The 65,954-nt window shown below is 30.9% G+C and overlaps 2 protein-coding genes and 1 long non-coding RNA gene across 4 annotated transcripts; 1 reads left to right on the top strand and 2 right to left on the bottom strand.

The window, feature by feature from the left end:
* Positions 1-289: 289 nt before the first annotated feature.
* LOC122270607 (uncharacterized) lies at positions 290-1,151 on the bottom strand. The gene is made up of 2 exons (XR_006225908.2): positions 771-1,151; positions 290-502 (listed from the first exon to the last, which is right to left on the bottom strand). It is a non-coding gene; the product is annotated as an uncharacterized lncRNA (long non-coding RNA).
* Positions 1,152-5,262: 4,111 nt separating this feature from the next.
* LOC107439605 (streptococcal hemagglutinin-like) lies at positions 5,263-10,424 on the bottom strand. Its single transcript, XM_043048639.2, has one exon. The coding sequence runs from the start codon at positions 10,400-10,402 to the stop codon at positions 5,372-5,374; it is 5,031 nt and encodes a 1,676-aa protein (XP_042904573.1). The 5' UTR covers positions 10,403-10,424; the 3' UTR covers positions 5,263-5,371.
* Positions 10,425-14,563: 4,139 nt separating this feature from the next.
* Positions 14,564-53,863, top strand: LOC107439606 (uncharacterized). 2 transcript variants are annotated; one of them, XM_071178859.1, is made up of 4 exons: positions 14,564-14,641; positions 34,489-34,838; positions 47,506-47,718; positions 52,348-53,863. In XM_071178859.1, exons 2-4 carry the CDS (start codon positions 34,513-34,515, stop codon positions 52,508-52,510), a joined length of 702 nt encoding a protein of 233 aa, XP_071034960.1. In that variant the 5' UTR covers positions 14,564-14,641; positions 34,489-34,512; the 3' UTR covers positions 52,511-53,863. The 2 variants fall into 2 exon arrangements, with proteins under 2 accessions (XP_071034960.1, XP_015907748.1); XM_016052262.4 differs by lacking the exon at positions 14,564-14,641 and adding an exon at positions 31,828-32,126.
* Positions 53,864-65,954: the final 12,091 nt, after the last annotated feature.

Below are 65,954 nucleotides of genomic sequence, written 5' to 3'. Positions count from 1 at the left end.
GGTAACTACAAGTTATACCTTACGAGTCAGTCCCTTTCTATGACATTTCTTTTAGTTTCTCGCGGGTCACTGCCCGGAAGTTTCCTGGACTTTGCGATTACTCTGCCGCAGATCACGATACAGAAATCTCCATTAACAACAGTTTGAGCAACAACAATAAGTTCAAATAGATATTATAATATTCACACGTAAGTCAGTGTAAATCACTCTGAGTAACAAAATAATTTCTTAACTATACAAACAATATTATGATAGAAAATGGAGATAATTAGAGTAAATGTAGGAAAAATTTTTACCTATATGAAATGGAACAGAAATATAGATACTTGGAGATTCACATATTTTTGAACTTTCTCTTGGTGCTCAACAGGTATCAGGCTTTCTTTAGGCGAAGAACGGAACAAAGATTCGGAGAGGACATGGTCATGATCCTCATTCATTGATTTTATCTGCAAAAATTGTTTATCTGGAGACAGCAGCTGGACAATTTTGAGTAAAGGTTCTGGAAAAAAATTTTTTTTTTAAACAAACTACGTATAAAAAATGTATAAACTAAACTCTATAAGGGCTTGCAGACACAATATAAAATAATAGATAGCAGGTCAGAGAACATATAAAACAAGTGTGTTAAATTGTTCTTTACAAGGTGTATAGTGACTATTGACATGGTGACATCAGGAACGATGTTGCTAATCAATTAACACATTTTAAATAATTCATTTTAAATAACACATTTTAAAAATTAATTAAACAATACAAAATTTACTTACTTGGATTGGCGACTGTTATCTGTACATTTTTTTTAATGAATTCTTCCACCATGTGTATTTCAATTCCAGCGGAGCCTTATCAAATTTTTTAAATTTCTTTGAAGCATTTTGTAAAGTTTTCGCTTCTCTCTTCCAGAAGATCGTCCTTTTTTCTTTTTCAAATTCATGAATGGCTATTTGTTATTCTTCATATGAAGAAAATCAAGATGTTACAAAAATTGTAGCTGCCTTGACTACTATAAACAGAGCTAAATTATTTTTGAAAAAAAAATCGGAGAGTCACGTGGACAGATACTCTCTATGATTGGTTAAAAATTTGATCGGTAAGATAGCAAAATGAATTTTACTGCGCCGATAATCGGTGCAATAGACACTCCGGTAGATTAAGCATTAACGTTACGGTTAAGGACACTATGGGATTAGTCCCTCTTCCCTTTAAATTGATTCAATAAATAGCTAGGTGTCGCTACAATAGAGTATCAAATGATTGTACATCTCTTTTTTGTTGTTTTCTAATTTAAAGATAATTTGTTTAAGATTTATTTCTTAAATTCTTATCAAATGTATTTTAATTTTTTTAGGAAGTGTTATTCATTGTTGTTGCATCCCCGTTTTTTAATTATTAATATTTCCAAATTAAAATTTTTTTAGAAAATTCTTACCAAATAAATATACAAACAGAATTGTTTAATTATATTTAAGAAATAAAATAAGGAATAATTTAAAATTTTTTTCCCAACAAGATAGAAAAGCAATTGATTGTTGAATATAAATTTAAAAATCAAGTTAGAACAAAAAAATTTATAATTTAGTGAGCGTTATAGATTTCCATTAGTGAAGAAGATTTGACTATATCTTTATTAGAATAGTATAGACTGATATTAAACTAGTTTGTACAAATAAACATATACAAATTGCAATTATAATATACAAAGAGAAACAAGGCATTTTTGAAATGTCAAGTAAAAAATAACTCGTTAAAATAGTTTTTGGATACTATTTAAGTTTTATAAGTATGATATTTGAAAATATGTACTATTTGAAAATTCGAAAATGTGGAACACCACGGGGTAAAGGGTGGAATGAATTTCTATGATTTTTGATGTCAAAGAGGTATTGTCATCTAACAGAAATGCGTAGAAGTAGCCCAACCTGTAACTGCTCAATTATGGAAGCCGTATTGTCCGGGAAAGTTTTGTGTGATTGGTTTTTGTATCGTAATTTATTGCTCCTATATTGCAAATTCTGATGATTTTATAACCAAGGTATAGTGCACATAATTATCGTTAATGATACAATCAAAGTTTGTAGATTCATAAAATAAATTTAACTGTTTCTCTTTTTCTGCAGGAAAACCTTTTATTTATATTTATAGAGAGATCTTACATCCGTAACCTGGATCACGCTTTTAAGATAGATTGGGGAAGTACCCCATGGATGGTTTATCGTGTAAAGCGAAGCACAGATGGCGCTAGGGGTTAAAATTCGTTGTAAGATTTCCGGGATACTACTTTCGATTGATTTTTGCTCCTAAGCTAGCTTTAAAAACCGTGCCATCCAATATTATTATACCTGTAGTGATTACTACATAACGCGTTCTTTCAATTTAAATTTCACTAAAACAAACAACAAATGAGTTCGGAAGACTTCGCAAGGAAAATATGCTATATAAAAAAAAAAGAAAAAAAAACTGCAATATTATACAGTAATATAACCAATAAGGCATAGCGCTCAAAAAATGGCAAACCTTACACTTTATTTATGTTCTGATATTAATTTTCTTCAATTTGTTTTTGGCTCACGATCTGCTAGAATTTGAAAATTACAGAAAATTCTTATGAACGGTAAAATTACGGGCAAATTACGGGCTTCTTAGAATATTAAGCCTCTTCACACATCATCTCGTAAGCTTAACATAAGCAGAGGGATTCACTGGATGTTTTCTAAATTTCTTCCGGCTGCAGGAAGATTGTTATTGTTGACATTCAATCAACTATCCATTCATTCTATATTTATATTCGTACATCGTATAAACTCGTTTAATTATTCGTTTAACTGTATAAACTCGTGCAATAATAAACACAAAATCAACAAAAATTGAATAAAAACTGAAATACTCGTATATGAAATTAAATGAACTAAGCTTCATATTGCAATAATGAACACCAAATCAATTATACCAGTTTTTAGTGTTGAATTATAGAAGGCCACNAATAAACACAAAATCAACAAAAATTGAATAAAAACTGAAATATATTTCATATATTTCAGTTTTTATTCAATTTTTGTTGATTAAATGAACTAAGCTTCATATTGCAATAATGAACACCAAATCAATTATACCAGTTTTTAGTGTTGAATTATAGAAGGCCACAGAGAAAATACAATCAAAACTTAACTTTGCAGATATGCAAAAGGGTGTAGTGAAATTTTGAAAAGTTGAATTTATGATTTTAATGAGCTCAGTCTTTCAAAAATGAAAGATATTTTAATATTATTATTTTAAGGAAATACATAAAATATAATTTTAAAGTCACATAAAAGTGAAATTTTTTTTGAAAATCTTGAAACAAGGCAAATGTTTCTTAGTTTTCAATTTATTTTAAATTTAATTTTATCTACTGATCAAAAAAAATTTAGCTGACCAATATTCTCAAAATTTTTTCACGTCAAAATTAAAATAACTTATCTCACTAACGTAGCAGAGCAGGTTTTGTTGAATCACAGTGAAAAATTATCAACGAATAAGGCGTGATGGACTAAGACTTCTAGCTGTTTTGTTTTCCATATGAGTATTTGCCTTAACATTTTTTGATCTTATAAGGCAAAAAAAAAATTTTTTTTTTTCCAACCGGTATCTGCTCCGTAGTAAGCTCTACTTGTTCGTAAACATGTCAGGAACAAGCACACTTCAAAACCTGTGCTTGTTTAGATTTGGAACAAAGTTAAGGCAAATATGCATGTTTTTTCTATAATCTCGATCAAAAGATAATTTTTCCGTGGCACAGTATGAAAAAAATCAGGTGTCATCTATTGTTTTTTTTTTAAATGATTTTGTTACTTAAGAAATAATTCGATGGGTAGATTGTTGAAATTTATTTTGTTTAAAAATTGAGGTTAAAAATTCGATAACAATTTAAAATCATTTGCGTTGAAAGGATTAAATTAAATGTTTAGATCATAGAAAAAGAAGAGATTTGTTATAAAATATATAAAACAGAATAAACACAAATATTATATTAGGTGTCAAACATCTGTTTCACTGTTCTAAAGAAGCATTTTTATAAATGACAAAATAATGTTTATTACATTGCAGAGCAAAAAATCCAAATTATTTTTAAGCACAAATTCCGAAAATTGATTAATTTAAAGCATTTAAGTATCTTATAATTTTTTTTACAATCAGAAATCGAAACGTTTCGTCATCCCAGTTGATTATGAATTTGATATAAACCCTATAAAATCTTTAGTTCCCATGGAAGAAATGACCCACGTTAGCATAAAGTAAAACTGTAAGTCACAAAAAGTAGTTGATATCATAATTTAGAATTAGCTTAATAATAGCTATGCTATTCGTATGCATCGTACTCTTATCAGATTAGGAATTCCAATCTCTATAATTTCACTGGAAGATTTTGTACTTCCTAATAGCTAAGACATTTTAACTCGTTGAACACGCTAATTTTACATGGCTTGCCCGTCCAGATAAAATGATTTTTACGTGTTCTATATTGCATTAATTTCTTCAAACCATTTGAGGAACGATAATAATATAAAAAAATTAAAAGCTTTAAAAATTTACTCGAATTATGTGTTTCTAATAATCTTATTGGCTTCGCCGGTCACCGGTTACCCCCGTGGCGCTACGAACAAACTCAGTGCCAGTCACCGGTGACCCCATGGCATTCTACGTGTTAAGATGAAATTAAAGTTTTTAGGAAATTGCATTTTTAATGTTAAGGCAAAGTTTGTGAGAACTGTCATTTGAGGGAGAAGTTGTTGATATCTTTTTGAATATGAGTAATTTTAAAATTATTTTTATGAACAATAATTTACTTATATATGATTCTTCAAAAAGTGTCTAATCCTGTAAATTAAAGCCTTTACAAATTTTGCATTAATATAAATAATTTTTTCTGAAAGCTTTAATCATGGCATTTCAAAGTAACATAACAGCTTTAAAAGATAAATTTTTCTGAAAAATTACAGGCAATGAAAATTATGCTCTTATATAGAGAAGTGCATACCATTTTTATTTTCAACTCTCCCTACTTTGCATGATTCCGAACAAATTACGAAAAATAAGCATATTCACGAAAATACAGCACTAACTTATTTAATTTTACTGTTCAGATATATTCGAAAGCAACATGAATTTTTAGTAGCAAAATGTCTGGCATCTAAATAAAATCAACAAACTTTAATTACTAACTAAAAAAAGGAAAAGAAAAATATGGTTAGTTCCTTTATTAAAAGAGAAAAGAAAAATCCATCAATTTATAAGTGGTTTATTCAAATCTTAGACCAAGGCAAAAAGTAAGTATAAAGTAAATAAGCACAGCAGTAAAAAGCATTAAAATCTTAGTCGAGCATGTTGGCACCTAAGATTGAGAAAGATATCTCGCTAGCTCTACATTCACTGGAGGTCCATTCGATACGTTCACATTTGTAATGGTTGATTTTTGAAGAAGTTGTAAAAGTGCGGACGTGTATTCGAGCAAAGATTCAGTCAAAACTTGCGAGGAACTCAATTCCGGTCTCTCACTCTGTATCAAAGATGAAATATAGTCAACGTCTTGAAGAGCATCCCTTATGTCCAGAGCTGTAGATCCAGAGGATTTTATGACAGAAGCTAAGTTTTGTTCAATGTTATTTACTCTTGAAGTTGCGCTCGCAGATCCGAGTCCTTGAGAGGACACAATTGGTGAAAGAGTAGAGGATAATTCCTGCGAGCTCACAGAGGGTCCTTGTTGGTTTGTTGAAGATATTGAAGTATAAGGTGATTGAGCAGAATATGCACTTGGGGTTGAAACTGAACTTTGCACAGTGGAAGAGCTAGATCTTAAACTAGATGCACTTGAGGATAAAGCTCTTTGGAAAACAGAAGCAAGTGATTGAGCGTTTGATGAAGACAATACACCATTTTGGTTCAAAACTTGGGCGATTGTACTAGATATAGCATTGGCATAATCATATGAGCTTGCACCTACTCCAATTTGCTGAACGGAATGCGAAAGACTATTTGCAAATCCTTGTGAATCAGATATTCCAAGAGATTGAGCAGTTGATAAACCCAAATCATATCCTACTTCAGCAACTTCAGATAACGACGATGCCGACGAAAATGCGTTGGAAAAAGCGCTTGAAGATGCTAAAGCTGATGATGAAGTTTGAGCAAATTCGGATGCACTTTCTGAAGAAAAGCTGCTGCTTGAAGCAGCTTCTGAAAATTGACTAGCTGATTGACTCAAAGCTTGACTTCCAGATTGACTTCTGCTATAGCTTCCGGATTGACTTCCAGACTGACCAATCGCTAACTGGGAAGATGCAGAGCCACTTTGTGATTGAGATGCTTGCTGGCCCCGAGATTGAGAAGCCTGTTGGCCTTGCGATTGAGATAATTGTTGACCTTTGGATTGGGAAGCTTGTTGTCCTTGAGATCGAGTAGCTTGTTGTCCCTGGGATTGGGAAGCTTGTTGGCCTTGAGATTGGGATGCGTGTTGGCCTTGGGATTGGGAAGCTTGTTGGCCTTGAGATTGGGATGCTTGTTGGCCTTGGGATTGGGAAGCTTGTTGGCCTTGGGATGCAGATGGTTGTTGCCTTTGAGCTTGAGATCCTTGTTGGCTTTGTGCTTGAGATGCTTGTCGACTTTGTGACTGAGATTCTCGTTGACTTTGAGCCTGAGATGCTGCTCTACTAAAAGCAGATGCAGCTTCTTGACTCTGCGCAAAAGCTGATGATTGTGCTGCAGAAGAACTAGACGCTGAGGAATAAGCAGATTGCGCAGATGCTGATAAAGCGCTAGCAAATGATGAAGCCAGTGACGAAGCATTAGAAGTATTTAAAATGCCGTTTCCTCCTAGTATCTGAGCTACTGTACTTGATACTGCATTTGCATATTCATATGAACTTGCTCCAACTCCAACTTGCTGCACCGCTTGTGAAAGACTATTGGCGAAGCCTTGCGTATCACTTATTCCAAGAGATCGAGCAGTTGATAAGCCCAGTTCATAACCAACTTGTGCTACTTGAGATGTTGAAGATGCAGAGGAAAAGGCATTAGAAAACGAGCTCGATGAAGCCAGCACAGACGATGATGACTGTGTAAATGTGGACGCACTTTCAGAAGAAAAGCTGCTGCTAGAAGCAGCTTCTGAAGATTGACTAGCTGATTGACTCGCAGCTTGTCTGATGCCATAGCTTCCGGATTGACTTCCTGACTGACCGATCGCTGACTGGGAAGATGCAGAACCACTTTGTGATTGAGAAGCTTGCTGGCCCCGAGATTGAGAAGCCTGCTGACCTTGAGATTGAGATGCTTGTTGGCCTTGCGATTGAGATGATTGTTGACCTAGGGATTGGGAAGTTTGCTGTCCTTGAGAACGAGTAGCTTGTTGTCCCTGAGATTGGGAAGCTTGTTGGACTTGAGATTGGGATGCTTGTTGGCCTTGGGATTGGGAAGCTTGTTGGCCTTGAGATGCAGATGCTTGTTGACTTTGAGCTTGAGATACTTGTTGGCTTTGTGCTTGAGATGCTTGTTGACTTTGTGACTGAGATTCTCGCTGACTTTGAGCTTGAGATGCTGCTCTGCTAAAAGCGGATGCAGCTTCTTGACTCTGAGCAAAAGCTGATGATTGTGCTGCGGAAGAACTAGACGCTGATGAATAAGCAGATTGCGCAGATGCTGATAAAGCGCTAGCAAATGATGAAGCCAGTGACGAAGCATTAGAAGTATTTAAAATGCCGTTTCCTCCTAGTATCTGAGCTACTGTACTTGATAGTGCATTTGCATATTCATATGAACTTGCTCCAACTCCAACTTGCTGCACCGCTTGTGAAAGGCTATTGGCGAAGCCTTGCGTATCACTTAGTCCAAGAGATTGAGCTGTTGATAAGCCCAGTTCATAACCAACTTGTGCTATTTGAGACGTTGAAGAAGCAGAGGAAAAGGCATTAGAAAACGAGCTCGATGAAGCCAACACAGAGGAAGATGACTGTGTAAATGCGGACGCACTTTCAGAAGAAAAGCTGCTGCTGGAAGCAGCTGCTGAAGATTGACTAGCTGATTGACTCGCAGCTTGACTGATGCCATAGCTTCCGGATTGACTTCCTGACTGACCGATCGCTGACTGGGAAGATGCAGAACCACTTTGAGATTGAGAGGCTTGCTGGCCCCGAGATTGAGCAGCCTGTTGACCTTGAGATTGAGATGCTTGTTGGCCTTGCGATTGAGATGATTGTTGACCTTGGGATTGGGAAGCTTGTTGGCCTTGGGATGCAGATGCTTGTTGACTTTGAGCTTGAGATCCTTGTTGGCTTTGTGCTTGAGATGCTTGTTGACTTTGTGACTGAGATTCTCGCTGACTTTGAGCTTGAGATGCTGCTCTGCTAAAAGCGGATGCAGCTTCTTGACTCTGAGCAAAAGCTGATGATTGTGCTGCGGAAGAACTAGACGCTGATGAATAAGCAGATTGCGCAGATGCTGATAAAGCGCTAGCAAATGATGAAGCCAGTGACGAAGCATTAGAAGTATTTAAAATGCCGTTTCCTCCTAGTATCTGAGCTACTGTACTTGATAGTGCATTTGCATATTCATATGAACTTGCTCCAACTCCAACTTGCTGCACCGCTTGTGAAAGGCTATTGGCGAAGCCTTGCGTATCACTTAGTCCAAGAGATTGAGCTGTTGATAAGCCCAGTTCATAACCAACTTGTGCTATTTGAGACGTTGAAGAAGCAGAGGAAAAGGCATTAGAAAACGAGCTCGATGAAGCCAACACAGAGGAAGATGACTGTGTAAATGCGGACGCACTTTCAGAAGAAAAGCTGCTGCTGGAAGCAGCTGCTGAAGATTGACTAGCTGATTGACTCGCAGCTTGACTGATGCCATAGCTTCCGGATTGACTTCCTGACTGACCGATCGCTGACTGGGAAGATGCAGAACCACTTTGAGATTGAGAGGCTTGCTGGCCCCGAGATTGAGCAGCCTGTTGACCTTGAGATTGAGATGCTTGTTGGCCTTGCGATTGAGATGATTGTTGACCTTGGGATTGGGAAGCTTGTTGGCCTTGGGATGCAGATGCTTGTTGACTTTGAGCTTGAGATCCTTGTTGGCTTTGTGCTTGAGATGCTTGTTGACTTTGTGACTGAGATTCTCGCTGACTTTGAGCTTGAGATGCTGCTCTGCTAAAAGCGGATGCAGCTTCTTGACTCTGAGCAAAAGCTGATGATTGTGCTGCGGAAGAACTAGACGCTGATGAATAAGCAGATTGCGCAGATGCTGATAAAGCGCTAGCAAATGATGAAGCCAGTGACGAAGCATTAGAAGTATTTAAAATGCCGTTTCCTCCTAGTATCTGAGCTACTGTACTTGATAGTGCATTTGCATATTCATATGAACTTGCTCCAACTCCAACTTGCTGCACCGCTTGTGAAAGGCTATTGGCGAAGCCTTGCGTATCACTTAGTCCAAGAGATTGAGCTGTTGATAAGCCCAGTTCATAACCAACTTGTGCTATTTGAGACGTTGAAGAAGCAGAGGAAAAGGCATTAGAAAACGAGCTCGATGAAGCCAACGCAGAAGATGATGACTGTGTAAATGCGGACGCACTTTCAGAAGAAAAGCTGCTGCTGGAAGTAGCTGCTGAAGATTGACTCGCAGCTTGACTGAGGCCATAGCTTCCGGATTGACTTCCTGACTGACCGATCGCTGACTGGGAAGATGCAGAACCACTTTGTGATTGAGAGGCTGTCTGGTCCCGAGATTGAGAAGCCTGTTGACCTTGAGATGCTTGTTGGCCTTGCGATTGAGATGATTGTTGACCTTGGGATTGGGAAGCTTGTTGGCCTTGGGACTGAGAAGCTTGTAGGATTTGAGTCTGACTAGCTCCAGATGACGCTGTATTTTGTGCCGCTAGTTGACTCTGTGAAAGAGAAGTTCCAATATCAACTCCAGAGATTCTTTGAAGAAGTGTTTGAAAATTATCCACGAATTCTGGACTTTGTAATCCTGTAGTTTGAGTGAAACATTGTGAAAGTATATTCGTCAGAGAAAACAGCTGTTTGCTTATGCCTATTCCATTTGAATCACTCGCTAACAAGCCAGCTAATGATGAAGCTAACGCAATATTTGCAGCTCGTGACCTAGTTTCAATTGATTGTTCATTCGAATTTGATACAGTGGAAAGTATGGCTTCCGTAATTGTTTCTATTTCTGACTGCTCTTGTGCGGGAAAGTCTGGAGAAGCTCCGATGCTGCTCGTAAGGCACTGAAGAAACTCCCTTGCTATTTGCGGATTGCTAAATACTATCTGCGAAGCGTCATTTGCAGATGTCAAAGGAGCCCCTGTGATAAGGGAAGCCAGCCCTCCCAAAAGGGTTATTGAGAAGGCAATGGAAGGAAACCACACCATTGCTAGATCGGAAAGAGTATGTATTGCGAATTTCCAGCTTTCTGATATATCTTATATAGCAATAGTTTATTGACGTAGACTACCATGTGATGTTCATCACCTGTCATGTTTAGAAACATTAAATATGACGAAATATCCATTGGTAATCTTCACCCTTTGTTTTCATCAATTTAACAACTTTAATTTGGACGCGGTCTTGTTTAAACAGCTTTTTGTCTCGACGAGAGAATTTCGATATTTTCTTAGGAATAATTGAAGGTAATTTGTGTATTTTTTGAGGTCATATGTTTTTTTAAAATAAAAACCTATGTAATACTTGATCGTTTAACTATAGTATTTATAGTTTGCACAATTTAACACTGTTAAATTTAATTTTATTAAACTTCATATTTCTAAATGCATGTAATAAAGATAGATGCATGCATTTTGACTTGTTTTCTGAGATGTGGAAAAAAGCGTTATAGTTATTATTTGTGTGATAAAGTTAACGTTAAATTATTATATAATATTTATTTCTTAACTTAAAATTATTGATTCATTTTTGGATTTTAAATTATTCAAACTATTCATCATTTTTCTAAGTTTTTTAATTAGACTTCTTAAAAATAGTGCAATAGCTGAAGTTTGGTACACTGTGGGTTTAAATGTTTAGCCACGAGCGAGAAATATAGTTTCTGTAATTAAAATTTTCCCGAATTCTTAATTAACATTTTTGTTTTGTTTTTAATAACAGAAAAAATATTAGAATTATATCTTTCATAAACTTTCAGAATAAACAGCTGTAGTTTTGTGTGCTAAATAGTTCTGGAGAAAAACATTTTATACATTTTAATTTAAAAACATTTTATACATTTTAATTTAAAAACATTTTTTTAAAAACAATTATTAATCCTAAGAAAAAATAATGAACAGTTACAATTTTATCAGAGACAATAATTGGATATAAATTTTTAATTCTTAGGCAGTTTTTATTAATTTCTTTTAAATTTGTATTTTAGTCTGAAGAACTACTTATGATGCTATATAAAAATTTGTGTACAGAAAATATTCAACAATAATTAAAACGATTAGTTAAAAATACCTGATTTGTGAACAAATAACAAAATTTATAAAAAAATGTTTGATTTGTGACCAAATAACTATTTATAAATATTTTGCTTGTAACCAAATAATAAATACATAAAATCATCTTGTTTTTATGTTTTATGTCATAAAATCATTTTGTTTTTATGTTAGTGGCTTTTGTAGGCGGTGTCTAAAACATAGAATACTGTTTTTTTAAAAACTGTAATCCAAAATATTGTGCTTTCAATTTTAAAACATAAGATTTATGGTGAGATTTAGTCTTTTCTCAAAATATAAATTTTTCATATATTAAAATTTTAGGATACTAGGATTTCAAACGCTAGAATTTATTTTATTTGCTTTTCTATCATAAAAAACAGTTGAATCAATTGAGGCATTTCGAAAATTGACACCTAATGCTGCAAAGTTCTATTTGTGCTAACTGTAATTTTAAATATTGTACCTGTAGTTTGTGGTGCATAAAGACATTTTTGTTGTTGTTGTTTGCAGAATATAAAATACCTATAGGAAATATCTGCTTTAATATTTTCAGTAAAAAAAATGCTCAAATTAAATTAATTCTTTTTAAATTTGTTAAAACTTGCTACCTAGTAGAATACAGCAATTATGCCGAACTCCTAAGCAGCAGTAGAAATGAGTTCTCCAACGAGTTTCTAGTAATAGTAACAATTTTTACTGCAGTAACAATTCCTGCAATTTTTTAACGTGCACTTAATCCAGAAACGATCTTTTATAAATAATGTTTTCTGAAAAGCATGTCCAAGATTTTTTAAGAAGTGTATGCATGTTTAAGAAATGTGTTTTTAAAAAAGTTAAACTTCGACGAATAAAAGAAAACCTGTCTTAAAATTTATAAGCGTAAGAAGTCAACATTTTAAATAATGCAAAATCATTGGCTGCTTACGAATCATTATTATTCTTTTTTGGTTGAAAACCACCTTACTTAAAGATCTGACAGAATAAATTATTTCTCTATACTTACAGCTAACCAGAACATGTTCTTAAAAATCTAGAAATTTAATTCAAGATGTAACAAGTTTTCCATATAAATTTTTGAATTATCAACTCTGAGGAATTAGTTATGAAGTTTCTCCAATTATGAGTTATCTATGCTCTTCAATTAGCAATTCTGAAGATTTAATTGAAAAAATTGTCTCAAAGAATGAGATACTATTTTGAAGAATACATTATTATTATATATTTTTAGCCTGATAGAGCATGTTCTTAAAGCCAGGAAATTTAGGTATTTTCAAAAAATATTTTAACATGTCTTTTTTTTTATATCTAAGCTCTTGAATGATCAATTTTGAGGAATTAGTTGACAATTTTTTCCAAAAATGAATTACGATTTTAAAGAGCACGTTAGTGTTGTAGATCAACAGCCGGATGGAACATGTTCTTAAAACCAGAAAATTTGTCTATCCTCAAAATATATTGAAATGTTTTTATTCTAAGCTCTACAATTATGAATTCTGAGGAATAAGTTGAAAAATATTACGAAGGATGAATTAAGAATTTGTAAAATAAATTAATGTTCTGAACTTACAGCCGAATGGAACGTATTCTTTAAAATCCATTGGCGGTTCAGAAAATGGGCAAAACTGGGAGAATGTTTCTCCCTCATACACTATTTACCAATCTAATTCCATGGAAAAACAGGTTTTGTTATGCTGAGAAGACTGCACGTTAAAATACGACTTTTTACAATTACGACCGTCAGTGGGTTTAACTCGGGAATTCGGATCTTTTCAAAATATATCCTAATATGCCTAAGCTCTCTTATAAATTTAGAGACATTGAAAAATCTGAGAAAAAGGATCAAGAATTTAACTCTATCTGATGCCAAATATGTGACTCAATAAACTGCCTAACTACAAGTTTCACTGGATTTGATATTTATTTATTTCTGATTATTTGCTTGGCATATTTGTTGATGAAACAAATTTATGATGTTTACAATAAATGTTTGATAAATGAAAAATCTTTTAACCAATTATTCAAACATTCCATATCTTGAAACCATTTTCGTTATGTGAAGGAAACAAAGCTATACTATTGGCTGTTTTCAAATGACGTGTGCCACAAGAATGAAGTTTACATTAAATAAAAGACATTTCGACATTAGATTTTTATGTATATTTGAAATTAACTTAGTCGGATTTCATGTGGACTATGTATATTTTATTATGTATATTTAATGTATATTTCAAATCTAGTAATCACTTTGGAACATTAAAAGCATAGATATGAAATTTTTCGAAATCGTTTTCATTTGTATTTACACATTATTACTAAAATCGTTTTAGTCAGTATTTGCACAAAATTATGAAAAACAACTATTATTCCTTATGTTTGTGATGCTTTAGACCAGTCTTAAAACATCCACAGTACAACTTTTGGATGTTTAGTGCGTAGTAGGGTTTTCAGTTTGATATCATAAGACTTTCATTGGCCGTAAAAGCATAAGTGAGTCTTAGATTCGTAGTCGAACTTTAGTTCAAATGGAAAAGTGTGCATCGGTGACCGATTTGAGACGTCTAGATATAATGAAAGGTCATAAAATTAAAATTATTCTGTACGTTTTAAGAACGATGAGTAACTTATCACAAACCAACTTAATTTTTATTTACATAGATTAATATGAATGTCTTTTGTATGATCTGTTGCATAATTTGAAATTTAACACTCAGGAAATGTAAGAACAGTAATATACGCCGAATACTTGTTTATTATTAAAAGAATATCTAGGTAATAAAACTGTTATCACTGTAATATCCGGAATGTAGTTGCAATAATAAAGATGGTATCGATACAAGCTGATCGAAATTAAAATGTATTAAAATATAACACATTGTTTTATGGTTTATAAACAGAAGAGATTTACTGAGGATTTGAACGAACTGTTTTGAATTTAATGGACATACATAAAGTTTTACTATGCTTTCGAAATTCCTCATTATAAATTTTTAATGATCATTAAAAGAGAAAGCATTAAAAATTTCAAAATTTTCAAATCGTAAAAGTTTCTAGAAATTATGCATTCATTGCATATGAGTGTTGCAAAACTATTCTTGTCTTTCATCAGGCTTGTTTTGCTACTTTTCATATTGTGTCTGACTGCAAAGTTTAAATAAAAAGAATTCTACGATTTTAGTTAAGTATATATTTCCTTTATTATATTTTCTGAGAGTTAATGAAATAAATATATGAAATATGAAAACTAATAGCATAGTTTAGGAGCTTTATTATTTAAATGTAAAATTTTCTTATGCTTGCAATAGTTAAATTTAAGAACAGAAGAAATAAGTTAAGTTGCAGTAATGAGTTCAATGAAAATTTTATTTTATAAATCAGCATTAATAGCTATTAAAGTAAAGTAAATTATAAAAATAAATTGTTAAATGTTTCACGAAATAATATATTTACCTTAATATAGGAAAATCAAATCTATTTTATAATATTTTAAAGATTATTAAGGGATTTAAACTTTATGATATGAGTAGCATCACATGTTCAAGCACCTTTTGAACATAAAAAATTATTCTATTTTCTTTGTTATATATAATTTATTCTATGTTTAATTTATTAATGACTCAGAGATTTTTTTAAACCATTGCCGCGCAACAAATTTTAATAAAAAGTTATAGACAGGAAGCACACGAGCTACTGCGATCTCAGATTTTAAATTCTAAAAAATGAAATCTTGGGTTCTATGCTGTATAAAAATAGCGGTCATTAAAAAAAAGTTAGATGTTTAGAAGCAATTTGTGATACTTGCGCCTTTAAAGAGTGTGTGTATAAATTTAATTTGTGGAAACTTAACAAAAACTAATGAAATAGAAATGAAATTATCGCAATTGAGGCATGCAAATATTATGGCAAATTCTGAATACCACATTTTATTTGAAACTACATGTAAAGTCAATCTTTCTTTTATTCAGTTGGACAGATTATGATAAATCTCACTGTATGAAGCCGTACAGAAATAAACATCTAATAATCTATGTATTTATGTTTCTCTTATGCGGTACCATAAACTCGGGTATTTTTCGATTTATGGCAACATAGTTATTATTCATTTTGTTAGATTGCCTGAAATAAAAATTTAAATAGTGTTGAATACGTTAAGTATTTATTTAGAATAATTTTTTACTTTTGAAAAATAAAAACTTAGTTTGCCTTAGTTTGCCAAAAATAATTATAAAAATATTAGCATCGTTACCAACTAATTTCCAGGAATACAATTAATAGATTTTGGTAATTGGTACAAATTGAAATAAAAAAAAGCTTTGTATTGAAAAGCTAAATTAATGAAGAAAAGGTACTTATTCGAATATATAAATTGTAAAAAAATTGCCATATTGTTATGGGAGCCAATGTTGTTTAATTTTCGTAATAGGTACAAATTAAAATAAAAAAAAAACAATTTTGTACTAAAAAACTAATAACTGGTGAAAAAGTACGTATTTATTTAAAAAAAAAACATCAAAAAAGTGTCTCATTATTATTGACGCCGAGCCACGATGCTGCAGTGGTTAATGCACTGAAATGTCACAGTGAGGAACTGGGTTTGATTCCCACTGACGTCTTGAAGTTCACCCAGCTTGAGATCGATGGGTATCAGCTTGTCGCCTGTAAAGTAAAGACGGCCTGTTCGCAATGCTGACCACATTACCACAATCATGCCATTGGTCACAAAATAAGGGATCCTTAACCATGACACGCTGTTGCGAAACTGGCGGTAGCGGGAATGCTTTACTTATTACTGACGTCTATGATGCTTAATTAATTCTAGCAATATGCATTACTGCATTTACGTTAATTGTTGTGTTTTAATAAGTACTAAATATACTAATATTAGTACTATGATGTCTCTGTGGAAATAGGTTTTTATGACTTACTTAATTAAACAATTCGAGCAATTCAACAATTCGATTTACAATTTTGAGCAATTCAACAATTCGATTTCGAGCAATAGTATTATGCCAAATTGATACTGAATACAAGTAATTTTTATTTTGATGGGAAGAATTCCTGAAGACAACGTTTTACTTAATCTGATAATTTAAGGACACCGGTAAGGGCAACAATTAGTTATATAAAAAATTGGAATTGTTTTAGCGGTATATAATTATATATTTGTCGTTAAATTTCTTTCTGTTTTTGTGGATGATTTCGTAATGTTGATTAATACCGATTTAATGATTATTTACTTCTTCCACGGGTATTCAGCTAGTTCATGAAATTTTTAAAAACAATTTATGGCCAATTTAAGCAGGAAGCTAATTAATGTGAGCTTACGATGAATTTTTAGAGCTTGCTCTAAAAAGGGACTCAATGGCATTATTGTGTCATAAACATAGAATAAGTTATTAAACATAGTATAAGTGATTTAATGACACCGACCAATTTTTTAATTCCAAAAAGATGTTTGAATAAATGACGTTATTACTATACAGTTGATAATTAGGATATTCACTGATTATGTACCCGTTTATTAATTTTGACAACCTGTTTGTTTCATAATCCGTTAATTTATTTTAATATCCTGTTTGCTTCATAATTGTTATTTGATTTTGATTTCTGTGTATAATATTCGCGGGTAAAATATAGTTATGTATAAAATATTAATTTAATTATCATTATATTTACTTACAATATTTGGTGGTAAAAAATAGTAATGTTTAAATTATGATTTAATTATTATTATCTTAATAATAATGATTTAATGAATATATTTATTAGAGGGATTTTTTTATTATTTTTTATTAATTGTTGCAAAGCATATATGAAAGCATTTCATCACTTTAGCTAAGTATCTCGCTTATTAAAAACCTAATTATATCAACGGGCAATAGTAATTTGCATTTTGTTCGGATCAAATTTGATTTAAATGATTGTTTCGAACATCAGTACTTCAAATTTTTGAATACCCTTTTAGAGAGCAGTGGTGGCTCAGAGAAAGAGCATTCGCTATCCAATGAGGTGAAGAGGGTGCGAATCCCAGCGATGGCTGGTCGATACGAATTCCGCACCCGGCTCGCACAGACAACAGTGCTGACGTAATATATCCTCAGTGGTAGACGGATCCCGGGGTTGAGTCCTAACTGTTGGAGATTTTCGTGGTTTTTCTCTCCATGTAACGGAGATGAGGGGTTAGTTCCATCGAAAAGTCCTCACGAATGCAAATTTCTCCCAATACTTGATCCAGGAGTTATCTTGTCTTCTGGACTAGGTTAGTTACAAGGCTACGGAGTTGAAATTAGTAGTGTAAACACAAAATTAGGTCAGCTGTTCAACGACGGTTTTAAATATATAAAAAAGAATTTTTTTTGGATTATTCATGGATAAAATAAATTGAGACAAATATATTCTTGATTAAAAACTTATTATGATTAAAATATTTTTCAAGTATAAAGGGAAGTTTGTTATGCAAATCATTTAAATGGAAGTTCGTATTACTCCAATCGTACATCGTTAAAAATTCTGTGTAACATAAGTGCTTAAATTAAAATTTACATTACACTAAAAGTAAACATTTAGTTTAGAGTAATTATTGTCCCATATATATTGTTTGAGTTTAAGTGCAATCATATCTTTACCTTATTAGTGTAACTTCGATATAGAGTCTAGCGATACATCTTCTACATAAAAATAAGCTTTTTTAAAAATTTTTTTATTGCTGATAAACTATTCGAATAATTTCGCTCAAACGTTGCATTTTGTCATTAAAAATTAGAAAGTTTGAAATGGTGTAAACATTTGCATACATTAAAATTCAAATTTTTTGTCTATTTCTTATTCTTTAAATTAAATAACAAGAAATAATAAGTAATTATTAAAAATTAATTTTTACCTGATTTCGTGATTATCTGAATCGTGGCAAATTATCTTACGATATTTTGCCACGATTATTAGTGAATTTTTTGAGAGTGAGCAAAAATAAAAGCTTTCTGAGATATGGTGTTCGGCCAAACTGCTCTCCTGACTAAACTGTTTTCCAGATTGCGGCTACCCTCAGTATTTTGATAGTCAAAAATTCAAATCCGTTAAAAAAAAGATATGCTTATTCACAGACAGTTCGTTTTTGCGTCTGATATCGTAACTTGAAATATCGTCTGCGCTTATTTATGAGCATATTTGAGAAAGGCTCTTTGAGCCCTTATGATTGGCATTCAGTTCGTGAAATTTCAGTCATTAGAACAAAAGTTATTCAGGGTGATATATTTTTATGCGCACTGTATATATACTATTATACTGTATATATACAACATATATACTATTTTTTAATGTATAATATTCAATAATGTAAAATTTTCATATATGTGTTGTAACGTATCACGCTATATAAATAAAAATTCTGTTTTTATTAAAAAAACAGATTTTACTCACAAACAACACAAACAGTAACAAATATGAAGTACTAGTAACGGGATAGTTATAATCTTGCAAAACAAACTAGAAAAACCCGCAACTGGTTATAAGAAAACACTAATTCCAAAACGAATCTATAAAAAACCAACAACTCTGTTGTTCTAAAAATGTCTCATTTTGACTTAAAAATTGGGTATACTATAGCCTATGTCACAGATCGTGTTATTCCTACCAAATTTAACTAGTAAACAGCATTTTCTGCGAACCTGATTTCTAGCAAAAAGTAAAAGCATCAAACGAAGTGTCTTGTTATAAGTCGCTACTCGTCAGGTTGGAATTGTATTAGTGTAGTTCCTTTGGAAATAATTTATATTGTTATTTTACCGAAGTTTATGAATTTAGTAAGCATATTTAAAACTCAGTTTATTAATTAAACTAAAAGGTAAATGTTATTCCTAGTAAGTAGAAGTAGCTGTGCTTTTTTCATATTATACCCAATTATCGCTTGCTTTTATTTTTTCATTTATCTCTTTATGTGTTTATTTTATTTTATCCATGCTTTTGCTAGCCCATTATTTATTTAATATTTTTACTTTTATTCATGCTTTTGCTAGCCAATTATTTTTTAATAGTTTTAGACTTTATAGTATGCACCAAGCAATTTCGTATCAACGGAATGAATAAATCATTTCCTGGATATAGTGGCGTTTTCAAAACGCAAACTTTGTTAGTTTTCCATTTTAATGTCAAACACGTTTTTTATCACGTGACTGAAACCCTATAATCATTCAACTATCACTCCATCTGAAAAATTTCCATAATATTGTGGTTGAAATCGTCTGCTGTCTTCCGCAGACGATACGCTAGATATAATTCCAATTATTACAGATTCTCCTTCAGCATTCTTATTTTATTTCAGAAAAAGAAAATGGCAGCATTAACAACATGACATCTGCTTAAAATGCCTGTCATTGAATAAGATGTCCGTCAGCAGAATGTTGAATCAGGACGACGACCTTGTTTCGCAAGCTAAGGAGCAGGAAGCGAAAAAGTCAAGATGAGCTGTGGGTCAAAATTCCGTTCCCTCTCACCCACCACTCCCTTAATAAATGTCTTTTTGTTTATTATTTTTTCTACGTCAATGAAAAAAACTTATCTAATCATAGCTAGCTCTTTTAGGGTTACTAGAAAAGTCTGGAGATAAATATCAAGCAGTTTCAGTTTTCTTAATGTGACTATAATTACGTTAGAGTTTTTTTTTCACAATATTGATATAAATATTTCATGTAGATATAATAAAAATTATAGAACTATATCTAGAATAGCTTAACGGGCTTATAACATAACATAACATAACATAACATAACATAACATAACATAACATAACATAACATCGAACTTGTGTTTGAAAAACTACATTATTTTCGCCGTTTACTATAACTACAACTACTTTATTACATTACTACTACAACGACTTTTTTTTAAATGTAGTGACTACAATCAAAATGTAGTAGCTACTTATCTACTTTAAAGAGACGAATTTCGCAGGACAACTTACTTTACACCACGTTCAAAATGGTTTTGAAAAAAAAATGGCTAACATTAAAAAGGAGGAATTATTAAGAAATAGTTATTCATGTTTACATGAGCCAGTTTGTATTCTAAAACATTGTTATTTTAAATTTTCTCATTAAACTGTGGGGAATTAATTATCGACTATGTCAGCCTTCATCTATCAAAAGGTACCTCTTAACAGAATCAAGTTAAAGTGTCTTATATACTAGTGAATCGGTATTCAATATTTATAGTGGAAGTTACGCCACATTACTCCCCTTCCAGAATTTTATCTCGGATAGAATTAAATGAACGGATACCACTAGTTGATTCATGCTGTTTATTTATTTATAACATTTTTGCTCATAATATTTTTCTTCTTCTTTTTTTTGTTTATAGCACTTCGCTAATTTTTTTTCTATTTTGTTCATTACCGGGAGACTTTATTTACTTCACCAGATCCTTTTTTTGTTTTTCTTGGAGCAGTTTATATTAAGCAAATCAACTGTTTAATGTGAACCATCCATCATGTTAGCTAGTTCATATCCCGTCCGCGGGTCACCAATGTCGATGTGTATTTGTTGAAATCGAGTATCAGGTAAACTGAATGTTCCTAGAGGAGCTTTGGTGTGTCTTTGAATTTTAGAACGCTGGCAAGGCTCACAGCATTTCACCCTTTGAAGTGTTGCTTTATCACCTTAATACAAGAGAGACTTATTCAGAAGGTTAGCAAATATTTTATTCACCATAGCTGTTCCATTTTTCATCCAGACTGTTGCCATCCAACATATAAGAAATAATTTATAATCATCTTGCTTAATCGATTCATCATCGATTAAGAATAATACTACAGAATATCACGTCCGGGTCACCAATGTGGGGAATTAATTATCGACTATGTCAACCTTCATCTATCAAAAGGTACCTCTTGACAGAACCAAATTAGCATGTCTTATATACTAGTGAATCAGTATTCAATATTTATAATGGTAGTTACGCTACGAAACCTTCAATTTTTTATGCGTTTCTCGACAACGACTATTTTGTTTGAGAATTGCTAGAAAATTGTTATCAAATATTAGCAATTTTGTTAAGTGCTTTTTTATTTCCCCTAAGAAATTTAGAGCATTAAAAATATATTTCCTTCCTTTAAAATAACATCAGTGTTTCATGGATGTACATTTGCATGTGAAAGTGTGGCCAAAGTGATAAATTATCTATTATTCGAAATGGCTAGCTTAAATATTAGTTATAACGTGTCTCGAAAGATGCAATTCATGTTAACTCATAGTCACTGAAGCATTTTAAATTACGTCCATTGACAAACCCACGAAGATGTGTATCCATTAAATTCTAAATATTAGTTATGTTAGAATTCTATTTCTTTACTAAACTAACGTAAAAAAGTTGTCAGGAATCTCTACAACTGTTTTATTTTGTATCGCACTATACCCACTGCTCTACCTTTTTAAAAACACTACAATAAAAACACTTCACTACAATAGAAAGTAACGACTGCAGTAGTTTCACGAAAATTTAGTGTTGTTCAGTACTGATTAATTAATAGCAATAAAAACACTTCACTACAATAAAAAGTAGTGACTACAGTAGTTTCACGAAAACTTGTTGTTTTCAATCCCAGCTGGGATAGCGGAGCTGAACCAGATCCATGAGGTCGTGAGTCTTCAAAAAATCGAGAAAAAGGAGAGGTCTCTCAAGAATCTCTTTCATGGTGAAATCCAGGCAATCAAGTAAATGGTGAGGACTAGCCCTGCTGGAGTTGCACTTTTTATAAGTTGGAAAAAGTTTAATTTGTCCACTGAAAGTGAGGCTCTTAGTATGCTTACTGACAATTCTACAGGTGGCGGTTTGGTCGGCACGTGTACCGTGAAGGTCAAGGGCTCCTCCAGGACGCTTGCGGGGATACCAATTGTGATCCGGTGGAACAAGCCAAGCTTTATTANGCGGGGATACCAATTGTGATCCGGTGGAACAAGCCAAGCTTTATTAACGTTAGATTTGCGTATAGAAAATAATTCAGAGTAAAAGTGAGGGCCGTGTTTGGAGAGGCTGGGAGGGAAGTACCTTCTTTTGCCAACTGATCAGCACGTTCGTTGCCAAAAAGACCCACGTGTGTCACGAAAACTTAGTGTTATTCAGTACTAAAATAACAATACCAATAAATAACAATAACAATAAAAACACTTCACTATAATAAAAAGTAGCGACAACAGTAGTTTCACGAAAATGCAGTGTTGTTCAGTACTGATTAATTAATGTTTATTTTTTTCACTCAGTACGAAGAACTGGTATTCAGCTAGTATAATATAATATAATCAAATAGAGTAAACTATAATAAAATAGAATTAAATAAACTAGACAAAAATAGACAAGAATGAACTGATAAAAAATGAACTAGAATAGAATGAAACAAAATCTAATGGAAAAACAATTGAAAGAAACAGAATATAATAAAATAAAATGAAAGGAAGACTTTTTGCCACCAATCAAAAAATTAATTCCTTTTAATAAGATAAATATTTTTCAGTACATTTTCAAGAATAATCTCGCAAGTGCGAAAATATAATGCTTAGCACTTTTTATGTTAGTAAACTAGTTGATGGAATCGTTTTAAAATAGAAACTGAATAATTACACAGAGGAACAAATTGTTTGCTGCATTTATACAAACACTCGATCTTGACTAATTCGGATGAGGTAACTTTAAACATGATATCAGTTTTGCTCCTGAAGCTACTGATTGTTTTTTAAAATTACACTTTTAGTCTATTTTTTGTCGAAATGTGCAAGTTTAAAAACGTTATATAACAGGGGGTTGCATAAATGTTGCGACGTACTTCTAGGGAAGTTAGGATACAACATCAGGATTAAAATTGCATCGGAACTCATCCCCCAAAATGTAGTCATGCGCAGCTAGGGACGTTTCCTTATTATTACTAGTTTAGAAGACAAACGAAGAAACAGTTCAAAATAAGGAAGCGCTCCTAACGGCGGCATGGTTCCTGAATGACTTTTTATGCAGTTTTTATTTTGATGTTTAACTCTCCTAGAACTTTGCTACAACATTTATGCGACCCTCTGCTATACATAAGATTTTTAAACTTGTGCATTTCGACAAAAAATTCAAAAATAGGCTAAAAATATCATTAAAAATCATTAGCTTGGAGAAAGAAACCAATTGCAGATTTAAAATCTGCGATAGGAATGTATCTAAGATCTGTGCAAAACTGTTACGCAACAGAAAAAAAAAATTGTTCCCCAGTGATATCTTTTCGGCGCTGACAAATAATCACTCTTGAAATGAGTAAGTTTTGCTCTCAAAAGATGGGACAGCGAAGTTTTTTTTAAAATAGATTTTGGGGGAATAAACCTAAGATTCTCTTTATGGCATTTCGGTACGTTTGTTGGTTGGTGTTGTGCTCATGGATAATTTGTATGTGACCATGGGTGGTTCACACAGGTTTGGCTGTCTGGAGACAGTTGTCGGCATGAAGGTCTTCGTAGAAAGAGCTGCTGAGCAGCAGTAATTTGTATCGGGCTTAGTTCAGAGTCGGGATAGTTTCTGCAGTTTGAGTACGTTTTATTTCCATACTTCTGCATTTAATTGCATTCTGCATTAACTTCCATACTTTTGCATTTGAATTTCCTCTATTTAAGTGTCAAGTTCTCAGTTTTATAAAAGTATTTTATTTTATTTCATCACCGTAGTTGAACAACCCATCCAATTTTAGGTTTACGACTACTAATGTTCAATTCCGTAGCCTTGTAATTTTGAACCCAATTCAGATGATAAGGGAACTCCTGGATCAAGTATTGAGAGAAATTTGCTTTCGTGGAGGACTTTTTAATGGAACCAACCCGCATTTGCGTTACATTGAGAGGAAAACCACTAAATCCTCCCACGGTTAGCCTAACGGCAAAGGGACTGTAACCCATGATCCGTCTACCACGGAGGATATTCTTAGGCCAGCACTGCTCCCGGTGCGAGCCGGGAGCGGAATTCGTATCGGTCATCCATCGCTGGGATTTGAACCTGGTTCACCTCATTGTTAAGCGAACGCTCTATTCCCTGCTCTATCCTGAACGCTCTATCCCACCACGGCTCTATTATAGTATTCAGGAGTGTTCCGCTTGTGTTTAGTTTGCAAATTGAACATGAGCATAGCTTTTGTTGAAGCCTTGACATTGCATCGATCGCATTTCGCTAAAGACAAGAAATGTAGCTAATCTTTAAAAAATCTTTCAGACATTTCTCACATTCCAAGAGAAGAAGTGCTTCATCGTTAGTATATTTTACACGCGACTAACATTAAAACTATCCTTAAAATATTGTCCTGCAGTGGACTGATCGTTAAGACACGGTTCCCAGCAGATCACCGAAGTCAAGCATCACTGGCTGCGGTCAGTGTGCGGGTGGGTGACCACTTGGATCAGTTTGCGTAAGGACCGAGGGTGTGAGGTATTGGTCCTCATTAAATTGTTCTACAGTAAAGTGCTCAACTTCGCGTGCAGGTCGTCGAGCTACCGAAGCGGACGTGTCATCTCCTCTGCAAGAGGATCAAAATTGTGATGGCATGTCTTCGGATCATCCTCAGGGATGTTTCCCAGACCGTCGCTAATAGCCCATTGTGCAGCTCTAGTGCGACGTAAATGAACTACAACAACCTTAAAATTTTATGTGTCACTAATACAGCAGAGAAGGTTGTTGGTTAGTTTCCCGAAATCATCGAAGAATCACAATGCTCAAATGAATCAAAATCAAATTCATTAAATAAATTAAACACAGATTATTATTGTATTAACGTGGCAATGAGATTAGTTCATCCAAAAAGATGGATCGACAAGGATGTTTATGAACGCTTGAAATAAATAAAACAAAATGCGTCGCTTGGAATAAATAAAGCAAATAATGATATAACTTATTATTCAAGTTTCATTTCTAAAACCAATAAACAAAACTTGACTTTGAAGAACAGATTATTTTGAACAAAGCTACGTCAAAAAGCCACACCTTTTTATTAATTGTCCAGTCAGTGCAAGTTGCAAAAAAAAATTTACGTTAAAGGCAAAGTATAACCATTAAGATCATCGGAGATGCATCTAAATGACTGGAGGGAATCATCGATAATCTAGAATCAGGTCAGAATCATTTAAAGTTCAGTAGGTGATTTCTGATGACCAACTGAATTTAACGACGATAATTGAATAAATTAAATGAATAGAATGGCGTTTTTTGTTGCCTGAATGAAGTAAATATTCAGGGATTTTACGTTTCCGAGTATAATTACGAATATAGAATGGGGCACTTGAGTGGTGACGAAACGGAATATGGAAGCGATAAGCGATATTGTGAGCAGTTACAAAATTATGAGCGTCTTTGGTTGCAAATGATGTCAGTCAATATAAGGTGGACGTAGAATCAATGTAAATATGATTTTATTTTAACTCAGTTGTATAACTATTATTATATCTTGGAACATAAGTAAGAATACAATAAATGAAAATAATGCTTCATTATGATGGTGTTTCGTAAAACAAGTAAGTCCTTAAAATGAGGTATACATGGGTGGGAATGAAGTGGAATATAAAAGTTGTTACAACTAAAATAAACAGAATTATGAGCGATAATGTGAGCGGTTACAAAACTATAAGATGTTACAAAATTATGAGAGGCTTTGGATGCAAATGATGTCAGTCAATGTAAGGTGGACGTCGAATCAATGTGAACATGATTTTAACTAAATTGTATAACTATTATTATATTTTAGAACATAAGTAAGAATACAATAAATGAAAATAATGTTTCATTATGATGGTGTTTCGAAAAACAATTAAGAATTAAGTCTTTAACATGAGGTATACATGGGTAAGAACGAAAGTCATTTATAGCCTGTAATTTTTTAACACATTATAGCCTGTTGGAAAAGATGTCAATTTTTACTTTTTTTTTTCATTGAACTTTCAGGGGAAAAAAAACTCTCTATGATTCTAACTTGACATATAACTGAAACGGTTCAAGTTCATAGTTGAAATTCTGGACCCTAGTTTTAATAATGTGTTCTGCGAAAAAAAAAAAAAAAATTACAGTTGCTTAACGCAACGCTGAAATTTCACACAAAATGTGCTTGACTGATCATTTATGAACGGTTAAGTGAGTGTCTCGTTTAAAAAAATTTGGAAATGTATTTTTTAAATGTCACGAGGGCTGTCGATAAATTTAGTAATCCTTTTTGGAAATTTTATAGCAATTGATCGAAACGTATCCGTGTTCGTTTCTTGAAAGCTTTATGCAAATTAAAAGTTTTAGGTAAGTGCTACACGATCTCATTAAAATATTGTTCTACAGGGTTTGAACTATATTTTTAGGGAATAATTTTGACTAATAAGTTTAAAACTAAAATATTTTATTGAAACATATTACAAACACATACTATAATTTACTTTGCTTACTATCGCAAAAAAGTTATTTGAAAACGGAAAAATTATTTTCTAAGAGAATTTTGTTCTAACACATAGAAGCGTTCAAGAATAGCACAAGACTGCTCCCATTTTTTTACAAGACATAAGAGGTCACTTTGCTCATCAATCCAATGAGCTTTTCAGTTTGGTCCTTCTTGGAAACAAGGGTTTGCGCTAAACCTCATAATAAGACTTCGGCATCCAGGTTAAATAAAAAGCAAAAGTTTTACATTTTTTTACCATTGAATATACATAAAAATTCTGTCAAACCATGCTTTTGTGTTTGGCATCTGTCGAAAACAAATAGAATAGCCTGATGATCGGTACGAATGCTTGCAGAAAAAATGTTTGCCGGCCACCGGCTAGGATCGAAACAGAAACTTTTGGATCTGGTAACTGGATGAAATGAGTAAGGAAACAGCTGCAGACTTAACGCGACTGTTCACTTTCATCAAGCAGGTTTGGTAAAGTAAAACTACAGAAAATTGTTGAGCACACTGTAAAAAATTCCAGATCAAATTACGGTAAAAAGTACCAGTACTCAAGGTGCCGGTATATTTAACCGCAAAATCCATTTTTTACTGAAATAGGTTACGGAACAAATATCTGATATACCGAAATTTTTAGAGTAATAATTACCGTAAAATCACTGAATCACTCTAATTAGATAAATATTACTTTAAAAATGACAGTATAATATTTTACGGTAAAAATGGATTTTGCGAATGATGCACGCGAAGTGCCGGTATTTTATACCGTAATTCAATCCGGAATTTTTTTACAGTGTGCACGAAATTTAGATGATGTTTAGAGGAATTCGATTGGGCGAAAGAAGTATAATATCAAAATGTTTTGTTTGTTATTGTCTTGATATTAGAATTTTGTTACTTGAAATTGTGAAAAATCCCTACCTGGCATATAAAATCTGTATCAATGGTCACAGGTTTTATCAGTCTACCGAAAAATATGTATTTTATCAGATTGAGATGTAATTTTTCGGTAAATTTTTCTCTGCAGTATTAAGGAACGAAATTTTTTCCAGGAATGTAACAGAAATATTTTATCGCATATTTTTTTACTTTACACCTTTCAATGTTACTTAGAACGTTCATGCACTCGGTTTTTCAATTAAATAAGCAGCGCTGGGTGTGCACGTAAATTTAAAAAAGTGAAATATATCTGACACAGATTTTAATGTGTTAATTTACATTCTTTCAACGTAATTTTAAACTAGGTTAGAGCTTTATGAAATGCATTTTCATGAAACTGAAAGCCTTGTATGGCGAAGAAGAGTTTATAGATATTTTTTAAAACCTTGATTAGAATATTAATTTGCACTATCTTAGAAATCTTAGTGTATTCCTCTGCGAAAGTTTTGCATCATTTCTCTTGTTTCCTCCATATTTTAAAAGAAACACAACAAATTGAAAAAGGAAAGACAAAAGTTCCATCGATATTCATTATTTTTTTACAACACGCCAGCACACATATTAGAGAGTACAAGTATAAGTGCTATATGAAATTAAGTTGAGTATAAGTACAAGCATAAGTCTTATATGAAATTATTATATGTACAGTGGGTGAAACAAAAAGCGGACCATCCGGAATAACTATTGATCGGTTCTTCACATTCTTGGACACAATCTTAATGGTTCGAAGGGGTGACCTCAAATATGCTAATTGATTAGTGCAGACGATATTTTAAGTTGCAAGATCTGACACAAAAAAGTACCTTCTCTGAATGACCACACCTTTTTTCTCGACGGATTCGGATTTTTGACTTCCAAATTATAGAGAGTAATTGCAAANTGTTATGCTGTTATTGGAAACAAATGATGTTAATTTTACTTTTTGTGTACTGCGCCATAACTCCTGAACCCTTATAAGCGAATTGGACAATTTTTGCATAGAATTTAATCATCAAAAAATAATTCCCCGCAAAAAATAACTTTTAGCAAATAATTATAACTTTATTTAATAATTGTCGAAAAGAATGTAATTTTACATCAAAGTTTAGCCCCATTCCGCCCCCGCCAGGGCGCATCCAGAGAATACTGTAGACTCTCAGTACGCACACGTGACCTCTCAGCAAAAGAAAAAGAGGATTCAAAAAGGTAGGCTTGGTGGCGATCCATGGCAACATGTCGGAAAAATGGGCAAGGGAGGCAGAAGCAACTTCAGGGAAAACCCTATTTGATGAAGGTTGGGTGGCGGTACTACTTGGTGCTGTCTCTCCTATTGTGGTATCTGTCCTTTTCTACTTGACGAAGGTTTATAAGCCTATTTTGAGCACACAAGCCTGACAATTTATGTAATTGCAATAACCAATGTAGGTTGGGCGCCGAGCGCGCAGAGCAGCGACCTCCTCACCAAGATCCAAAGATTCCCTGCCCCCAACCAGAAGGCCTCAACGAATTTAGTGAAATCTTAAAATTAAGAAAAGTAGTTACTCAGAAAATAGAATTAAAAAACAACTTTTTGACGCTTTTTTTGCGCTCTGTATGTTTAGCGTAATTTATGCCTTCAAAATATGAGGTTTCTTCAAAATACCGTACTGTAAAATGATTCAATGCAAAATATAGCTTCTTTGTAAGTGGTATTTGTTAATTATCATTGGTCCCAATACATCAACAACCTTATATGTATAAGCAATTGTGTTGTACTATATTATATGATTTTATATTTTCGGAAATAGAAAACTTGGCTTAAAATATTAAGTTATTTTCAAGAACCTTCTACCTCTGTGCAAAATCAGATTTATAAATTTTTATGCTTAGTTGATATTAGATTTGTTTTTTATCAGTTGAAATGCAGGTCAAAGAAATTACCTACCTATTTCAGACGCGGGGCTTAAAAAGGTCCAACATTAGGCGAACGAAAAGAATTATTCAAGTTTATGAAATGTAGGAACGTGAGGGGCTCTAGACAGCATTTTACTCCAAGGGTTGAAAAGTCTAGAATGCTTGTCGTTCCTATTACCACCTGAAACAACTTCACTTCTTTCAATTATTATAATTATAATATTTATTTTTCCAGTTTAATGGTTTGTAATGTCATTGAATTTGTTAAGGAGTGTTGTTCTCTAATGTTAAAAAACAATACTTTTTAAATATTCTTTTGAGAAACATGCTAAATGGAGTTTCTAAGTGTTTAACTACTTAAGGAAGGTCTTTGTTGAATAGTTTGTTGGTTAAAAATTATTTTTTTCAATCAAGAAAAACTTAAAGTTTAAAATTAGAGAAACAATAATACAATAAAAAAACGCCATTATGAGTAATTATTTCTGAAATTTTTTTTGGGTCTTATTTCTAGTTTAAAAGTTCTATCTTTGAAGAAAAGAAGGAATATCGAGATATTATTTCGGCAGAAGACTGCTGTATAACATTATATTGCTTTACTACTTGTGATGTGATGAAATGATAACAGATTTTGTATCATAAGGATAAAAACTCTGCTTTGATTTCTTTAAGAAATGTGTTATAATAAGGTTTTAGAAACTGTTTAACATACAACTATATCATTGAAATAATTGGTTATACTCAAAATTTTATATGTAGTACTAAATAACATAAACTTTACATTGAATGTTATAAGACAACGCAAAAAATTAACATTTCTAGAGTCATTTTTTCAAAAATTCAGATTAATTTCTCTGCTTTAAACTATGTATTTGGAATAAAACTAAACCTATCCGAATATTCTTTGGATAGCATATATATGCATCCTTTAGATTGTATACTATTAGATTGTTTTACAATTTGTGACGTGGCAAAATGATTTAAGGTTTTGTATCCTAATGTTGTTGTGTCGTATGCCATTAAGGCAAGGGGAGCGATTGTTCTTGTTTTCCAGTGGCGCAACCTATGGTCAAGATATCCTAATGATAATGTAAATAAAAGCTTTTAATTAGTGTTTTTTCTCGTAAAAATGTGCAAAGAAGAGTTTTTTAATTTTTTAGTAGTTTATAGATTATAGTTTGCAGGGAATGAGTGTAGAATAATTTTTTTTTTTAATCGAAAAGACTTCATTTTACTCAACAAAACTTGAAATTGGAAATTGGCCCGATAATACATAAGAACAATGATTTCTAAAGAGGGTTTTATTACACAGTTTTGCTTTTCTTCCAGCTTTAAAGCAATTTTTTAGAATAAAATAAGACACAGAAAGATTTTTTTAATTAATAAATTTCTTCCTAAGATCTGATTGCTGTACGACTTGCAATATGATGAAGATTTTGCACCCTAATTTAAAAGGTGTGAGGTTAGATTTTTTTAATAGCCTAAATTGTGTAGCTGTAGAAAAAATTTTTACTTCAAAAACATTTTACTAAAAGAAGAACAATAACAACTTAACATGGAAAATTAGAAACAAATATAAAAAAAACCCTATTTCTAGAATCGTTTTTTTTAAAAAAATTATTTCTTTTTTCTAATAGTTTTAAAGAATAATTTTTAAACTAAGCAATATACAATGCTCTTCACAGTTGCGAAAATTGACTTTTTTGGAAATCAATCAAATTTGTATTATTATTTGTTATTCAGGCATTATTTTAATTTATACAAGATTCTTTTTTACGAAACATATATATTCCTGAATTTCTGAAGGATTTGTCTAATCTAGGAAAAAAAACTGAAACATGTATAAATTTTTAAAATTTAATGGCTGAGATTGATGATCTTTAAATTCCCCAGAATTTTCTTCCATTTTAACACTAAGTGACAAATTGCTTTGCGGTTGGTGTAAAAACACTATCGATCATTTTCCATCTTTCGAAAGAGCCACAAAATACCTCATAAAAATTAACCACTTTTTGAACTCTAAATAAAATTACAGAACACTTTGCAATGATCTGAAGTCAAACAGAAAATGCTACACGAAGAGGGTCAAAATACCTGGGGTCACGATTAGACTGGTTTTAAACGAGTGATTTCTTTCTCGGTCTTCTTTTTTGGTAAAAAAACATTAAGAAATCGCCAAGGTGTCGCCAAAAAAACCTCACCTTCTCTGAGATCCCTGTCCTGCTTCAGGTGAGGGGGAAAAAATCTTGATGTAGGGAATGAGTGTGTGACCCGGCAAAAGAGTGCATTCCTTTATGTAAGGAACATGTGATTGTATTTATGCTCTGAAGATTGGGATATTTTATTCCTGTGTGATTATAAAATCGTTTGCAGTTGATTTTTGTTATTTGGTTTAAAATAATTCTTTTGTGTGTTTACAAGATTTGTTTTCGGGTAAGTAAAATGGTTTCTTTTTTTCATGTAAGTAATTATTGTTAAAATATAATTTAGAAAGATGTTTTTCAAAGACGAAGGATTTATTTTTTAGGGATTGGAAAATTCTGTTAATGCAGGTAAATGGAAAAGAATAAAAAATATTTACAAAAATGACAATAAAAATATTTATTTTCGTTAAATATTTAATCTTGTTTAACACTTTTACTACTAGTACCTATTAATTCGATATACAATAAAAAAAATCGTAAATAATGAACTTTTCCTTCAAAATGTTTTTTTTCATTTATTAAAATTAGGAATGGATTAAAATAGAATTCTAAGTAATTTTTCAAGGTATAAAAACCATTTTAGATATACCCCTAATTTTTTTTTGTAATAAAGCATTAATAACAAACTTGATAAATTTCTTTTTTTTAATTGTTGTTTTTATTTATTATTTAACATATTATTAACTCGTCATGTATGCCATTGTTTTTATAATTGATTATGTTTTATTTTTATAACTTTGATTTATAACTTATACAACGTAATACAATACAACGTAATTTTTCTAATAGTTAGTACACATGTAAAATAAAGGACTTCATTTTTTACTCAATGAAAAGTAAAATGTTTAATTTATTGGAATTGTATTTAAAAATGCATTTTTTTACTTTTTGAAAATAAAATTCTCAAAATCCTATACATTTAAAAATTTGAAAATATGGATTTAAGAAAATGCGCTGTTACTATCAACTGATTTCCGATAACTTTTAATAGTTTAAAATTTCAAATAGAAATTTCTTGGGCTTTCTATATTAGTTAGTGAGGGGAAAAATTACTGGATTGGTTCTTGACTCAAAGTATAGTTATTTGGTGTTTAAATATACTTTCATTTTTTTATTTTTTAAAAAAAATTTAAAAAAAGGTCAGAAAATTTGTCCCTACAATTGCGGTAACTTTGACAACCGTATGTATTTTATTATAAGTCAACTTCCCAGAAATATTTCTTTTGTCGGGAATATAATAATCAAAAATAGACTTAAAAACAGTAATAATATAATCTATTATTATTAATCAATTTTATAAATTATTAGGGGGCTAAGCTACCTGTTTGCTGCTGTTCATCAACCTTCATGACTGCTTCTTGATAATCGTTGTTTCTTGGTATATTTCTACGAAAGTTGAAATTATTCACTTAAAATTATACGTGTACTAAAAATAATTCTGTTTTCTTACGTTTCCTCCCCCCCCCTTCCCACGTCCAAATTTTGTCTTTATGATTCTAGTAAGATCTATTAGTGAACATGAGTAATTTTTCTAAATAATAATTTTTTTAAAATAGCTTTAAAAAATAAAAGTATATTGTTATAACAAATTTGGGAATCTTTAACAAATATATACATAACAATTTTGATTCATAATCAAAATTCATTATGGAACAATATTTATCAAATCACCTATTTGCTTTTTTAATGAAATTTTTAAAAAAAAAAATTAACTGTAACAGCAAAATTTTACTGCTGCATTCAAACTGTTATAGAAAATTATGAAACTGTTATGGAACTGTTATAGAAACTGTTAAATTTAGAAAATAAATAAATAACACATTGTGAGATTTAAGTCAGCTATATATGAAGGGTTTGAGCAATATAGGTGCCTTTTAAATCAACGAATGCTATGTATAGTTTCTAGAGAAGTATTTTATAAAATTCAGAAGTTTCCTAAGTAGAAAAATATCATTATATAAATGGAAACTATGATGTTTTTCTGTGAATATGTTTAAAAATGTGGAGTATCATTCTTTTTCTACAAGCGCTTCATATGAAAAAAAAAATTGTTAACAACATGCTGCTCAGAGATTTGTATTTCCTCACAAAGGATAGATAATTTTTTTTGTGACATTCATTTCTCATCATGGTGAATTTCCCTTGCATGCAATGTGTCTTGCGCACAATGTGCTGTTAAAAATACTGGCACTGAAATTGCCGGTACTTTTACAACACACTTAATTTTACCGTACTTTTTACTGTAAAATCCATTTTTACCGGTACGCGTTATGGAACATAAAATCCGATAGACTGCAATTTTTACAGTAATAATCACCGTAAAATCACTGGATAATTCTAATTAATTAAATATTACTGTAAAAATTACGGTTGAATATTTTACGATTGAAAGAAATTTTAGGTAAAATGGACTTTACGGATCCAAAATGTATCTTTTCAACTTTCAACAAGTGTGTTTAACTTTATACCGTAATTTGATCCGGAAATTTTTGCAATGTATGCATGATTTATTGCGTGCATACATATTTCCTTCAATGACAGCGAGAGGGACAAATAAAACAAAAACACTAATTTTTTAAATTTTTTTTTAGGTATCTATAAATTAGAAAACAGTAATGAAGCATAATTTCCAGAAGTTTCTGGTAATTTCTGTGCTTGCTCTGGTGCTTGTACACGAGAATGGTGACGCCGCATCTGTTGTTGAGGTGGACTCCGATGTCCGGTCATCCATTGAAGAGTTCTTGAAGACCAAGAGCAAGTTAAGGATGGACGACGACAAACCCCTCAAGGTGAATGCTAACAGCATTCCCGTTACAGAAACAAAGAAGAAGAAACACCACAAACTGGAACTGGCCGAAGAAGCTCTTAGATTAATTTACCACGAACTTTACGAGATGGTTAATTTCACAGAACATTCGAATATCTCTGAAATACTAAGCAGGTAAAATAATTTTGATACAGAAGTGTCCAGGACTAATTTTACAAAGCCTGAAAATGTAATGCTTTTTTCATATTTATTTAAAAAGTTTCAAAGTAAAACCTACTTGATGCAATGCCCTTCTGCACTCGACTGAAAAAATTTCTGAAATAACTTTAAATGCCCTTTTTCGAAATTCTCTTCAAATCTGACAACGGAGTTTTCTTGATGTCTTCGCCATCCTTAACCAACTTAACCCTTAAGACCTGTAGCAAATTCTTCAGTTTCGGGAGTAAAGAAATGCATGCCGGGACGTGATAATCCAGTGGTTAGAGAATTGGACTACGGTTCGGAAGGACCGGGGTTCGTTTTTAGACTCCGCTAAGTATGCATGCGATGTATATGCTTGTTAAATCCGTGAAATCGAAAGTCCTGCGGTCGGTCGTTAAGCAATACCACGGGTACAGGGATCTTTAGAAAATTTTCTTACCTTTCAGAAATATGTATAAATTGAGGAAGTGGCCTCACGAATGAGTGGTGCTGCCATCTATCCGTGAGTTTCTGAACAAAGACGTGCTTTCAACCTTACAGGGCTATCTTGTCAAACGAAAGGAGCATCTTTGTGACTTAATTCGCAAGAGACCAAACTCTGGCGAGCTTGGATTATCCAAGTGTCATTAGGAAAGGTCTGCAAGAGATTTGTTTAAAAAGAATGGGGGAAACAAAAGAATAATCCTGAGAAACGGAAACGGAAAAATACACTTGATGCTATACAAACCTCATTTGCTTCAAAAACTTATGATGGCGATAAAAGTCGACACGTTACCGACATTTACCACCTTTATAAGTTTTTGAAGCATATGAAATTTTAATATTATGGTGAATTTTTTATTTTCTCGACTTCCGAAGCCCAAAAATTTAATAAAGAAATGTTGTTTGAGGATATAGTTGACGTTTAAAAAGTCCCAACATCAGAATTGAAGAGCTTTCGAAAGAAGACTTTAAATGTTGTTTTAAAAATTTAAACAGCCGAGAACAGAAATGCATTGTAACAGAGAGAGATTATTTGGAAAAATTTTGAATTAGCGTGTAATTAACGTAATATTTTCAGGAGTTGTTAACTTAGTTCAGGAAATAGACAGGCTAAACTTGTATATTATAAGTAATTAGCTCTGTTAAGTAAGTGTCGATAATTTCCTCCAGATTTTTATTATTTGTCACCAATTTGCAACCACCACAACTCGTTTATAGTTCTTTCTGTTGTTTCAGGAGAAAAAATCATGACAAATTCAAACAAAATGCTTTTCCTCCTCAGTTAGTGGTGTTAAACTATAAAAATAATAAATTGATGAATGACTTCATCTAATTGATGACAGAAATTATGAATTTAACAAGAGTTATTGGATAAGCAGTTTGTTAATTCTCGTTTAATTTTACACAACAAACTCTGCTACCAGGCGTGTGTTTTACTCATATAATTTGTAAATGGTATAAGAAATGTCATACTGGCTTAACTTCAGCGAAACAATTCGTTTAGGTACAGATTTAATATTTCTAATTTTAATTTTAGGTTGCTCGTTTATTTCACTCAATGAGTGGTATTTATTAGGATAGATTATGAGATAAAATTCATTGCACACTCAACTGAGGATCTGATTTTTAATAATGTCGATTGATTTTTGTCTTATAAAATAATTATTCTCTAGTTTTTACAAAAGATTTTCTTCCGAAAAAGTTGTTTAATGTATTCGAAATGGAACACAAGCTTCATATCTGATTTTTACGTATGTGATTCATTTTTTAAAATTGATAAACTAATTTATGGTGCTCGTACTCTGAGTACGATACTAATCCTCCAAAAAAATTTTCTAAATGCATTTAAATATAGCGACCATAAAAATATTAATCAATTTTTTTGAAATAGGAACATTGCAAATTATATTTTTGCTTTTATACCATTTAAAATCCTTTCTGAAATCTTTTGCGATATTTATTTAATGTATTCATTGCTAGTAAACTAATTCATATGCCTATTGATGCTCGTATTTCGATTATGATACTAAACCTCCAAAACTATTTTCTGAATGCATTTAAGCATAACGATGCTAAAACTAAATTATCTGATATAGAAAGATAGTAAATTCAATTTTTGTTCTTATACAATTTAAAATCTTTTGTGGTATTTATTTAACGTATTCATTAGAAATACACTAATCCATATGTATATTGCTGCTCGTACTCTGAGTATGATACTAAACCTCCAAAATTATTTTCTAAATGCATTTAAACATAACGATGCTAAAATTAAATTTTCTGAAATAGAAAGATATCCATTTTTGTTCTTATACAACTTAAAATCTTTTGCGGTATTTATTTAATGAATACATTGGAAATAAACTAATTTATATGCATATTGCTGCGCTTACTCTGAGTAGGATACTAATCTACTAAAATTTTCTAAATTCATTTATATATAGCGATGCTAAAAACTTTAAATAATGTTTTCGAAATAGGAAGATAGTAAACTCAGTTTTTGCTCTTATGCCATACAATTTAAAATCTTTTGTGGTATTTATTCAATGTACTCATTGCAAGTAAGCTAATTTATGCGTAAATTGCTCCTTGTTCTGTGAGTATGTTTCTAAAACTCTAAAACAATTTTCTAAATACATTTAAACATTAGCGATGCTAAAAACTATAATCAGTTTTCTGAAATAAAAAAAATCAGCAAATTTAAGTTTTACTTTTATACAATTTAAGATCTCTACAGAAATACTTTATGGTATTAATTTACTGTAATCATTGCGTGTAAAAACACATTCAAGATTTACATGCAATCATCGAAATAGAACGAAGTATAGCATGCTTTACCACCGAATTAATAGAGCTTTCAAGAAATAGAATAAACTGATATAAAATAAACAAACAATGCGATCAATTGGCATGCAAAGAGAAAAGCTAAAAACAGTCTGATGCATTCGAAATATAAAGATAAATGAATTTCAGGGTCACAATGCCTGTTTTATATTACTCTTAAAACGAGCAAAATAGAAAAAAATATTTATATGTTCAATTAAAAAAAATATAACGTTCTTTTTTAAAGTGTAGGTAGTTCCTTATAAATTTATTGACTATTAGAAATTTCGAAGCTCACTATTACGAATTTCTCAATAAAGATGGTTAAATATAAATCTATTTAATTGCTTTTTGATCATATTTAACAAAAATGGTTGAATAGCCATAAAAAACAACTATTATTCAATTTGTTTCGTGTGCGAGAAAATGGTTGTTGATTGCTTTTTCCTAATATGGCTAGACAACCAGAATTCTATCCGAGCCAACTACAAGAAATTTTGTTCCAGGCATCTGGGTACATACTGTAGCTGAGAAGGCTAAATAGTCAATCACATGACCGGTTAAACAGGGGTTCAAATCTCAGCGTTAATTCTAAAATATTTCTTTCATTTCTTCAATGCATGAAGAGTTTCCAGTGTTCTGCACTCTTCAATCAGTACCTGGACTATTAAAATACGGTCCCTAAACTATTTTCTAGAATATGAAACCATCATTCACGCATAAATGGCGCAGTACCCACACAGCTCCAATGTCCGTTTAAGTTTCATTTTTAAGGTTTAGACACTGTGCTAGTTGAAAATGATTACAAAACTATATAGTTCTGTATTCACGGTTTCCTAACCAGTTGTAAACGGTTTCAAAACCATAAAGGTAAAAAAAATGTCATTTTGTCGTATTTTCAGAATAATAATTCTATAAGCGTGCAATGAATTATAATTCCATGTAAATATGTTGGACTTTTAATATGGTGCTAAATTGAGCCATATTATAAATATTAAATTTGATTATACGATACTGTAACTCAACTAGAGGAAAGACACATCTCATTTTGGCACCTTATCAATGCAGAAAATTTGTACTGAGTTATGGTTTAACACTGAACCATTTTTTCGAGAGCGTATGTTTTTGCAATGTTTGATTAATTTATGAATAATTACTTGAACAAGTCGTTATGAATAACTGATAAAAAAATAAAAAAAACAAACAAACATAGAAATCAAATGACCTGTGATGTGATGAGCTTTATTGAGTAAATTTAGCTTAAATTTATTTCTTTGTTCACATCATTTACTACATCCTTAAACATAAAACAAGATGACAAAAGTCAATCTCTAAATGGTAAAAGAAATTCTGGTAAAATTACAATACTGTATGGTAATGACATTTCTGACCAAAACAAGCAATAATTTTGGTTAATTACACCAAAATATACTGTATTTAAACCATTTATTTAGTAATTTTTCCGGTCCCAAAATTCCGGTTTTCAGAATTGTATTTCTTATCACCACGCATTAGTAAAAAATACTAAACTGAAAAGCAAATTCAATAAAATAAATGATTTTTATACCATTCTTTAAGGTGTCATGATAAAATTAAAAAATTTTACTACATTTTTCCATCGTACATTATAAAACCATATCGTACATTATGAAATTTTTATCGTACATTATTTTATCGTACATTATAGAACCATATTTAATTATTAAGTTAAAGTTAATTTTACCAAAATCATAACCAAAGTGCTACGGCAAGATTTACCGTTAATTTTTATGTTCTCATAGATCAACAAACATGGTAAATTTTACCATATCCGGGAGGTTTTGACCATATCTTTTTTCCTCAGTGTAGTTCTATGTCTTACTTTAATTCTATCAAAATGATATCTTATCTAACTTAGTTGTTGATGCCAATTCCAGCAATCAAAAAAGACAGTTGACTCTTCTTGTCTCAGATGAGATGATTTAATTGGGAGAACGTTGATGTATTTAATTTGTTGAAAAAAAATACATTCAGATAACTCATTAGCAATGCTCGAATGACAACCAATTGAGTCACACACAATCAGTTGACAACATTACACTTTGTGTCAAAGTGGTTTAATACATTATTAAACTTTAATAACATTTTTAGACAGCATTTAATTTATGTTTTACTCTGAGTTATCTAATGCACAATTAATCTGGTTTTCTTGGTGACAGCCTTTATAGCAATGATGGGAAAAAAAGAAAAGAAATTTTTTTTTAAAAATGCAAACGCGTGTAGAATGAAAAACTGTGTTCAGAGAACTGATTAACAATGCTTGAATGACAACCGATTGAATCACATTTTCTTTTGTAATTCTTTTTTATTTCTATTGCCGCATGAACGATCATAGTGTTTCAAATAAGCTATTTTAGAGAACTTTTTTTCGAAAGTTATTTCTAGTTTTCCTGGCTTTCGGAAAATTTTTATTAGATTCGGTTCAGTGAGAGTTCAAACTAAACAAAAATATGCTGATTTCATAAGAATTACACTATAAATTACCATAAGGGGATCATTCTATCCACTGCCACTATGGCTCAAAAATGGATAGCGTCTGAAAACGCTCCAGTTAGTTTTTGATATGTATTATTTTTTAGGCAAATGCGAGGGATGACTCTGTTTCATTTCATAAAATTTTGAAAGCTGTAAAAACACTTCTCATAAAATTACAGTAAAAAGGACCAGCACTCAGAGTGCTAGTACTTTTTACCGTACAACCCCCTTTTACTGCGAAATTTCATGGAACAAAAAAAAATCTGTAAATTTTACATTAATATTTACTGTATCACTCTAATTAAATAAATATTATCGTGAAAATTACTGTATAAAGTTTACGGTGAAAATTTTTACGGTGAAAAATACTGGCACTTGTTATCGTAATTTTATCAGGAATTTTTACAGTGTATAAACAAACATAGTCCAAGATAATAAAAATTTGGGTTTCCATATTCGATATGTTTTAATACTATCTTGGTACTATCTATATTAGGATACCTTTTCTATATTTTTCAGCTTTGTTATTATATTTCATTTTTTTGGAAGACATCAGAGTGCTTTCGACTTTTTTAAATTTGCCACATTCATAATGAATTAAATCAAGATTATATTTTACAAATAATACAGTTGAAAATTTTACAAATTTTTTATTGTATTAGGGTTTTAGGATTTTGCATTAGATTTAATGAGAGAATAATACAACGGTTTTATGAGAGAATAATAGAATCATACCTCGCCATAATGTTATTTTGAATAGAATTACATTTTTGAACAGAACAATTCCAATTATTAATAACTATAACCTGCTCAGAAATAAGGTTATAGAAAATAAGATTTCTGAACCTTAAATAAGGATAAGTTCATAGGGTATCAGAAACTGGGCTTGGAATTTTTCAAAATACCGATAATATGGTTTAATGGTAAGCCGATTTTATGTGAGAATAATCGAATCATACCTCGCCATAATGTTATTTTGAATAGAATTACATTTTTGAACAGAACAATTCCAATTATTAATAGCAATAACCTGTTCGAATAGTGTAAATTCTTTTAATTATATAGTCATTCCAATAAAACAGTAACTTTTCATGGGCTAACAATAAAGAAAAATGAGTATTAGCCATTTTTACTTGTAAATTGTGTAAATCATTAGCAAGTTTATAGAATTTCTTCTTTGACCTTTTATGGAATAATTAGTCTATTTTTGCGCAGCTGAAAACTTGAAAAGTAAAGTCATTATCACACCTGAGATTTTATTAGCTGTTGCCAAATGAATCGAATTGCTTCTTCCTTCAGAAACACAATGGTCCATTAAATTTCAAGTAATTAAATGGTACATTAAATTTTAGATAGGATGTCACTTGATTGAATCATGTTTTAATATTCGTCAGCACCTACTCAAATAATCGAAATAGAATTTTTCAAAGCGATTTATGTTTTAGAAAAATAGATTTTAGTTTTAGTGTTTATCATAATTAAGCATAATTTTTATCTTAATTAATAAAAAAAAATTGTCATAATATTCACAATCTTTAATCATGATTTTAATAATAGTTAATCATAATTTACATAACATGCAATAATTACCCTGGGGAGCAAATTCTTTGTTGTATTTATGCAAATACTCGATATTGCCTGAATCAGGTGTGTGGACTCCAAATATGAGATTAGTTTTGCTTCTAAAGATACAGATTTTTTTAACGAGATTTTCAGTTTATTTTTATCGAAATTTGCAAGTTTAAAAACGTTATATATTATAGTTGTCGCATAAATGTTACGACAAACTTCTAAGAGATCTAGGACGCATTGTAGGATTAAAACGGCCTAGAAACTCAATGCCCGAAAACGTCGACGTACTCGGCTAGGAGTGCTTTCCTATTATGACCTATTCAGAAGCACATGAAAAACATTTCAGAATTGGAAAATGTCCTTAATGATTTATGACGACATTTGCGGGCATGGATTAGTATGAAAAATGTAATCGTGATGATGTGCTCTAACTCCTTTAGAAGTTTGTCGCAACATTTATGCAACCCCTCTGTTATATATAACCTGTTTAAACTCATGCATTTCAATAAAAAATAGACTAAAAATGTCATTCTTAAAAATCTGTAGCTTGGAGTAAAAAACAGATTGCAGATTTTAAATCAGCTATACGAAAGTATCTAAGATCTCCTTAAAAAAATCTCACGCAACAAAAACAGCAACAACAACAAAAATGTTTTTTTTAATGATCATGACTTTTATCATAATTATTCATGATTCTAATCGTTTCTAATTATAATTTTTATTATAATAAATCCTTTTTTTAATCATTATCAGTTATCAAACTCTTAATAATTATCAATCAACGTAATCGACGTAAAGTGTTACTTGGTAAAACCATTAGTAAATGATGCAAACAGTTTGTTGTAGCCTTGGTATTGTTTAAAGCGTAGCTTTGCCTAAGTATAGTTTACATAGAGCAAAATATATTTTGTTTATCTACATTTTCTTTTTAATAAAGCGAACTTGTGAACTTATAGAAATCAGTAACTGTTGGTAGATAAAATGGTAGTTCCAAAATTTCTTATAGATGTTAAAAGGATTTATAGATATTTAAAGGTTTCGGATTATTTTAATAACTTTATTTAACGGAAATTTCAAATTAGTTAAAATACTAATCTGAAAATATTTCCGATGTTTTCATATTCAATATAACTTCTTATATGTCCCCTGATTGCTCTTTTTTAAGAATTTTTTATCTTTAATTGCTGAGTTCTAAATTTTTAATATAATTTTGTCATAATTAGCGTAACTGACAAAGAATAGTACTTAAAAAGATCCTCGCTAAACGTGATGAGTTTTCCAGCATAAAATGTTTATTTGTGAAAGAAGATTTATTTATTGTGCTTTGGTCTTGAGAATATATAATCTATAAAGTCCTGATTAATTAATTTTTTAAAAAACACATCAGTGAATTATATTTTTATTTTATAACTGTCGTTGAACAGCCGACGCAATTTTGGGTACATGACTACCAATGTTCAATTCCGTAGAATTGTAATTGTGAACCAAATCCTAAAAGATAAGGGAACTTCAGAAGAAATTTGCCTTTATGGAGGACTTTTTGATGAGACTAACCCTCATTTGCATTACATGTACAGGAAAACCACGATAACCTTTCACGGTTAGCTTGACAGCAAGGGGACTCTACCCATGATCCGCCTACCACTGAGGATATTTTACGTCAGAATTGTGGGCGTTGTGAACCGGACGCGAAATTCTCATCTACCAGCCATGTCGGGGATTCGAACTCGGTTCACCTGATTGGAAGGCGAACGCTCTATGCTCATGATCCATCATGACTCACATCACTGAATTGTTATTTTAATTTTATAACCGTTGTTGAACAGCTGATCCAACTTTATGGGTTTACGACTACTAATGTTCAACTCCGTAGCCTTGTAATTTTGAACCCAATCCAGAAGACAAGGGAACTCCTGGATCGAGTATTGGGAGAAATTTTGCCTTCGTGGAGGACTTTTTGACGGAGCTAATCCGCATTTGTGTTACATGGAGAAGAAGACCACGAGAACCTCCTATGATTAGCCTGACGGCAAGGGGACTCTAATCCATGATCCGTATACCACTGAGGATATTTCACATCAGCACTGTGGTCGGTGCAAGCCGGATGCGGAATTCGTATCGACTGGGATTCGAACCCGGTTCGCTTTATTGGAAGGCGAACGCTCTATCCCTTGAGCCATCGCGGCTCACATCACTGAATTTATACAAAATTGGTGATGCATTATTTCCTGTCATTGAATATACAGTGCTCGAAATTTGATTTTGGTATTAATAAAGCAAATATGATGACCATAAAAGTAATTTTACGTGACTTGAAAGAAACAAACAAACTAGCTAAGTGTTTAATAAAGAAAAATAAAAGAATGGAAAATAGCTTTATAACCGATGCTTAATAACTTATTATATATTTTTTTCTTAGGAATACATTTTTTTTGTAATTATTTGCATTACAAAATTAAAAATGTTTAGCAAGTGACATTAGTACACTGAGAAAAAAAAAGTAGGATCAAAGTTGCCAAAATATAAAATCCAACGTGTTTCTGGTTTTATAGGAACACCAAAAAGCACGCTAATTTTTACCAAAGCGCTTTGGTAATGATTTTGGTAGAATTAACAATAAAATAGGTATTTATAATACGTGGTGAAATTTTGTTATATTCCTCTATGAGCTGTAATTCTGAAATATAGATGTTCTAATTGAAACAATAATACACAGGTACATATACTATGGCATATAATTCTGACATTATGGTATTTAGTTGATAAACTTTGGCTTGCAATTCTGTAACATTAGTATTTAGTTTCGTAAACTATGGTTTGTAATTCTGAAATATTAATGTTCGTTCATATACTTTGGCTTGTAATTATGTATTATTAGTATTTGGTTACATTAACTTTCGCTTGTAATCCTGAAATATTAATATTTAGTTTGATAAACTATGGTTTTTAACTCTGAAATCTAAATGCTTGTGTTGAAATATCAATATTTAATCATTTAATTACATAAACCGTGGTAGTAATTTTGAAATTTTTTTATTATTTCAGAATACTTAACTCATAGCTGATTTATATATACATAAAAAATTGGATCTAATGAAATAAAACAATGCAAAACGATAAGTTTGTTAGGTTATTTAAATAAGGAAGAATGTTTTAGGCATTCAATCGAGACGAATTTTAATTTTTTACCTCAAATAATTTGATTATCGATATTTGAAAACAATAAATATTCTCCATAAACAATAACAAGCGTATCCATGTATAATTTGTTTTCATATTTCATTTTATGTATTTAAATTTAAAAAGAAACTTTGATAAATTGGCATGTATTTAAATGTAATAGATAGAATCTTTGATTCATTTGAGGCGTGATGTTTTGTATCCGGGTCACTGTACTTTGACATTGTGACGTCCTGACAGTGGAGACGGAACAGGAAAATCCTCCTCCACTTTGAATTAAGGATTTTTCATCTTCACGTGTATTTAAATCTAATAAGTAAGTCTTCGGAATTTCGGAATGAAAGTTGAAAATTTTTGTTGTTCACTTTTTATGAGTTAGAACATGTTCTGGGTATTGGAAATGCGTGATAAAGTATCGTTTTTTTTTGTTGTTGTTAAAAGTTAGAAAAGTTACACTAGCGTGCAAAAAAGTTCTTGGCCAACGCGTGAAGAGCATTTTAACGTTTCTTTCTTTTTGTTTCTGTCTTTGTAGAGATGATTTTCGTTTTATTTAGTCAATTGATTTCAGAATTTTTAATTTTCTTGCAATTTAAAGGAAAATGTAATCTTCTTTGGATTAAATTTAAATCTTTGCACCCAGTACAGTTGAATATTTCTTTTTTCATACATTTTGAGTCTTGTCGGAACTAATTCTTCAAAAATAAATGTCAATTATAAATTAAAGTTAAAATCACGATTTCCGTAATTAATTATGCAAAACTTATACTTATCTGCTAAAATTGTATTTTTCAATTGTATTTTCATCCAATTCTTAGATGTAAGAAAATCGCTTCACGAAAAACAAATACCCGGCTAATATGAAAATTAAAGTGACATAAAAGTGAAAATTAAGCACCTGATTTAAAGTGACTTTCAAGGCGCTAACTTTGCTTTCTGATTGATAAGTATATTAAGAATGTTTAGGAATAAAATTATACATTATTTATTACATTTTCAATCAACCATCTATAATATTGAAGAGTTTAACCAAAAACTTTTGCACGCTATTGTATATTGATTGTAAGCTGGTTCGTATATTCGATAAATAAGTTAGTAAAAAAACCCGAAAAGGTATTCAGAAATTATAGGGATTTTGTGGATATATTTGGTTGATTTCAAAGTGTTTGATTTAGTTTATAAATCTAATTTTAAGCTGAACTAACTTATTTCATTCGGTTAACCACAACTGGAAATTTTAAACCGGATTTGAAGTTTGCAGTTATATATGTAGTTGTCCGAATTTATAAAAATACAAATTTTTTTAAAAAATAAATCTTAAATTTTTTTTTGCTCTTAAAAATTAGAAAAGTTTTATTGGTTGCATGTTGGTTCTTATATTCGATAAGTAAGTTAGTAAAAAGAAACGAAAAAGTATTTAGAATTTAATAGGATTTCGTGGATAATATATTTTGTTGATTTTAAACTGAATTAGTTGAATTTATGATCTAATTTTTCTCTGAACTAATTTATTTTATTTAGTTAACTACATCCCTTACTTTAAATTTTTAACTGAATTAGTTCAGCTTAAAGTTTGCAATTATACATGTAGGTAAGCAAATTTAAAAAATGACAAGTACCAAAGAAATTTTTAATAAAGTCTTAGAACAAGTTAATTTTTTCTGGAAAATATTTATGTAAGTACAATGTAAAGTAACTATAAAAGTACAATGGAAGTTAAAAGGTTATTTATTTAAATAAGAAACGTTAAATTTATCTTTATATATGAGTTTAAGATAATACTATAAATTAGCTACAATAAAAATATTTAACTGTCACTATAAGTTCTAGAATTGAAAAATTGCTTAGGTGAAAAACTTAAATGTGCACTGAGAAAAAAAGTATGGTCGAAACTACTAGAATATAATAAAATTTACCGTGTTTCTGGCTCTATCGGAACATCAAAAGGTTCGGCAATTTTGAGCGAAGTGCTTCCATAATGATTATGGTAAAACTAACAATAAAATATTGTCTTATAATATTTGATAAATGTGGTAAAATTTAGAAATTTTATCATGATACTTTGCAGCATGGCGGTATAACCATTTATTCGATGAATTTTACTTTTCGTTTTGTATTTTTTACAAACTGTGTAGTAATAAGAATTAAAATTTTGAAAATTGGAATTTTCGGTTAACCGTTACCATATGAACTTACTAAATAAATGTTATAAATACTGTATATTTTAGTTTCATTCACCAGAACTGTGCTTTTTTTTTTAAAATCAAAAATGCCATTACCAAATAATACGATAATTTAATCAGAATATTTTTCTCTCCATGTATAAAGGGGTAACTAATTACTCAACTATATGAAAGATGGATAGTTTTAATCAACCTCTAAAAATTACGACATTACTGAATAGGGTTCTGTAACATAAATAAGTTACATTAAAAAAACATCAATTTATCGTGCCTGTTTGTCTTTTTAAACAGTAACTTATTAGAATCTAAATTGTAATGTTTAAGGTGTACCAATGCCTTTTTATGACGTTCATACAGACCTTGACACGAATCTTCTTTTTCCCCTTTAGGTCCAGAGGTCTAAGTGCACGACAGAGCTTCTTTAGTAATGGTCTCAATAGTGTCTCTGAATACATGATGTCCTTGGTGGAAAACAAGTTGGAGGATTGGCCAAGTCTGCCTAGATTAGAAGCACAGGAATGCATGAAAAGAAGCGTTTGTGAAGCTCATAATCAGCCTAAGAAATATGGCCTTATAGGTCTTGTTTTACAGTTGCTTTTCCCGTAAGTGTTAAAAGACACACAAAACTATTCTTCTACGAAATTGTGAAACTAGAAATCGATAATTTTTTCCCTTGTTTTTAACTTTAATTTTGTTTAAGAAATTATAATTTTTTTGACAGGGAAAAAGTAGCTATTGTTTTTATAAATTCACGACGATAGATGTAAATTTTTTTTATGAAACCACAAAGTTATGGAGAATAATTAATAATGAATTTATTGATAATAGCCAATTAATTAATTTATCTGTTCAAAAAGTAAGGAGTTTGGAAAAAATAAGCAAAACCAAAAGGATTTGAGTTAAACGAGTGCGTTAGATAGTTTTAATCTGAATTGGTAGTTTTGATTACAGAGAGAAGTGACTTAAATCACGAGATTCATATTAGAAATTCAATTAATTCAAGTGATTTAAGTTTTTTAATTAATTTAAAACGTAATTATAATTGAGCGAAAGGTATTATGAAAGAGACTAAAAGTAAGGAAATCCCAATACTAAAAACATTTGGAAATTTTAACTTTAATTGAATGATTTTAAAATAAATAATTCACTCTTGCCAACATAATGATTTAATATAATTTATTTAAAGCATTCCAAATAAAAATTCAGATTAGTGCCTGTATCAACTATACCAGTACCTATCTGGCTTAACAAATAACTTTTGTAACTCGAATAATTCATTCAAATTTTGATTTAAAACTAATTACATACTCTTGAAAGAGGATAAAACCTTTAGATTTAAAAGACTTGTAAAGTAAAATACTGTTTAAAAAAATTAACTTGAAAAAAAATTAATTAATTAATTAATTGTGAGAGGATAAGAACATTTCTAAAGAAATAGAACATTTTTAAATTAATAGAATTAAAAATACAATACCTGCAAATAATGCTCCATAGACAATAATTTCTTACATTATCTTTTATTATTCATGTTGTACTTATGTTAACTTTTTTATATTAAATTTTCAATTTTCATGTAAATATCAGGTTGCTATTCTGTTTCTGAATATTTTCAAATTTTTTTAAAAACTATTTATTTAGAATATAGTCGAATATAATTTTATATTTATATCTCGAAAAAAAATCTTTTTTTAAATTTTATTTCACTATTGCTTATAATTTCAAATTTTTTAGAAATTATATGTTTTCTAATTTTAATATTTTAATGACTGTTCAAAATTCAGGAGTATTGAAAGGTGTAGGTTTTTTCCAGGTATAACTCAGATTATTCATGGAAAGCTATAACTGTAGAATTTTATTAAGTATACAATCAATGAATAATGTATTCATCTCGTAACAAATTTCACCTTCGAAACGTTGTAATTTTAATTCAAACATGTAGATTTATTTTACCGGTGAAATTGAATTATTCAACAGATTGGTATTGTAGAAATATTAATAAACAAAATTTATTTCAAACAGAAGTTACGTTTACCCGGAGAGAAAAATTCTGGTTAAATTACCGTACTGCATGGTAATGACACTTATGGAAAAAATATACAATTCTTGTTAATAAAGCTAAAATATACGGTATTTAAACCATTCATTTGGTAATTTATCTGCTCATATGGTAAGGATTAAATAGGAATTCTGGTTTTTAAAATTATAGTTCTTATTATTACACATTTAGAAAAAAATGGAAAACAAAAAACTGAATTCAACCGAGTAAATGGCTTTCATAATTGCTCTAAGGTATCATCATAGAATAACCAAATTTTATCAAGTATTATAAAATCATATTTTACTGTTAATTTTACCAAATCAATACCAAAGTGTTTTCGTAAAAATTACAGAGCTTTTCAGTGTTCCCATAGAGCTAGAAACATGGTAAATTTTACCATAATCTGGTAATTTTGACCATACTCTTTTCATAGTGCGTATTTAAGCTTTCCAACTAAGCAATTTATCAATTCTAGAACTTATAGCAACGGTAATATTTTTATTTTACTTAAATTTAATCGAATAAACGGTTTTAATGTCTTGCTCTAAACTATCATGATAAAATTAAAAAATTCCATCACACTTACCAAATTTTAACAAGTATTTTGAAACCATAATTAGTAATGATAAACTATTTTAGTAATGATTTTGTTAATTTTACAAAAATCATTACTAAAGCGTATCGATAAAAAATTACCGAATTGTTTGGTGATCTCATTGAGCCAGAAACAAGGTAAATTTCGCCATATACTGGTAGTTTTGACCATAGTTTGTTTTCTCAGTGAGGATAGGTAGCATGAGTTGGTAGGTAGCAGGACCACTTGCCAACAGGGCCCAACTTAGCCAAATTGGGGCCCGGGGCAAAAACATTTTTGGGGGCCTCCTCTGCTTCACTACTTTAGTAATGAAGAACTGAATTTTATGGAGGTATTTAAATTTTTCACTTAATTATGCATAAGTAACAAGAAAATTGACTAGAACCTAAAATAACAATAAAGTCCCCTCCCCCTCTAATGGTCAGACGAAATAACGTTCTGTCCATTTTATTGATTTTCTGACAATTCTAAATATGTCCATCATGCCGAAAGCAGTTATCTGATTGTTAATTTTGTCATCTAGCTGCGAAAAATTCATATCCTTGCTGACTATAGGGTGAAATTCAGCTAAATTTTTGCAATTACGATGGTTCACTTAAGCCAATCAGAAGCCTGTATTTTTATAAACACATCGCATTTTGCAATATTTAAAAATTCAAGCTTTTGATTGGCCAAATTTGTCCATCGAAATTGCGAAAATTTAGCTGAATTTTGCACTAGAAAGCCATGGATTTACAAAGTATTGATTTTTTGTGCTCATACGATAGATTAATGAAGAGACTAGTATAAAATTGACGGATTTTACTGATATTTTGATCAAAAAAACAGTTCATTAAAGAAGGAAACCTAAAATAAACTTTCTATTCTATTTGAGGGCCCCCTTTGATGTGTTGCCCGGGGCTACTGCCCGTATGCCCCTGCCTCTGTCAGGCTCTGCTTGCCAACCACAAATTTGTTAATAATGGATATCAAATAAATTTTTGATATGCATATGTTGAGATTTTAGACCACCTGGGTCACTTCTCGAATAAGTTACATTAATCCTGGCAATTAGGAAAAGACAATAAATTTACATGCGAATATTAGTCATAAATACTTTAGGGAACTTATCGTTGTTCAGAAATAAGCTAGAATTCGGAAGAATGGCAGATTCAGGTTGCAACGTTCTAATAACCAAAGCCTGTATCGCTCTTGTCAGATGTCTTCCTCAAATATAAAATATTTACCACCCTTCAATCAAGAAATTTAGACGTGTTTCCTAATACAACACTCCCGTGCACTCCGATATATCTACAGATCAAACTTTAATCGGTTGTAATGTTGTACCGGAAGACACTCCCACCACTGCGGTACACTTCTGCCAATATCCTATTGGAGAACTTGTCCACCCCTTTGTAATGAAAACCAAGAGAAATGTAGAATAGAACGATGTGGGGTGCTCTGTAACGCTTACTTGAGTTCGAAAATAACCTCAAAAATTCTGACTTCTTCATCAGACACGCTAGATATATTGTTTCGAACTTTTTGTTCTTCTCGGAGGTTGGTGTACGAGAAAAAGTTTTGATTGATGGATGTATCGTCTCGGTTCGCCGTTTGCGTTCTTCGAGCTCACCTCCTCCTTTTGTGTGTGACACTGGGGTATGTAATTCGAGGGCCTCTTCCGGAAAAAATAAAAAAGACAATTCCGCAAACAATAGTTCAATTAATGACTTTGTAGGGGGTATTTGTGTTCCGAAAATAAGCTTCTTATAAGTGCCTTGAGTGCCATTGTTAATAGAAATTATGTAGATTACTGTTATATGAATTTATCGTTATACGCTTTATATTAATAAATCGAGATTTTTCTTATAAATCTGAAAAATGCATATAAATAGTACTTTGAAAAATGCGCATCAATGTTGTTTTTAAAATGTCTAAAATGTCTAAAGTAATCAAAATAAACTCAAAGTGGTGGCTAGTAAATTATTTCGGCAAATTTTTAAAAAACGTCCATATTCTCTTCCATTCTCCTATTCTTTGGAAAATGTGTATTATTATTTCTGTTAGGAAGTTTATATTAATATTTCGCTCGGAAAATATGCATTAATGTTTTTTTTAAGAAAATATTTATTTATTTAAAATATTTATTACTTTTTGAAAATATGTATTGCAATTTCTGTTAGGAAATTTATTTTAATGTTTCTTTTAGAAAATATGTGTTAATGTTTCTTTTGAAAATATTTAATAACATTTGTCTTAGAAAAAAACATATTAATGTTCAGAATGTATTTTCTTTGCGAAAATATGTCTTAATGTTTTCTTTAAAGTTATGTATTAGTGCTTTTGTTAGAAAATGTATAATAATGCTTCGTTTACTATATATTTTCTAGCTAAACGAATGCGTCAATTTTTCTTTTAAAACATGTATATTAATGTGCTACTCCGTGTTTCGAATTGTTATTAGCATTGCAGCACTCATTGGTTTATCTCATTAAACGTGTTGAAAAAATATAATAAATGCAAATTTAGAATTGAGTTAATTTACATTTTATTTTCTAAAAATATATGTTAATTTATTTATTTTTATAAAAACAAATGAATTTTTTTCATATTTTACAGACCCTATAAAAATGCAGAAGATCCAAGCAATGTTGTGTCTAAATATCAATTAGCAGCCCGATATGGTCGCCAAAGTAACGCCAACTGTGGAGTGCAGTATGATGGATGCATGCTAAACTTATTGGACATAATTCAAGCTTTTGTAAATGCTTTTATACGATGAAAAAAAGTTTTTGTTAAAAGAACTTCGCTCAAATGATCATTTCCCTTGACAGATTGTAGTAATTATTATAATTAACCCGCTAAAAGACGTTACATTTATTGTTGTTAACGTAATTGATTTTTAAACATTCTAAGTTTTAATGATATATTCATAAAAAGCACAAATTACTAAATTAGAAAAACATTTTGCAATGCAATATGAATTCGAGTGAAGCAAATGAGCTTCAAAATGTCTGAAAAATGTAAATTAAAGCTGTCGGTTTGAAAACATTATCTAATAAACAGGAAGAATTTTTCTTCTTTTTTCGAAGAAAATGTAAATATACATAATTATTCAGTATTATTACTAATCTTATAAATATTAAATCAACATCGTTTAAGGGGTTTAATAAGTAACATCTCTTTAAGCATTTTTTCCCTGAAGTAATTTGAAATTGCTTAAAGTTGAAATATTTTCGAAATTTACATATAAAATTGAAAATAATGAAAACTTATTTATCTCGACAAAATGCAAATTTTTTTTCTTTTTCTAAGTCTAAAAAATGTAAATATATTTCATGTATTTTATTATATTTCTTTAGTTATGTTTAACTTTTGATTTTTGCAAAACATTTTTTAGGATGTTTTGAGTCAATTTTTAAGTAAATATATGCTAGAGTAATATTTTGATAAAATCAGCAAATGTGTATAATTAATTAATTTCTCAATAGCATTTTGGCAACTAAAATTTAATAGCAATCTTTGTTTTTAAATATAGAGTATAAGCAATCAATTAAAAAAAACACAATATAATAATAATATAAATTTCCATAAATGAATACATACTAGTTTTTTCATATAAAATTTTCATTTCATAACTATTTATTATTTTTAAAGCGTACATTGTATTTATTTATTATTTTGGAAGCATATAACTGCTTTTATGATCATGATTAAGTAGTTTTCAATCATGTTTCAGTAAGGTATTCTGGGACTATGCTTTTAATATGGTATGTTTGTATTCTGAATGAATTGGGCGATTTATTTTGAATGAAAAATTCATTTTTTAAATTTTATATTTCCTCTTTAGGCTTTTAGAAGCATCGAACAAAAATTCTTTTACTTTGCTTGATGTAGCTAACGATATCTTAAATGTCTGTAAAGCTTTTTCTATAATGAATGTTTGCTATAAGGTTCTATATGCTATATATAGTCAGTCATTACAAAATACCGTCAATTCACTTACTCTTCGCCATTTTATATCTATTTGTGTTCTTTCATTTATTTATGTTCTGTGTTATTTATAAATTGTATTTGTTTTAAATACAAATGAATCCATTGTAATTGTATGAATAAACGTTTCCGTATTTTTTAAGTGGGTTTCGTTATTTATTCCTAAAATCCAAAAATCTGAAAATATACACTGTCATAAATTCCTCGTAAAAAATAATTAAATGACAATTTATCTAATTGCTATTTTGCCATATTCAAACCTAACAGTCAAATAACCATAAATACGATGGTAATCAAACTGTTAACTGTGACAAAAACCGCTTATTAACTACTTTCAACTAATATTGTTAAATAACTACAATTTTAACGCACCAATTAGTTTCACTGATTGAAGCCACTTAGTTCCTTGCAGCTGCATGCATATCATAGCTGAGAGGGCAAATCTGTCAGTCTTATGACCAATAAAGCGGGAGTTTAACTCCAGTGTTGATACCAAAACATTTCATTCGTTCTATTCAACGCACGAAGAGTTTCCAGTGTCCTGCACACCCCAATTTGTTACCCTGGACTATTAGGATGCGATACTCTCACTTATGCATAAATGGCAGCAACATAAAGCTACTAAACTATCTCCAATGTCCAGTTAAATGTCTTTTTTAAAGTTTTGAAACCATACTAGTTGTAAATGGTTAAGAAACTGTATAGTTTTGTATTCATGTTTTTTTTAAACATACTAGTTGTAAACGGTTTTAAAATCGTTAAGGTTGGCAATTGTTCTTTACCGTAAATTTCACGGTTAATTGGACGGGCAAACTGCTGCCGGTTATTCTACCATAATTTCAGAGTGAAAAAATTCTAACAGTGTATGACATCACGTTAATGATTACTATAGCTCAATCTATGACAACTATTTAATATTACTGTAACTGCATTTCATCAAAAATAAAAGCAAAATTCGAGGTCACAACATGCAAGAAGTATGCATGATTCTCCTTGAACACCTCCCTTAATTTAAATATTTAGGGTATCCAACTGTTTGAGAATCGCCGATTTCGACAAAAAAAACTTTATCAGCTTTCCAACTACATTTAAAGATTTGATCTCTGATATTTAGAAATGAAGTTGTAGTTGTTTTTTCGGATGTTGGCAGACGAAACCGAAACCGGAAGTAAACTCCAGAAAACGAAAAAATTTTTTTTGTTTTGTTATACTTAGAATGTTTAAACCTTTATTTATTTTAATAAATTATATTTTCAAGGCAAATAAAATTTAGTTTCAGAAATTATTTTCGAAATCAATTTTTATTGTCTGAAATTTCTTGAATTTTAAATACATTTTCCGAAGAACGTTGAATTTGAAAAAATTTCTTCATGCTAACATACATTACAAAAAAAGTTTATGACATATTATTTTGAAATTTTAAGATTTTGTGAAAGGTTAACCGTGTTTTGAATTAGAAGCTAAAGTCTAAGTGAGGATTTGTTATTTTCAAGTTTTAAATAAGAATATTTGCATTTTGTCTTTAAAAATTTAATATTAAACAATGTATTCAGTTTCATTGTTTTTTTCAATTTTTTGTAAGATTTCGGTCAAAACACAGGTAATCATATTATTGATTTAAGAAGAAAAAAAAATTTGAAATTTATACACTTCAATTTGTTATAGAGCTGTTAGCGTAACATGAAAATTTCGTAATTTTTAATCTCAAATTTCTCCTTCTTTTGAAAAATATTTAATAAATTCTTAGACGTTACTTTAGATTTGTAATTTTAGGACCCTTGCTTACCGAAAGGTAAACTTTTGAGTAAGCCTTTCTTATAAAAAAAATTGTGTTGATACCTTAAATGCACATTAATATACTTATATGTATTGTTTAAATAAATAAAAAAAATAAAGCTGGAAAAAACAAGCGTTTTAATTAAATAAATAAAGGAACAAGAGTAGAATACCGCTTAATACCGAACTTTTCATTTCACGCTAAAGTTGGTTAAGGTATAAAGCCAGAATCCATTTTAGAGATAGATGAAAAATTTACATTGGAAAAAGGAAATTTATAATTCAGTTACATACACTGACGGTTTTTGAAGTAAAATATTCAAGTAAAAATCACCGTTGGTGTCACTGGAAGAAAAAAGTATGGTGAAAACTACCAGAATATGGTATAATTTACCTATAAAATTTGGCAATTTTATAAGGATACCCAAGAGTATGGCAAAAAAACCCATTTATTCGGCTAAATTTACTTTTCGGTATTGTACTTCATTACTAAGTGTCTGGTATTAAGAACTAAAATTTTGAAGATCAGAATTTCTAGTAACCATTTCCATATGAACAGGCAAATTATCAAATGAATGGTTTAAATGCCGTACATTTTGGTTTTATTAATCAGAATTGTGTTTTGGGAATTTTTTTTACCGGAAATATCATTACAATAAAGTCTGATAATTTTACCTATTTTTTTCCCACCAGCAGAAGCTTTTCAAATTTCGGAAATTAAAAATTTTCATTTTTGGTCAAATTTATGTATATAAAAAAAAATTTTTTTTTTTGAATATGAGGAAGGAAAATTTTTGCAGTGAACTTAAGCTTTGTTTGTGTTTGGTTAGACCAGGAAATTTAATGATTTTGAATTGATTCATGAATTCGTGGAACGCCATGAGTAAACCAATGGGTTAATCTTCTGATAAGTATAGTTTTTCTTGTTTTTATAAGTACTGTTGGGAAATGTGGAATTTAAAATTCAAACAGTTGTTGAATTTGAAATTTAATTTAATTATTTTTAAATTAATTTCCCATTTTAAATAGCAAACGAAGTTGTTCTAAACCTGATCGGATTCAGGCAGAAAAACGAGCTGCGTATTTTGAAATTTCAGCATATTTTATAAAATTCAAAATTTAATTTCAAGTCATACATGTAGGTTAAAATTTTTTTCTTCCTTCCATCTTTTTCATTGACTGTAAAATAGGTAAGATTTTTAAAATTGGTAAGATTGAATTTATTTTAAGATTTAAAGAACTAAATATAAAATTGGAAATTTTATTGAATCGTGTTTAACTGGAATTAGCTTTCTAAACCATTTTTTTAAAAATAAAAATATAGTAACATTATTATTATTTTTCACAAAGTAATTTATTTTCTGGTTTGAAAGTTGTCAATTACATTTCTTGGGCAGAAATCACCTTTGTGAGCTTGAAGGATTTGTTTTATAATATTTTATAACGACAGGTGTAGATTTTTGGGAAAAAATCTCCTACGAAAACTTAAGGAACATTTTTATAATGATATTTTATAATATGGCTTGTATGTAGTCTAGAGGCATTTTTTTCGGTATAGAAATCACCATATAACCTTCAAAATGATACCCATCTGAATTTTATTTACACTCCATGCGGCAGTATTTTCTAAATCTGCAGGGGAAATCCCGCTTAAAATTGTAAAACTTTAGTTATTTAAAAATACAAATGTTTGAAAAACAACAAAAAAATTTATTAAATAGACTTATTTTTTTCGTAAATGTTTTCTTTATTGATTTAGTAGGAATAAATAATTTATTACATTTAAATTTGGAATAATTTACATTGTAAAACCACCAAACTCTTACGCTTTTTGCAAGAAATTTTTCTGCGTAGTAGCTTAATTTATATTTATATATGTGACATTTTTGCAAAACAAAACTAGCATAAAATTATTTAAATTACTTAAATGTATTAGAAAAAGCGGTGGTAATATTTGGTGGCGATTTTTTTAAAAACTTTGTCTGATTTTGTATTTACTCATCTATTGCTATCTGATTTTCCCCACCACAAATCTTACCATTTGTTCTAATGACCAATTTCCTTGAAAAATAAATTTTTTTATATGCTATTTTGACTAAATTCGCTAAGTTATAGCCTGAGACCAATATACAAAGAGATATTGTGATTCTGGGCACAAACTTATTTAGGGTATTTTTGGACTTGTATTTTGCAAAAGTAGGGGATTATACTTAAAAAGCTCAAATTATTACTTTTATTTTTAGTTTACATAAACAGTGTTGAACACCCTACCCATTTTTGAGTTTACGAACATAAATGCTGAACTTCGCAGCTTTACAATTTTGAAACGGATCCAAAAGATAAGAGAAAATACAAGTATTGGGGAAAACAAACGTTTCTGACGGATTGTGTGATTAAACTGACCTGCATTTGCGTTACGTGGAGAAAGAAACCTTAAAAACTTCTCATAGTTAGCCTGACTGTAAATTATTAATTAAAATTTTTATTGAAATTTTCAGATTTTTTCAAAATGTAATAACTGTTTTAAGGAATGAATTGTCAATTGTATACAAATGTGCTCAAAGACATTTTTTTCAGAGAGGGGGTGCAACTAGGGAAAATATTCATTAAAATGTTTTAAAAGTCACGCATAAATACTTTTTTGTATTTCTGAAAAATATTTTATCACGTGGGAAACAAGAACTTCCTGAACAATTCCAACAATTTTATTAAAGCTACTAAACTAACAATCTTTGATAAAAAATTGCATTTTTAATAACATTTAAACTTTAAAGCATGAAAAAAGTAATAAAAATCATGCGTTATTTTAAATTTTTAAATTAAGTATGTCATGAAGACATAAAAAACAATGACTTCCAATGTTGTATATTTTTTAAAGTTTTTTATTAAAGTTTTTTTCCGGTCTCTAAATTATGAAAAAAAAAAGTTTATGTTGCATTAAAATTAAAAATGCAACTTTTGAACCTAGCTTGTGAATTATAGTAGATTCGATAAGTCAAATGTGATAAGTTTTATTCATGATTATTTAAAATAAATATTTTATAAAAGTTAGAAAGCAAAACATATTTTTAATTTATTAGACATCTGTGCGGGTGAACACCCTAGACCCCATTGTGGCCTAGCTTGATTATTTGATTACCTGTGATGATGTGTGTGTCGCGTAGGAACCGAAATTATATTGTGAAATGAGAAAAGTTCGTGTAAGTCCCGTCATAATTTAATACAGGAACAAAGTTTTATTAATTGAAAATAATAAATTCAATTAATATATATATATTTAATTTAATAGCATTTTGAACTATTAAATGATCTTCTACTTTATGTACCTCCTGACTCAATTTAAAAGTAATACTTGGGTGACTTTCGAATGCGCAGTTAGGATGATAGATTTATGCAATTAAAAAGCTGTAGTGCTGCCATCTATATTCAAAGATATAAAGCTTTATTCAACATGTCTGCAAACATTCTAAAGTGCATATTGCTAAGTATGTTTTCTGATTCATACAGTGGCAGTTTCTTAAAAAATAAACAACTTCTTTGAAAGCTGAATAAACAGGCTTCCTTTTCATGAAATAAATTCTGAAACAATCGATAGATTTTGTAAAAATTTTATAGATCTAAAAGAAATGTTAATTAAGGCATGCGACTGTTTTTGTAAAAAAAATAGATCGATTGTTGAAATACAAAAATAGATTTTGTAAAAATTATAGAAGTGATAAAGTAATGTTCATTGTGGCATACAACTGCTTCAGAAAAAATGAAGCGTTTTCAAGACACAACGAAGGAAACAAATATTTTAATATTTCATTTAAATTTATCTAATAGTCCTAAAAATATAAAATAAATCGAAGGTTGCATTAGTGAAAATTATATTTCAGCTCAAACTACTTAGAGCTCTGGATAGAAAATTAAGTTATTATTTTAAAAAAAAATACACACAGAATGGTGAAGAATGTCTACGAACATTGATTGTTTTTATGACAAACCTGCAATTTATAATTTTTTCAAAGTTGGAGGTCAAAACATTAAGAAAATTTAGATCATTACGCAGAGTCATGGAGTCAATGAAACTTTAGCGTAATTCGAAAAAATTTGCATATATGTGACTGTGGTTGATTGGCAGCAAAATTGAGGTTTCTGATCTTCTAAAAATTATTCAGATAAAACAAAAATATTACTCAAATGCAGTTACAGTTATTTAAATTAAAAATCATAGCAATTTTATCACATTTAAATGGTTTTGTGTACATGTTTGATTGAATTATTGAGAAAGTACATAAATTCATTTGACTTATTATAAAAGTTAATTAAAAAGTTATGCAAATTAATTCTATACACCACTTGTAATAATTTCTTAGTAATTATTCAATCAGGAATCTTTATGTAATAAGATGTTTAAAAATCTTTGAGTGCGCGTGTGAGATATTGATATCGTTTATTGTTATTATGGATTTGTACAATTAAAATTTTTTTTCGTGCCTCTAAATATTGTTAAGTTTATTTTTTCAGCTGTTATAAGAAGAAATGCAATGTTAAAAGGCCTTTAATCATGCTTATATAAATTGAAATTAATATTATAATCCAGCAAAATTTTTAAGAAGGTCATAAATAGTTAAAAAATGCAAATCCAAAAGCATATGTACAGTTTACGTTGTTTTATACATTTTCAGAATTCTTAATAGTTCATTGCAATGCGGAATTCATTTGAAATTGGTTACATCTTAAAATATGGGTGTCACATTTTTTTGAAAATACTCATGCATCTTTAGAAATATAGAAAAATTTTAAGGAATGCCTTAATTAATCTAATAATCTAGTTATCTCTAATCTGGATATCTAATCTAGATATCTAATAATCTAGTTATAATCTAATAATCTTAATTAATCTAGTAATTTTTTTGTAACTCAGGATTCACTTGGAACTGGTTTCATATTAAAATATGGGCATTATACTTTTCGAAAGTATCGATCCTTTTTGATAGATGGATCATCGGGTAGAATCCTCTTGCAGTAGGGCTAACAGTGAGAGGTTTTCGTGAGCTCTCTCATTGTAAGAAAGATGCGGTTTAGTTCCAACGAAGAATCCTCCTGAAAGGCTAGTTTGTCCCAATGCTGGATCTAGGAGTTTCATTATCGTCTAGATTGGGTTCAAAATTACAACGCTACAGAATTGAACATTAGTAAACGTAAAACCAAAATTGGGTCAGCTGTTCAACACGGTTATAAATAAAATAAAATCACCAATGGGTAAGAGAGGACACTTAGCGAATTTCACAGTGTTGATGTAAAATATCCTCAGTGGAAGAAAGATCGTGGGTTTGAGTTCCCTTGCCGATAGGCTAACCGTGGGAGATTTTCGTTGTTTCTCCTCCACGTAACGGAAATGCGGCTTAGTTCCCTCAAAAAGGTTTTCCATTCAAGCGAATTTCTCCCAATACTTAATCCAGGAGTTCAATTGTTTTATGGATTGGGTTCAAAATTACAAGTCTGTGGACTTGAACATTAGTAATAGTAAACCCAAAATTGGGTTGGCTTCTCAAAAAAAGACCAGTGGGTATATAGAGAAAACACCCATGCATACCTAGAAATTATTAAAGTCCAAAACAAGTGAACTGGAGTTCACTTGTTTTGTCTGGGAGAGAGCTAATAGTAAAGTGTATACTTAGGGAATTTTTGTTAACTTTTTGAAAAGCTGACTTTATTTGAAACTGGTTTCATTTTAAAGAATGGGTCTCAAACTTTCCAAACATATCTAGCAATGTCTGAAAATTTTTATAAAAAATTTTCATAAACATCTGACTTAGGCCAGATCAGGTATACGCTTATCATGGTGGCATGCAGAGGGAGAAACAAAGGGTTTTAATTGGCATTCAATCAAAATCATTAAATTCCCAGACATTCAATCAAAAAGGATATTAATAGTGGTGTAGCCTGAGGATAGCCAGGATGCAGAGAGGGTAACAAAGGTTTAAAGACCTCAGACATCCAATCAATTTAATTAATCGAATTTCAACGCAAATAATATGTTATGTTGTTACGTCTTTTCTTGTTTTTTTTTCTAAACTCTTTCAATACGAAGCATTTCCCCTTAAAAATTATGTTTAATTTATTGTTATCATGCTTATTAAATTAAATCATATTAAAATCATGTTTATTAAAAAATGATATCAAAATATATTGGATCATATATATGACAAGTCGAGAGCGAATTAACGAACACAATAGATAGATAGATAAATAAATAAATGAATGAATAAATAAATACAAATAGGAATTAAGCTTGTATTTTTTTAAAAGCTGCATCATTATCAATGTATGAAAAATTATTTTATAACAATTTTCTCCTATTAATTTAAATTTAAATATTTTGATATGTGCTGAATCCAGTTATCTGCTCCATATCGTATGGTAAGTCCAATTACTAACTAGAGCGATATGAAATGCAATTCCACTAGGCTGACTAAATTGAACTTGAAAATCACAAGAATAGAACGATTTAAATCCATAAAAGCTGATTCGGGGAAAATACGATTTTTGCACGAGGAAAGGCAGCTTTTTTTTCATAGTGCGGTTCATCTTCCCTGTGTAATAACTCTCGAGGAGAAACAATTTTTTACGTTATTGATTTCTTAATGCAACAGATGGCGATTCAATTTTAATATTTATGAAAAATGGACATTAACCATTTTTGCCCCTTGTCTTTATTTTATTTTATGTACTAACTAGCAATTCGAGCTAGCAACTACTAGTAGCACGAGCAAAGGCGCTCCTTCCCGAGTAGCCCACCTTCCCCGGGGATTGCTTCCCTACCTTTTTCGTTTCTTGATGACAAGCAGTAGCTAAATCAACGAATGTTCAAGTCCGTAACCTTTTTGAACCCGATCCAGAAAACAAGGGAACTCTTGGCTAAAGTATTGGAAGAAATTTGTCTTCGTGGTGGTTTTTTTGATGGAACTAACCCGCATTTGCGTTACACGGAGAGAAAACCTCCCACGATTAGCCTGACTGCAAAGGGACTCAAACCGATGATCTGTTTACCACTAAGGATGTTTTTACGTCAACAATGTGGCCGTTGAGAGCCGGGTGCGGACTTCGTATCAACCAGCCATCGCTGGGATTCGAACCCGGTTCACCTCATTGGCAGGCTTACGCTCTATTCCCTGAACCAACATGGCTCTTGAATTTAAATTAATATTTCCTTGGTTACTATTGCATCTTTCTTAGTATACTCGTGTTACAAAATTTCTTTCTATTTTTTTGTTAAATTTCAATTGCTCTAAAAACTCATTAAATTTTTTTGCCAAAGATAATTCAATTATTGAACGATAAGTTAACTAAGTCGTTAATTCTGAACTTAAACCAAACTCAGTAACGAAATAAATATAAAATTAATTTAATTTTTAATAATTTAATTAATTATTAAACTGCTGTTTGTAGAAAATGCAACACCATGAAAGAATCATCAGAATCAAATGAAATTTAATGCAGAAACGACTTGTACTGATACAAATAAATGATGAAATTTTCAAAACAAAAGAAACAAATTAAGCGTCCGAAATCAGTATTTGGTGCAGCCACCACGCGCTGCAATAAGTGCTGCTATACGACGTGGCATGGAGTCAAACAGATGTTGAATATCTGCTTGAGGAAGAGAATTCCATATCGCTTGTATGCGCAACCAAAGTTCGTCTTTGGAAACTGCAGGACGCGGATCACGAGTGAGACGCCGACCAACCATATCCCACACGTGCTCAATAGGCGACATATCCGGCGAATAAGCAGGCCAAGGAAGAAGTTGCATGCGTTGTGCTGAACAGAAGTCTCTAACAGTCCGCGCAACATGTGGGCGTGCATTATCCTGCTGAAAGATAGCTCCAGGGATGCCTTGAAGGAAAGGAACGACTTCGGGCTGTAGCACTTCACGGACGTATCTGTTGCTATTGAGATTACCCTCAATTCGTATCAAATTGGATCGTCCATGATACGAAATCGCACCCCAGACCATAACTCCGGGTGTTCGACCACTATGTCGTTCAATAATACACTCAGGAAGGCAGCGTTGACCGGCATAACGTCTAACACGAACACGGCCATCATGGGTCCACAAATTGAAGCGTGATTCATCTGAAAAGACAACTTGGTGCCAATCAGCTCGCCAGTCTCTGTGCTCAAGAGCCCACTGCCGACGCAGCCGTCGATGATCCGCCGTGAGGGGAATCCTGTATAATGGCACCCTTGCACGCAATCCACGGCGCAGCAGACGACGACGAATTGACGAAGCCGACAATTGTACACCTGTAGCAGTAGACCAATGTGCTGCCAGCTGCCTGGAGGAAGCTGTGCGATCATTCACCGCCATGCGGAGCAGGTGTCGATCATCGCGCTCTGACGTCACCTTCTGTCGTCCAGTGCCTGTTTTTCGAGTTGTTCGGTGCTCGTCGGTCCACTGCTTCCAAACTCGCATCACTGTGGAACTGTTCCGCTGCATACGAGCTGCTATTGCGCGATAGGAAAATCCTCCTTCTCGAAGGCCGATTATCCTCCCTCGTTCAAACTCCGTAAGTTGCTTGAATTTCTTATTCTTCCGTCGTGGAGGCATACTCAGGTCTCACTAAACGTTTGCCACTAACAAATAATCATAGACTATTTTCAACGTCCCGCTACAGCACTTTATTTATACGCTTTCAGCATCAATTCAGAGGGCGCTGCGCGCGCCACGCACGCGCGATGGCTCTGAAACTTTATTAATTTGCATAATATCCTATATCCATTATTAAAATAATATTTCATTTGATTCTGATGATTCCTTCATGGTGTTGCATTTTCTACAAACAGCAGTTTATAATAAATTTAATAATTTTAATAATTTCATGCTGATGATAGTCAACGATTTGCAGTTAATTAAGGTTTCTATCATGAGATATTTTTTGCCAGTAAGAATGCAGTTATAAAGACCCTGCATCTTTTTTATATTATGTACAATATTTTCTTACCCTCATAAAAAAATTATATTAAAATTTAGTATTTACAACAATTTTGGCCATGTCTATTTTAATTTTTATTTTGAAATTTTTATGAGATATCATTTTTTTGTGTATTACAGATTTGGATAAGTTTTTTTTACATCGTAAATACTTATAAATAATATGCATTTATTAAATAAATAATCCTAAGAAACTGAAGGGGTAAGATATTACCTGAATGAAAACTTCTTTCTTTTCAATATATAAATTGAAAACAACAATCGACATGTTTAAAGCTCCCAAAAATAAGAGCCCATTTTTCAATATTCACCAGGCGTGAAACAAAAGTGATTTAAAATATAAAACGTAAAGTTGACTGCAAAAAATGAAAACATAGAGGGATGAAAAGTAATTTAAAAAACACAGTAGCATAGAAAAAAAAAAGAAAAACAGAACAAGAAAAATCACAGTGGTTGAGAGGGGCAAATTAGGGTAAAATGCATTTCCACGCGCTGTGGAGAGGTGGTGAAGAGCTAATGTAGTTAACAAGAGTATCAACATTTTTATGAATAAAACAAATTCCACAGCACGAAGATGAGCTGATTTGACTGGGGTAGAAATAATTTTGGCATTGTCGAGATTGAATTTATGACCAAGATTCCAACAATGTGCAGCAATTGATGATTCCTCGTATTCTTGATAACGGACATATCTGTCATGTTCCCTAAGTGCAAATTTTGAAGCGGTAAATAATATAGTCAAGGTCTCGCTGCAAAGAAATGTGGTAAATGGCCCCCTATTTTTGAGAACTTTAAACATGTCGACTGTTATTTTCAATTAGAATATTTTTGAAGTAAATTAAGTTTTTGATCAAGAAATATGCATTCACCTCGAAAACTTATAATAATATTGTTCAATAAATAGTCATTTTATGATAACATATTTTTATTACCATCTCTGATGATATCTTTAATATTTCTGAGTTATATTTTTAAAAAGCAATTATTAAATATGTGTGGAAATATTTATGTTTACATGGCTTTTTAATTTTTATAAAGAAATATTTGAAAATAACTCATATGTTTAAAAAAAAATGAATAAGATTTGAGAGTTCGCGAGATATTTAGGATTTGATAGAAATTATTTGAAGCATTTCATGGGATTAGGCGGAAGTTACTGGAAACTTATGTCTCAAAAAATATACAAAAAAAAAAAAAAAAAAATAGCCAGGCGTGCANGATTTTGGAAACAAAGATATATGCCACGTAACTCTCACTAAGTAGCTCAAATCAATTAATTTCTACTTCCGTACATCCATTACGGATCCAATATTAATCACCAATGGTTATTACGAACAACGAATGATTGCTCAGTCTGCCTAAGCTCGTTAATTTCGGACTAATTTTTTGTGCAGTTTTAACTGATCCCTAACCAACCGTTTCGGACGTGTTATGACTGTTTCTTCACCCTTTTTTTTTTACGAACGTACCAGAA

This window comes from Parasteatoda tepidariorum, chromosome 3 (assembly GCF_043381705.1).
Source record: "Parasteatoda tepidariorum isolate YZ-2023 chromosome 3, CAS_Ptep_4.0, whole genome shotgun sequence".
In the NCBI taxonomy this organism is placed as follows: Eukaryota; Metazoa; Arthropoda; class Arachnida; order Araneae; family Theridiidae; genus Parasteatoda; species Parasteatoda tepidariorum.
The sequence above is the reverse complement of the archived record's forward strand: the minus strand, read 5'-3'. Positions and strand labels throughout refer to the sequence as shown.

What these genes read in the sequence shown, in the direction of transcription:
- LOC107439606 (XM_071178859.1), top strand. Translation starts at nt 34,513, where the DNA reads ATGAAGCATAATTTCCAGAAGTTTCTGGTAATTTCTGTGCTTGCTCTG. An exon ending in ATCTCTGAAATACTAAGCAG is followed by an intron (nt 34,839 to 47,505) that starts GTAAAATAATTT and finishes TTTCCCCTTTAG; the next exon opens with GTCCAGAGGTCTAAGTGCAC. An exon ending in GTTTTACAGTTGCTTTTCCC is followed by an intron (nt 47,719 to 52,347) that starts GTAAGTGTTAAA and finishes CATATTTTACAG; the next exon opens with ACCCTATAAAAATGCAGAAG.
- LOC107439605 (XM_043048639.2), bottom strand. Translation starts at nt 10,402, where the DNA reads ATGGTGTGGTTTCCTTCCATTGCCTTCTCAATAACCCTTTTGGGAGGG.